The 72,089-nt window shown below is 39.3% G+C and overlaps 1 protein-coding gene and 1 long non-coding RNA gene across 2 annotated transcripts in view; one reads left to right on the top strand and one right to left on the bottom strand.

The window, feature by feature from the left end:
• The window catches only part of cdkal1 (CDK5 regulatory subunit associated protein 1-like 1), a 269,763-nt gene extending 251,705 nt beyond the window's left edge, over positions 1-18,058 (top strand). Inside the window, exons 14-15 of the mRNA XM_058747144.1 lie at positions 4,597-4,761; positions 17,443-18,058. Coding sequence (XP_058603127.1) covers positions 4,597-4,761; positions 17,443-17,604 — 327 coding nt within the window. The 3' untranslated portion in view covers positions 17,605-18,058. The remainder of the gene's footprint in view (positions 1-4,596; positions 4,762-17,442) is intronic.
• Positions 18,059-59,039: 40,981 nt separating this feature from the next.
• On the bottom strand, positions 59,040-62,832 carry LOC131522166 (uncharacterized). Its single transcript, XR_009266458.1, has 4 exons — positions 62,534-62,832; positions 62,361-62,433; positions 61,706-61,789; positions 59,040-59,938 (listed from the first exon to the last, which is right to left on the bottom strand). It is a non-coding gene; the product is annotated as an uncharacterized LOC131522166 (long non-coding RNA).
• Between the last annotated feature and the right edge of the window lie 9,257 nt (positions 62,833-72,089).

The following is a 72,089-nucleotide window of genomic DNA, read 5'->3' as shown; positions in this document are numbered from 1 at the left end:
TGAATGGCAATATGAATATTGTATCTCACAATATCTTGCAATTATCTTTTTTTCTCAGAATTATAAGTATCACAATTGTTTTTTTGTTTGGTTTTTTTTTGTACTTGTGACTTTTTAATCTAACAATTTGGGATGTTTCTTTTTTCTTGCAGTTGTGAGTTTATATCTCACAATTCTGACTTATCTTCTTAGAATTGCAAATTTAATATCTTGCAATTCTGAGTTTATATCTTAAAATTCTGAGAATTTTTAAGAACTTATCATATTTGTGAGAAAAAAAAAGTCTGAAAAAAGTCAAATTTCAATCTTTCAGTCTGTTCTCTCACAGAAATGTTATATGACTGGATGTCTGAATGAGCTGCTGTTATATGGAATACAGCAGCATGTGAACCCTTTAGTTCTGTGAAGGAAAGTCCATCATACAGGTTTGGATGAGAGTGATCCTTTAAGGAAGATACTGGTGGTGTTTAGCAATGTTTCTGAATGCACTTATATCTTCTGCATTGTTAGAAGTGATTGTTTTCCTTTCTAACTAGTTAATGGTCTGAAGTGAGACAGATGTTATCGTCACACAGTCCTCGCAGGTTCAGTGCGGTCGTGAGCAGTGCCACGGCTCCTCATGGGTCACAGAGGTCACCCGTCTCGCCCGCCGCCATTGATCTTTCATTATAATGCCAGCAGAAAGCCATCTCCAGCACCATTGATTGAGGACGGGGCTGTGCATTAAAGGAGGGGAGCTCTAATCTGGGATGCAAGCCCTCTGTTTTCTTTTCCTGCTTTTGTTCTCCTCCTTTTCCTTCATGATCTGTGGCCTCAAAGCCGGAGCGCTCTCCAGAGCGTTTGAGACGTGACTGACCATCCATCAAAGAGAGCCCAGCTTTACTCAGCGGATCACCATGAACATGGGGCCGATTAAGAGCTCAGCTCAGGTTGTTTGGAGCTTAAGCCGGTCTGCCTTTGAGCTGCCAGCGCCGTGTCAAAGACGGAGCCGCTCGGACTCGTCAAGGACTTACAGCAGCAAGTTTAAGCGTAAACGAGTGAAAACATCTGCTAGTGTCATTAGATGTTTGAAAATGGGCCTTAATAGAATGGTTCACCCAAAAGTGAAAATTCTGTCACACTTTATTTTAAAGTCCAATTGTCGCTATTAACAAACCATTAACTAAGACTTTTGCCTCAATAAACTCCTTAATTTGCTGCTTATTAATAGTTAGTAAGGTGGTTGAGTTTAGTAATTGGGTAGGATTAGGGATGTAGAATGTGTGCTTTATGAGCACTAAAACAACCAATTTGTTATTAATAGGCATCCTAATAAGCAACTAATTAATAGTGAGAATTGGTCCCTATACTGAAGTGTTATTTACCCATCCGCAAAGTTTCTTTCTTCTGCTGAACACAAAAGAAGATATTTTGAAACACGTGTGTAACCGAACGGTTGTTGGTCCCCATTGACTTCAGTAGTATTTTTTCCATACTATTGCAGACAAAGGGGACCAGCAGTTCTTCAAAATATCTTTTTATAAAGTTCATACATGTTTTGAACAGCTTGATTTTTAATTTAACAAGAATTAAGAATGTGTGACACTTTTTTATACACAAAGTACACTTCTAAGACCTTCACGTTGACAGCAATGATCAGCGTTCTTCAGATCTTATGCGATAGAGCAGTGGACTGATGCAGAACCTGTATGAGAGGAGCTGTTGCTGTTAAACACTCATCTAGACACGAAGATACTCTAGACCTCATCAGTTCACTCTTCTCATGGATCGCTCCATATGGGATTCAAACAACACTCTTTCAGTGACCAGCCTCTGAGAGAGAGATGTTACTCTCTACACCGTCTCTATTTCGCCTGCACTGTGTATTGCTAGTTGTATTAACCATCCGTTCTCCTGGTTAAATTCTCTCAGTGGAGAGGCTCAGGGTTACTCTCTTCACTGCGCACTGCTCATGTGTTCTTCAAGGACACGCTCACGGCCTCCAGCGCTGCCACAGACGTGCACTTTCAGAGAGACTCGATAGCTTCAAAGAAATGCTGCCTTGTCCTCTTCCACGGGCTCTGAAATACCGTTCGCTTTACAGTGAGGAGATGGAGACATGACTCGCAGTCTCCAGCAGAACGTGGACCGTTCTTAATGGATTGCCAGTGTGCGAGGACTCTTCTCAATAGAGGCGAGACAAAGACAAATGAGCGCTTTATCTGTCCCTTAAAATGTTAGTGTTTGACCTTCAGGGTTTGTGTAATTGAATGGAAAAGTAAATGGGAAAATAACTCTTCTCATATTAAAGTATTAAAATTCACGGCACACGTCGACCGCGGCAGAGATGGAGGAAAAGGAAAACACATTTATTTCCCAGCCTAATTGAAAACGTATTCGACAGATCCTCTGATATGTCTGAGTTTTGATGAATCATAATGCGCTTTAAGCTTTCTGCCGAGCCTTTCATGTCTGGGGAAGGTGGTTTTTACGCTCTGAACTTATCTGCCGCTCAATGTAATGAAGGCAATTTCGATGTAAACCCCTATAGATCCAAGCGCACAGCTTTTAATCCAATTCAGCCTCCACGCCTGGACTGATTCATCTCCCCTCAGACCTCATGCAGATCTGAAGGTCTCGTCGCTCTGGGTCTCAGCGGAAAGTCACAGATGCTCTGGGATAAGAGGAGCAAACCAGCGTCAGGAACATTATAGTACACGACAAGAAACAAGATGCTTGCTTGCTTGTTTTTTGGGGGTTTTTTCACTTACAAGCTCATTGTTGCTTTTATGGAAATGCAGAACTTGTCCTGAAGAGTGTGTGAGAATCTTTCTTATATTCTGTTATCTTCTTTAATGAGCGGGTTAGTGTGTGCAGTGAAGGCGGTGGAAGGCGTTTGAAAGCAATGGCCAATGCCACGACGCAAGAGCTGTTGATCTCCAGCATTAGGCTGGACATGAGAAGATCCATGCGGTTTGGTTTTTCCCGCATTTTAAACGTTTCCCCCTTTGCATTTATGAGCTGTATATACACTATTAATATTGTAAAATAATAATAATAATGTTTTTGTATTTTTATTTAAATAGCACCTTTCAAAACCCAAGTGCGCTTTACATAAAGTTGATAGATAACATGAACACAAATACAAATATACAGTCACATGATTAAACAAATAAAGCAGACAGAGATCATCTTATGTACCACATAAGTAATATAAGTAAGCATGGAATTGAAAAATGAGGCAGACATTCAATTAACAAAACATACTGCAAAGTGAGTTTTGAGATCAATTTTAAAGGTCTGGAGTAAAGAGACAGTACGAATGTTTTGAGGAAGTTTGTTCCTGAGCTTAGGAGCTGAAATGCTGAAAGGCCTGCCACCCTCACTAGATAGACTGGACTTAGATACTGCAAGCAAATTCACAGAACTCAGTCTCAGAGTATGCGTAGGGGCATAAAGGTGAATTAGTTCAGAAAGGTATAAGAAGGTGCAGAACCATGACAAGCTTGAAAACTAGGATGAGTATCTTAAACTGAATACGATAGATAACTGGGAGCCAGTGTAATTGCTGTAAGACGGGAGTGATGTGGGCTGATTTTTTGGTAAATGTAAGGGCACGAGCAGCTGCATTTTGAATTAGCTGTAAGCAGTTAAGGGCTTTGTTAGATAGGCCATATAACAAGGACTTACAATAGTCCAGACGCGAAGTTATAAAAGCATAAATAACAGTTTCAGCATCTTTGAAGTTTAGTGATCGTCGTAAACTGACAATATTACGAAGTTCGTAAAAACAGGACTTGACGAGGTTGATATGAGGTTCAAAGCATAGCGTAGAATCAAATATTACACCAAGATTACGTACAGTGGGATGTACTATAACTCCGTCAATATTAATAGAAATGTCAAGATGAGGGGAGACAGATGATTTTGGGCCAACTAACAGAATCTCAGTTTTTTCATTATTCAATTTTAAGAAATTTTGAGCCGTCCATACTTTAAGATCATGTAGGCAAGATGTTAAAGTAGGAGAAAAAGCAGAGTTGGGCTGTGCGGAAAATAAATTTGCGTATCATCAGCATAACTGTGGAAATTTAGACCATGGCGAAATCTAGATCCTTGAGGCACTCCACGAGTATTAAAAAAGCAAGTATTGAATAGTAATACAATTATTTTATAGTGCACCTAAGAAATAATTTACTAATATTTGTTTTATTTTTATTTTCATTTAATTATTTTTTTTTTTTTATGATTTATAAGTTTCTAACCTAAAACCAACAAGCTTTTATTTTGGCAGGTACCGGCAGGTAAATGTCGGCCTGTGCTGTGTAGGGTTTTAAAGTGCTTCAGTGAATGAAGTATCACAGTTTTGCATTTTGCTCTGAAACCAGCAGTGCATAGCCTAGATTTATGCTTCCAGTTCGATCTTATACAGTATTACGGTTTGTCAATCTAAAGCAGTGATTGTGCATTAACAGCTGTCGACCATGTCAGTACACAAATGAACTTATTTACCCAGCACATTTCTTATTTTGGACGTGTATGCGCACCTGTGTACCACTTATGTGTGTCCTTGTATATAATGCTTGTTATATAATATTCTCCTTCATGCGTCTGCAGGTTCTGGTGCCCAAGAAGCCAGAGTTCAAAGGGAAGATGATCGAGGTGGACATATATGAGGCCGGGAAGCACTACATGAAGGGCCGGCCGGTGGAGGATGCGCAGGTCTTCACTCCTTCCATCGCTCAGCCTCTTCAGAAGGGACAGGTGTCTGGACTCCCTCAGGTCAGTCTGCTGGACCATCTCAACAAGACCGTTTCACATTAGCTCGTTCTACACGCTGAAGATGGCAGAAAAGTCCAAATGGGGGACTGTGGAGAAACTTGGGAAAAGTTGCCCTCTCATCACAGACTTTATTTCCAGAGTAGTTTTGAGGTGTTGTTCCGACAGCTTGAATGTGGTATAGTCATGGTGGGGTCCTTCAGAGTCGAGCAGAAGCTGGCGGAGGGGACGGTCAGTCGTGCCCAGAGCCTGTGATGGCCAGCTGACCGTTGCGCTGCCAGAGCGTCTGTCTGGAGCAAACGCTGTGCCTGTCTGCGTCTGAAGAGATGGACGAGACAGATTGGAGGCCATTTCCTCCGGCTGAGAGTCCAGACTTCACACTCCGTTTGCAGCCTGTTTTACATTAGGACGAGAGTGTGAAATTCAGAGTGCGTTCACAGGTTTACTGATAATATGTGAAACCACCAAACACAAGAATCAGCTATTACAGTATGAGCAAACCAGATCTACGGTACTTTCTTTAAATCATATATATAAACAGTTTATCAGAGAACTGATGAAAGAAGTCATACCTGCTAAATGGAAAACTAATTGTGTTTTTATGTGTGAATTTAAACATCATCTGATTGCTGTGAGACTTTCCATCTCGTCTTCATCCATTTTGGATTTGGGCATGAGTCATTATTTTAGTTTGGTTTGAAGAAAGAAGATCATGTGGGTTAGCTATTCCTTTAACCAGGGATGAGCAGCTGGTTTGTTGGCAGAATAAGACAGACTACCGATCACAGTTACCTCAAGCACAAGTTGCCAGTGTCTTCAAGATGTCTTGCAGTAATTCCATGGCAGCGTCTTGCATGAGTGCTGTGTTGTTCAAATGGACAGGCTGGTTATTGGACTGTTTTGGTCTGGATGTCTAGTTTTGTAAGTCTGTGACTTGAGAAATCTTGTGTGTTGTAGGGTGAAGATCTAGTTTTACTAACTCGTTGACTAATTTGTTGTCAAATGAGGGAGCTAGACGACACTTATGAACTATAATGAAGTCCAAGGCTTCATATAGAGCAGAAACTTCTAAGTGAAGTGTGTCTGAGAGGGGAGTAGTGTGAGCGAGAGCTTCTGTTGCTCTAATTGGCTCCACACGCGTTACTCTGTCATTGCCTGGAGCTCTTGAGTGTTAACTAGTGAACTCAGTCCCGTCTAAAGACAGCAGATCGCCACTACAGTACTTACAGAGCTCATTCCGACACCATTAGAGGCCTCCATAAAACCACAGTCCTGCTGCTGTATGCTGATGAACAGAGCTAGTGACTGGATGACTTCAGCAGTCCTGAGGAGAAGATGAATCCTTGTGCTTCCCACCCAAAGACGCCATGCATCAAGAAAGAGTTGCTTCTTGCAGCTTCAGACAAATCTTTACTTTTTTTTGTTTTGTTTTTTTCTGATCAGCCTCTGTTAGACTGCTGGATGACCATTATTGCTTACCTCTCTCTCGCTCTCGCTCTCTCTCTCTCTCTCTCTCTCGCTCTCTCTCTCTCTCTCTCTCTCTCTCTCTCTCTCTCTCTCTCTCTCTCTCGCTCTCTCTCGCTCTCTCTCTCTCTCTCTCTCTCTCTCTCTCTCTCTCTCTCTCTCTCTCTCTCTCTCTCTCTCGCTCTCTCTCTCTCTCTCTCTCTCGCTCTCTCTCTCTCTCTCTCTCTCTCTCTCGCTCTCTCTCTCTCTCTCTCTCTCTCTCTCTCTCTCTCTCTCTCTCTCGCTCTGTCTCTGGTTTTATGGTCTGCCAGGGCAGCAGTAAAATCTGATGGGGTGTGAAATTAAAATGTGTATCATATTTTGAAGCATCATTTGATGTCCTCTGTGTGGACGTGTGTTTCTCTCCCCGCTAGAAAAATAACACAGCAGTCACAGATTAGCACAGAATGACAAATAGAGACCGTTAAAGCAGTCAGATCACTGCTAGATCACTCATAGAGGACACACACACACACACCCTTCATTCACAACACACACAAGACACTTATACAAACCAGTAATGATTATTTCTTGTTAATGATATAGATATATATTCCCATTAAAAACGTTTGGGATCATTAAGAGTCAATAAATTACATTTTAGCGTATATTCACATAGTAAACAGCTTTTTTAAATTGTAAAAATATTTCACTGTATATAGTATAGTTTTTACTGTATTTTTGCCTTGGCGAGCAGAAGATACTTCTTTTTAAACATGAATTATTCCAAATGTTTGAACTGTAGTGAATATAAAATGTAATTTATTCTCGTCATTTTGTTCTAAAGCTATTCGTCTAAAGCTCGGTTCAGACTACATGATTTTGGCACGATCTGCTTGAAGTAGTGTGTCGTGGGTTCGTAGATGACAAAAATTCAATAGTTTTATCTCGTGTAGCGTGTCATAGAGGATGACAGCTGATGCCACGTCTGCAACGCTTCACGACATCACCTCAGAGAGACTACCATGTTTAATTTTTTTATTTTCCGTTGTCCACGACGAGTTCCGTCACATCTGTGACACTGGCCAATAGGAGCACAGAAGCACCGTCATACATGCTTTAAAACAAACCTAAACGAAAGAGAGACAATCGTATCGTTACAAATGGAGGAAGTGTTCGTGGAGCTATGGCAATAATACTCCTGCATGTATGGATGAGTCCATACTGTCCTCTTCATGCAATCCAGATTTGTGTCCACTGCCAGCTTTTCTTTCTTTTTGGGCTGTTCTGATAAGAAGAAAGGGTAGATCACGCTGTTTGCTAGCCACTGTTTGTTTACGCTCATAGCACCTTCTGTCTAGTCCCGCCGTATCGATGACAGCATGTACGTCGTTAAAGACAGCAAGCGGTGAATGGTCGGGTAGAAATGTGTAGTCCGACATGTTTCTTGTTAACAACACGACAAGATTTCAGGAGTCAAAATCGCATAATCTGGCACAGTGACTGTCGTAACCGACAAAAAAAAAAATTGTGTAGTCTGAAACGGGCTTAAGTCGTAACACACAGAAAATCTTCCCGTCTGTGTCAGTTCTCAAATCTAATTCATATGTACACAAATGAGACAGACCAGAGACAATGTCTGCTGCCATTAATGTTAAAAAGGATGCTGAAAGTTTTTAGGCAATATCTATTTTTCATTCTTTATTTGATTGTTATGGTTGTTCATTGACAATAAAGTCCATAAAACCTCCCAGAAACTCGTGTGGAAACCTGCTGTGTTTCCGGTACTGTAAATGCATTGTGACATGTTCTTTCCCAGTGCCCACGGTCATTTTATTCCTTTTTTACTTGCTTGTCAAAAGCTCACATTGCTTTAAAGAGAGCAGACCGCCTACTGCCACAGATGCATGATCAGAGAGGAAGCGAGCAGATGAATGCAGCTTTGACTGCTGATTTATGGAGCTGTGACTGCAGCGAGGCGGAGGCGGCTGACAGGAGGAGGAGCGGAGCGCTGCAGGTGTGTGCTTGTGTCTTCACTCGCTGACCCCAGACCTGCTCACGGGAGGAGAAACTCTGGAGCTGCTCTCAGATCTCTGAACGTTCAACAGAGACGCTGTTCTGAACCTTTAGATGGCACGCTGAAGTGAAGGTCCTTATTTACTGTCCTTCAGAGGAGCACAGAAGAAAGTGAATGAAGTCGAGATGATTGGCTTAAATTTCAGTCTGTTCCTCGCATACAGCATCGAAACCTGCTCACCTTTGTTGTACAGAGAACTTTCCACTGAACTTCTGTCATATGGGTTAAAACGACATAAGAGAGCTTTCTCCTTTGAAAGTATGTGAAAGTTTGTCCTCATGTTTGAGATGTGTTAATACTGTCATTCCTGCGTGGCTGAGGACCCTTCGCTGTGCAGAGCTTCAGTAACTGTCCTCCAGTGTGTGTGCGTGCGGCGTTTACACAGATGTGGTGATGTGCCATCCTGTGCTTATGATGTGGAGCGCTGCAGATCGGGGACTTTCTTCTGATTGTCTGTGTGTGAGAGGATCTTAGATTTTTCTGTGTTTGTTTGTTTATTAGGGGCTAATTACAATTGCTAGTGTTAACTGATGTTAATTGATGGGTCAGGAAGGACTAATTGGAAGATTCCCCAGAGCGAGTGTGTGAATAAGTTTATGAGATGATTAGGTCTTATAACACAAGCGTGTGTATTCAGCGCCGCATGACTGAAACTGCTCTAGACACTGGAGAGAAACCATGACACACAGATACAGAGGTCAGTACTGAACGGCACACTGCTGTCTGTGTGTTTGTGTTTCCTTAGTTTCCTTAGTTATCGATTGCTGGACCTTTACATCATCTGGAGAGCCGTTGGCCAGGTATTCCCTGCCGACACTGGCTGTTTCTGTGATGGATGTAGACACGTCCTCTGTCTCTGGCTTCACCCGTCTCATCCTACACGCACCCCAAACCTGACTTGATGGTAGTGTAAGTTGTTTTGAGCTGATGTGCTGTTATTCACCATCTTCTGAGTGACTTCAGCCATTTTCTCAAAGCTCATATTTCTGATTTCTGCAGATGTTTGTTATGCGGTCATGTGCGAACGACAGCAACTGTATTTATGTCTGTGGTGAGTGGGTCAGTCAGTGTTGTGATGCAAATGTGGTTTTAGACATGTTCAGATGACCTTTGTTTTCAGCCTCTGCAGTAAGTTTATGTCTGACATCTATAAATACAGGGAAAGTGCATTTGTTAATTGGTTATTTGTCATAAATCAGTGTAATTCAATTTAAAATAGTAACATCTGAAATTATATATCAGCCATGGCTTAATGACAGCACTCAGGACTTAAGACAAAAATGGAGGCAGAGGGGCAATGGAAAAAAGATAAACTTCAAGTGTATTATGAGATTGTTAAAGACAGTATGATTAATTACCAACGGGCAGCTAAAATGCGATATTTTTCTGACTTGAGTATTATCATAATTCAGAAACATTATTTAGCACATTAAATTCTGTACAGAATCCTTTACACATACATACCCAGAGCCCACTCCAATAGCTTGACAACCTTTTGCATTTTTACGGTCAAGATTAAGACCGTTAGAACTAGTTTTAGGTCTACTGATCTTTTCTCTTTAGAATTTACTCCCAGCTCTATATAGTTTTAATTCATTCTTTTTTTTTTCTTCTCATTTTGATCTCCTCTCTCTTTCTGATCTTGTAGACACAGTTCAGCAATTGAAACCAGCTACTTGTGCTTTAGACGTCATTCCCTCTCATAGGGCTGTGCAATTAATCGAATTTGATTATCGTGTGCATCTCGTCAGTAAATCCGGTTCCGTGATTTAGTAGTAAATCGCCATCACCTGTTTTCAGATGGAGCGGCATTTACTACACGGAGCCGTAGTTCACTGACACGCTAAGCAATATCGCATTCGTAATCGAAGGGCCCAAGAATTTTATTTTATCATAAACAGTAGTTTAGCAAATGGTATTGTCTCATCTTGTTGAAAACATGCTATTATACATCATCTTCTTAAAAAGCCTAGACTTTTTAGCAACTATTGCCCAATATCAAAGTTGCCTTTTTTTATCTAAAGAAGATATTTTATTTTGAAAAAGGCTGTTTATCATTTGCTCAAATTTTTAAATAAAAATTCGTTAACACTTTAGAATAGTGAACGCTTATTCACTATTAACTACTACTTTTCCTTCAACAGTTTCCTAATTTTCTGCTTATTAATAGTTAGTGCAGTAGTTGTTAAGTTTAGGTATTGGTAGGATTAGGGATGTAGAATAGGGTCATGTAGTATAAGGCATTAATCTGTGCTTTATTAGTACTAATAAATGGCTAATATTCTAGTAATATGCATGCTAATAAGCAACTAGTTAAGAGACCCTAAAATAAAGTGTTACCAAAAATTATTTTTTTGAAAAAATTTCAGTCGGGTTTTAAGTCTAAATACAGTACAGAGTCTGCTATTTTAAAAGAGAATAGATATTTATTGCTTGCTGTTGACTCAGGAAAGTGTGCTGTTCTCACTCCCCTCAAACTTACGGCAGCATTTGATACAACATGAAATTCTTTTGAGCGTTTGAGTCAGTGGGTGGGGATCTGAGGAAATGCCCTCAAATGGTTTTCCTATTTAAAGGACCATGGTTTTGTAGTCTGGTTAGGAAATTATATCTCAGATTCTGCAGCCTGTGTTTGTGGGGTTCCTCAGGGGTCAGTTCTGGGGCCCATATTGTTTTCTTTGTACATGTTACCACTCGCCTTTATTTGTTGAAAATATAATGTTGCTTGTCATTGTTATGCAGACAACATGCAACTGCACCTTCCTAGTTTGCCCAAAAATTTAAATTTTGTCATCAATTACTACCAAACCCGTAACACAAATCAATGATGTTTGTTTTCTTTGCGCACAAGAAGTATTTTGGGTGAACTGTTCTTTTAATTGATAATGTAGGCCCTCTTGTCTGTAATGTACACAAACAGGCAAAGAATCGGGGAGTGATCTTTGATTCGGAGCTTAAATTTGATAAGCTTGTAAATTCAATGGTGAATGCCACTGAATTTAAGGTGTATTGCAAAAATAAAATCTTTCTTGCTTTTTAATGATTTGAAGCAAGTTATACTGGCTTTTAAGTTGTCAATGTTGTATTTGTATCTGGGGCTTCCTCTTGTTCTGTTGAATCGTCTTCAACTTCTACAAAATGCAATAACTAGTCTTTTGACTGGGACTATGAAGCAGGTCAGTGTTTTCCCAGTGCTAACTTCGTTACAATGACTCCCAGTTAATTTTAGAGAGCAGTTTAGGGTTTTAATGTTTGTTCTTGAGGCCTTGCATGGCCTAGCTCCTGAATATATTGTGGATCTTCTTCAGGATTATCGGACGACAAGGCCACTGAGGTCATCTCAAACATTATATAACCTGCCAATTTGGATATTAGATATTAGATGTTGTACTACGTTGGGTCCTTTTAAATCATGTTTGAGGGCACATTTTGCCCAGGCATATGGTTGAGCTAGTAGTTTGTTTTACAATTTTTGGTGTTTTATATTTTTGGGATTTTCTTTATTTAAGCTGTTGAAATGTTATTTTAATGGAAGGCACATTGGTCAACTATTTGTTTTTAAATGTGCTATACAAATAAACTAAACAAATAAATAAATAAATAGGTTTGTTTGTTAATTTTAATTTCTTGTCTAAGAGTTATTTACTTAAGTTATGAGAGGCGTCCATACTGTGAACTGGCATTGACTGATGATGTTTGCGGGCCGGCTAGTGTAGCTCACAAAACCAGATCAGAGATGACAGGTGAAAGTGAGACAGGCTTTTGTACAGTTATACGCTTATTATCGGTATGGACCAAAATTCATGGGCCGAAAACACGAAATAAAGATGAATTTAATTAATTAATTTATTTATCATCATCATTATTATTATTATTTACTTTTGAAATTTCTGTAGACAACATTGAGCTGTGATGCTGATGTGGGCTACAAGGTGTTCTAGCCCAGTTCACAGCTTGATGAATGTCAAAGCAGTCATCTTCATTTTCAGCTCTGCTTCAGCGTAGAAGCAAGAAGCTTTTTCCATTCCAGCATAACCCCGTGTTTGGATGTTGGGGGTGTTTATTTGGGTTTGGCTGTGGTGAGGCGTCTGAGAGAGACGGATCACAGGCTGTGGTGTGTGTGGTTTATCACCTCGGCCGGCGGGAGATGGTTCAGGCGTCTGGAGGCCCAGCGTCCGTGTCCTTGAGCCTCTCACCTCCTCTGTCTGAGCCGCCACAGTGTATCGACAGACGCTCATTTGATTTGTGTGTGTGTGAACTACGCAGACATGGATCAATGCGGTGTCTGGACACGCCATGCACTAGCGGTCACTCTAACTGACATTCATCAGAAGAGGAGAAAGAACAAGAGAAAAAAGGAAAAGATAGTGGCAGATGAAGAGAGTAATGGAAAGAAAATGAAATTCATTCGCTCAATCTAAACAAGACTGTCTAGTAATGATTTTATCTTTTAGTCCTATGCTTCTCAACTGGTTTTACTTTTTGTTACAAAAAAAATGGCAATTTACTCTTTTACTTAGTTTTGCTTAGTTTTGCTTAGTTTTTTATTGTCTTAAACTTAAAGAAAATCTAAGTATCAAAAGTATGTTTGTCTAATTAACATTTAGTTAAAACATTTAAAAGTCTTTAAAACAATGTTTACTTCAGAAGCAGGACTACACAAGATATAGGCAAATTGTCTTTAGTATAGGTATGTTTTGTCTGAAGTATTTTTTATAAATCTTGTTTCATAGACTTTTAAATATATTTACCATAAAATTAGACAGAAATTTTCAGGGAGAATATTATATTTTGGAGTGTGGCAACCAAAGTACCAGCAATAACTTTTATATAAAAGTAAAACAGAAATGTCTTCAAACTTAAATATAGAAATGTATAACCATGGCAAAAAATAATATGCAATATCTTTAACATGGCTTGGGTTGAACAGGATGCAATTTGAACGAAATTTTGTTTGTAAATTTCTCTTGAATTTTGTAACTGGCTAAAGTCTATTTATAGTCTATTTATACATGATTATATGGTTAGTGTCATGTTACTATTTGTGGTTAGCTGTGTTTTTCCTTGCTGTCTGTGACCCTCAGACCTGAGACACATTTATTTTCAGATTTAAAGTTCACAGAGGTGAGAAAACACAACAGTCTGTCATTTAGTAGACATACCAGTATATGATTTAAACATGAAGGGCTGTTTTGTGCATCCAAATGTATAAATAGATCCAGCATGAGGTGCCAGTCAAAAATGTAAGCATGAGGAATGGTTTAACCATCAGTAGGCTGCTCTTGCTAATTCACAGGCATTGTGTCCTAATGGTTTGACCCGTCCAATTGTTATTTTCAGGATTTAACCAAGCACTAATCAGTGCTAGGCTGGAGGACCAGCATCCCATCAGCCCCTGCTCCTCTATTACAGTAAATAGGGTTCTGAAATACAGCTTTCTCTCTCAGCTATGAGAAGATTATTTGATGAAAGAGCAAGAAGCTGAGGATTTGAGGAAGGGTTTCTTTGCATGGCTTATAATATATGTAATGCAGCATCAGCAGATAACTGGAGCTCACATCTCCATTGCTAAAGATATATTATCCAGTAACACTGCACCCACCTTCATCACGGGCTTCCTGCCTGGGATGAGATGGGTGGCAAGTAATTGCATCGAATATCCGCTGAGGGAAGGCAAGCGGTACAAAGGCATTCTCCACACGGCTGAAAGTTTTAATACGCTCCAACTGCTTCCTCTGCGCTCTCCCGTAGTGCGGTCAGAGACTCCGAGGTGTTTTACATTACTCAAGTCTAACCTCATGTCGACTTCAGACATTCTTTAGAGCAGAACGTCCCTTGGATTGTTATTCATCACTGGAGACCCCCAGGGTTCTGTTCTAGGCCCGCTCAAGTGGGAATACAGATTCCACACACACTACCAAGAGAAGCATTTCACATTGAGTCAGATTTTTCACTGCTTTTCTTCTGAGGATAGTCATAGACTTGTTCATATTTGTCTTTGAATAGGAAATGTCCAGTACAATAGGAAACTGAATAGCAATTCTGGTTTTGTAGAAGGGGTGCTTTCAGAATCTCTGGCCGTGGATTGTGTGCTTTCAAAGAGCTTTCAGCTGCTGTATGGTGTCAGCAGAGCTGCTTATCTCCTCTAGTGTAGCCACAAACACAGCCGTGAGCATGTTACCATCGTGTGGGAGTCAGAGGTGAATGCTCTGAATGCCTCCGGCTGCTCCCACAATAGCTGTAGGAGCAGGAGTTGTGGGATACGATCTCAGAAGTAAGGTGCTGATTGAATGAGGCTCAATGAGTCATGCCGGGCATCTGTGGGTGGAGGTTCAGCTACATGATCCACTCTGTGAAGCACAATGATGGTGTTTTCCATTCACATTCAGACGCACTAGGCAGAGGAAGACACCATCTGGAAATCACACCTGTGACCTGATTCACACTGAGACACACAGATGCCACTAAAAGGGCCACCATACCTGCCACTCCTCTCTGAATAAGCACTGTTGCTAACTTGCCACCCACACTCATGGTTAGCGCTCAGATCACCCTGTGATATCCTTAGTCAAGGCTTCATGTGAGAAGTACAGTCTCCCAGGATAGTGTTACACTCTTTCTTTCAGTGTTCCAGTGTCAATACTGATGTACAGATCATTTCTGCCTCAGCTCGCCCATGCTTGGTGTATATTCTGTATATAATGTTTGCTTGCATGTTATTTTACAGTTTATTACCAATGTACACTTACTATAGAGTTAGGGTTTGGCTTAAGATTAGTTGCATGTAATTGTGCATAATTTACTACATACAGTCTTCTCTAATTTTAGGTGGCAGGTTGTTGGCTAGAAGAAGCTTTAGAGCAGGGGTGTCAAACTCAGTTCCTTGAGGGCCACAGCCCTGCAGAGTTTAGCTCCAACCCTAATTAAACACACCTGATCCAGCTAATCAGGCCCTTCAGGCTTATTTGGAAACTAAATGGTTTGTGTGTTGGAGAAGGTTTGGAACTAAACTCTGCAGGGCTGCGGCCCTCTAGGGACTGAGGGTGCTTTCACACCTGTAGATCGATTGCTTTGTTCCGAAACAGGGATTAAAATTATTACAATGTTGCTTTTTATTCTTGGTGTGGTTCGCTTTCACACGGCAAAGTTTCTAAATGGACCAAATTTGTTAATACAAGTCACGTGCTAGTAAATTGTTCTCTCATTGGTTTATTTTCCAGGATTTCACAGCTGTCACGGCTCTCATCCGTCAGGATGGAACGACAACAGCTTCGCCGGTTTATTGTTGTTATTTCTTTTTGTAGCTGTCATTATAATAATTTAGCATTTTGAGCAGGATTCATCGGGAAAACATTTTTAAAATGCACCCACTACGAAGAAGAGCAATAAGACAGCATTTGAAAATTAAAAAGTGCGCTTTGATTTTGAATGACGAAGACGTGCTCTCCCACAGACATTAACAGGTTCATTTTGAGGTATTGGCAAAACAACTAAGCGAATGCTTTTCACAGAACTTGCGTAATAACCCATCATACTTTGTGATATAGCATGGTTCGTTGGATCGGATTGCTTTCTCACTACAACCGAACCGCTCCAGAGTTAATTTTCAATTGAGACGAGACCACCTCGTTCAGGCTATCTCAGACCGATTGTTTTGGTGCGGATCCGAGCGCGATTGCCGTGTTCACATATGCCCAAACAAACCGAGCTAAGGGGGGAAACGCACCAGGTTCCCGAAACAACGGGCCAGGTGTGAAAGCACCCTGAGTTTGACACCCCTGCTTTAGAGGGAACAAGACCTAATTGAGACACAGCATACCCCTGCTTTCCCACCCTGAATTCTAATGTTAAGATCTTTTTATGACTGATCAACACAAGGGGTAAAACACAGACAATCTCCTCCAAGCTCACCCATATCGAGAGAGCAACCCTCCAATCCATTTTACTCCCATAGGCCTGAGGATAGAAGACATTACCATTACCAAACAAATTTCATTGTATTATTATAATGACAATAAAGTTTCTATTCTATTATATTACCATGCAAGCGCAGATGTGGTGAGAGGAGACAAAACATTGAGGCAAACTAGACACGTGCTTAAAATCCCCCGCGAAATGAAGTTGGATAATGGTGGGATGAGCTAGCTGAGCTCTCAGATAGACTTCCTCCAGGTTATTTGTGAAGGTTTGATTCACGCTTTTATCATTCTCAGTAATGGTATTTAATGACCCAAAGATGCTGAAGATGACACCACTTTGGATTTGTCCCATCTGGCTAAAAGTTTGCCACCTTCACTTCCTGAAAGTACAGAAAGGCAATGGATGGTGAGCTCCAAGAGCACATCTGCATTACAAGCAGCCGGCTGTTACCACCATGACAGCCTGAAATACTGAAATCATGAAATGGCCATTCAGATTGAGGCTCTATATTTAATCGCAGGGGTCCAGAAATGAACATATTATTGGGTCAGCTGTCAGGCCTGTCGTGATGGGAGACGTCGGCCCATTACTGTGTCCATTATGGATGAACCGTTAATGTGCCAACACATTAGAGAGGACACGACTTCCAATTACAACCATTTTACCCTGATGTGTCCCTGATGTGTAAATCTCTGGCCGTTTCAGAGCGTAACTGCCCTCTATCAGAGTCCTGTCAGGGTGATGTTGATGGATGACATCTGGACTGTACCGCACACGTTCACACACTCACTTTCCATCCGTGCGTTCTCGTACTCCAGCGATTGTGATGATTTAATATTTTTTAATGCAGGAAACTATAAACTCTTTCATCAGTTCCTCTGTTGTTGTCACAGTAATAAGGAATAATCGTTCTCTTTTGAGTTGCGATAAGAGCAGGTGATGATGATTTGAGTTTTTAATGGCGTTCAGTTTCTGTTGAACTGCCTGTGATTGTCGCTGAGCACAGGTGCTTCTTTTGGCTTTCAGCGGTGGAAGAAAGACACATAAAAGTAGAGAATAAAGCTATTGAATCCTCGTGTTTGCATGAGCACAGGCCCAGAGACGAGCTTTAACATGCAAAACGCAGTATGAATCGTCTGAGTCACTGACACAACGGTCACTTGTACAGTCATAGATATTTCACTCCTATCACTGTTTTGCTCCATCTGCCTGCTATTTATTTTCAATTCTTGTTTCTTCCACAGGAACTGAAGGCATCCCCTCAGAACGGCATCTGTGCTTCGGTGGCGTCCTCCGCGCTCGTGGCACGGTCCTGGAGGTTTGACGGTGATGGACTCAAGCTGCTGTCATTGGGACTCGCTCTGGCTGCTGTAATCGTGGCTCTTGTGATTGACAAGCTCCACTGACGCCTGTACATTCAACTTAACGTTTCGGACGAGGCCTTATAGAGTGAGCAGCGACCCGAGAATTTAAACCAGCGCTCGAATATAACGCCTTGTGTTTTAAGGTCAAATAAATGTAAATGAGGCTGGATGGTTTGGGACATTTAGTTTTTAACTGCTAATTAAAGACTCTGTTTAAATTTTAAAGGCTGAAACCTATTTTGCTTCCTAGTGACGTTTTAGAAAAGCTTTCTTTTTTTGTCAAGTACTTTTTTTTGTTTGTAGAAATCGAAGCCTCTTTGCCTATGAACGAGGACAGCTTAAATGCGTCTTTGGCTTTCTGTTCATTTTCAATCCCAGCAGTCATTCATTCTCAGGCCAGGTGTCTCACTGTTGGCTTTGGGCTAAGAGCAACAGACTCTTCCCGTCTTTGTTCCCAGCATAAAGCACGTCTAATAAATGAGACTCCACACTCTCAGCTCTGTCTCCTGGGTTGTATTTCTGGAATGTTTTCTCAGGGTTTTTGGCATGAGGAGGTCAGACGCTTTGTTTTGCACTCTTGTCAAGCTACAGTGTGTTTTTGACCTCATCAGAATAGTGTGTGTTGTCATCTGTGTTCTTATATGCCAGATTAATTGAAAATATAATACTGTTGTTGACAGGATGAAGTGTATATAGAAGCCACGTATACTTTGTGCTCGGATATTACAGGAATACAATGCAGTAAATGTAAACATTATGCCAAACCCTCGTAAGCAATCCTACATACTGCTATTTTCATTCATTTATCTTGTTGCCCTCGAACTGCACTAATGCCTGCATGTCTTTATGGTCCAGTGTTCAATGTATAGACACACGCTGTTGGCATTTCCTCGCCACGGGAATAGTCTTGTTTTATGTTGTTTATGTGTTCTTCAAACATTTCTTCAACAGAGGCTTTGTCAAAACATCTCAAATGAGCTCGTAGCTCTCCAGCGGTCGGGACCCATCGGCTCCACGCGGGTTCCTGGCCCAGTGTGTCGCTCCTGAAATGCCCCACGCTGCCATCTTATTCCCGGCTGTGGCTTCTGCTGAGCGATCCGTCTGGGCGTTTTGGAGTCAGCTCTGTCTACACGAGTGTGTGCAATGACGGGACATGCGTAACCTTAAGCAAGCAGAGATCCCTGGGCGCGTTTGCAGTGTCGGCTGAAGCCTTAGCGGAGCTGACGCCAGTCCGCTGGGATGTAGTCAACGCTCCTGGTGTGCCGCGCTCTCCCAACATCCCTGGAGGATCTTCTGCCTCCTCAGAGAACGTGAACAGCGCAGATGAGAAGAGACCGCGGTGACCTCCGCACCGCGGAAATGCCAGTATGTGTCTCTCTGAGCGCGGAGACGGAGATCAAAGGAAGAGCGCTGCTTTCCTCAGGGACCCTGGATTGTTTTGAGATGCTAGAAATGAGCTCTTCTCCCATTCGTTCTTGTTTCTTGTAATTAAGTCAATAAGGAATGAAAATTCACTCTATTGTCTGTCTTAATGCATATTGTTTGCTGGGTGCACACTGTATGGTTTTGGACATGCAAATTTTCCTCTGATCCGAGGCCAACATTTTTAAATTTTGATAGCTAGTTTGATATGTTCGCAGCCACTGCGATCAATTTTTACCTCTGATGTAATTCTGCCAGTGTCAGAAGTTTCGAGTGTGACTTCTTCTACGATGAACGTCAAATCAAGAGTCATTGGGAGCGCACAACCTGCTCACGCAATTAGTAAAAAAAAATCAAATTCGCTCCACACTCATTGTCTTCATTTTTACCCTATTTTTCTTTTGAATAAGAGCTATGATTAAAATTAGCACTAGATATTGTTTTTGTTACAACTTCCTATTTTTATGTTGTTGTTGTTGTTATTAGTGTCCAGGGACGTAGGAAGTCAACAAAAAGAATAAATGAATAAAGAAAAATTAAAGATGTTGTTAGAATTGGGGAAGTCTCTTGTGAAGTGAGAAGTGTGTCGTAATGAATCAAACAGAATCCAGAAATGAGAATCAGCAAATCTTGAGTAAAGAATAATGTCCACCAAAGCACTCCAATGCTCTTTAAATTTAAAGTGTCAACCAAAGCTTCAAAGCAAAGTCAACCAAATTTACAAATTATATACAAACATACGAATAACTTCAACCAATCCAACACTAATCTAAATAAAAAGAAGCAAAAACAAGTCTTCAGCGTAAAATGTCGACTAACTACGCTAAGTCATGTTTTCTTGTCTGGTTTTAATGAATATTGACGGAGTGTTGTGTCGTTTGGTCTGACTTGAATCCCGCACGGTGGCATGGCTTATTGCTGGATCATGTTTGTACAGTCTCAGTAAAAAGGTAAAAAACTCTTACTAGAGCATTAACCTTTCAAACAGTACTAAAATGTACTTGCAAGGTACTAATATGTACACTTTAGGTACTACTGTGTACCATTTTGTGGTAAATAAGGTACAAAGATGTACGCTTTTGCTGTTTTACCCCAGTGACAGCTTTTTTTATGTGTGTCCAGTTGTAAAGGACTGCTGTAGATCATACAGCGTTCACCAGGCTTTACTGACTTTTCTCAAAATGTCATAGCTTACTCTGAATCCATTTCTAAAATCTCTCAGTTGCCTATTTTAGTCAAATCTGTCGCAAGGCAAACACTCACCTTTATGCATTTGTCAGGCATTTTTTTGTATTTTGTGAGTTGAAGGAATATGCAATTTTGTGAAGTAGGCGATTTTACAATGACTTTTAAACAAACACTCAGGAACCTCGTGGGTTTTTCGTTCTGAATGACCGCATGCGAGTCCTCCATGCACATTGTCTGTTCTTTTAAAGCACTTTCGGTGGCTGGCATCTGGGAGAGCCTCCAGTCTTTCATTGTGTCGTTTAATTGGCAGCCTCACAGATGAACTCGTTTCTTAAAGACGAGAGGGGGCGAGGGCTCTGATTGGCAGCTCGATGCCGGCGTGTGTGTGAATATAAAAACAGCATTTGTCCACAGTAAACACAGCCAAAGGGGAATTGTTCAGCTCCGACAGGACAGAGAGGACGACTCCAGCTATAGAAGACACACATGCATATGCATAAAGCATTAGTCTGGAGCCACTGCTCTCGCTCTGACCCATAATTCAGTGCAGGAGTGCTGCCAGCTCACTGTTTATTGAAGGTGTTGAAAGTTCAGTGCCTCAAATAGCTTCGTGAGGAGAGCTGCTGTCAGTTCAGCCTGAGGGAGCTTCGGCTCATAAACACACGTGTTTTTTCCTTTTGTGCTTATTGAAGTCTATTATATTGAATAACTCGACAGCCATCAGTGAGCGCTCTCTCTCGTTCACCTGTCATTGAACACTGTGGAGAAACAACGTTCTATTTAGTTTGATTTCAGGTTTGTTTACTTAAGGCAGGGTTATTATCATTAACTAAAACCTTTACAAAACATTTCCGTTACTTGAAATAAAATGCACATGAACTAAAGAAACTTAATTATTAGCCAGTTGCCGAGGCAACATTTCTCTTTTTCATTTAGCTTAACTTCTACTAAAATAATAAAAAATAAATAAAACTCTCTCTCTGTATACATATTAGAGCTGCATGCTTACTCATTAAAAGATAGGTAAGAAACAGCTTCACAAACAGTCTTTTTAACTACACAGTATTATTTCTGTCAGTCATTCATATTATCACAGAAATACTGGGATTAAAGTTTATAGTTCAGATCCATCATAAAGACATTTTTAACTTCAAACCATTGCTTCCGGCAAAAATACGCGTCCATAATAACGCTTCCTCCAGTGCAAAAGTGTTGTGGTCTGAATCAGGAGAGAAATCTGCAGATCAAGCAGCGTTTACGAGACAAAACAGTGTGGCTGGATTTTGATGTGAGAGACAGCAGGAGATTTAGTTAAAAACGTCTTAATGATGGATTTGTTTCAGCTTTCGTCTTCTCAAGACATGAATTGGATTACTTGTGGATGATGTTTTTATTTTATTGTGACTCATTCTGACAGCACCCATTCACTGCAGACGATCCATTGGTGAGCAAGTGATGGGATGACACATTTCTCCAAATCTGATAGCTCCATATCTTGAATGACCTTGGGAAGAGGACATTTTTAGCAAATTTTCATTTTTGGGTTAGCTATTCCTGTAATTGGGCATATTACACGGGTCAACACAATCCTGAAAACTGTAAGCTTTTTAGTCACTTGAGATATTAAAAGCAGCAACCATTTAAAGATCAGTGGAAATCAATTTCATTTCACATCAGTCCACAATATTTCAACACTGTTCACGACAAGTTGACATGGTGTTTTGAGTCAGTACAGCACAATGCTTTGCTGATGAGACGTTATTCTGTTGTAACGGGGAAGTGAGAATCTCGTGGGTTTGTTGCACTCTTGACTTTCATGTAAATAAGGTCTGAATATTTCATCTCTACCCTCAATCACGTCTCTGTTGTTGACATAATGCCCTCTGTTAGCGTCAATAAACTCACCGCTCTGAGACACAAACTCCATTTGTCAGAATGAAAGGAACCATTTTCACCAAAGACACCAAAACTATGAGGACCGTTTGAAAGCCACGGTGTGAACGGCATGTTTCATACGGTACGTCTCACGCTAAATCCCGTTAAGAGTCTGACCATTTCCAGACTGTGCTGCTCGCTGTTCCCTGAAGCGCCGCTGCTTCTGTCGTGATGTTTGTTTAGTCAAACCCAGGGAAATGAGTTGGCAGGGGTTTTCATGAACTTACGGACCGTATGTTGTACTTTTTATCCTCCGTTTCAGCTGGGTGGCCCTGGTGTCTTGGATTGGAGCGTCTCGCTGCTTTATCTAATCCACACACACTTCTGCTACTGCAGTGCAAGCTGGGAGTTCGGGAGCCATTGTGACAGCGAGCGCTTGTGTTGAGTCGCTTGGGCTCTTGCCAGCATTGTTTGTGTTGAGGCTTATGCCTTTGACTTTGAGCGATTGAGGGTATTTGAATACGTTGGGGAGGGACCTAAATAAATATTTGGTGTGTCAACACAGTTGCTCATAACCGCTCTGAGTGACGCACACCTGAACATCCAAACATCAGAGAAACAGCAGCTCGCCTCCTCACTTAAAGCTGCTTTAAGCGTCTCTTCGTCCTAATCTCACTGATAACTATGTTGTTGCAATGAATGAGAAAGGGGCCGTACAGTGCAGTACAATTATGTAAAAACATCTTCAGAGACCAGAATATAAAGTGCAGAACCAACTGCAAACTCAGTCACCTTTATTTCTACAACACTTCATGCATTATACATGTTCTTAAAGCAGCTTTGCAATAGTTAGGGTAACGCCAATGATGTAAACTTCATGAAATATGAGACACCTCTAAATTCTGCTGAGAAGCAGCTCTGAAAGGCAACTGTGGTTTCTGACTCCAGGCTGTATTCCTGTGACCTTCGTTGACTTGAGGGATAATTGTCCGTCTTATCTTCAGTAATGTTTTGATGTGTCAGGAAAGCTTGAATCTTGACGGAGGCATGTTCTGCCGTTAAGCGGCTCCTATCAGTAACGCCTTCACACGCTCATCCAGGCCGTTTGCCACTGAAACCTCGCTCAAGCTCGGCTAATTTGTTTGGTCTCTTGTTATTTTGTGTGCACTGACCTGTGGATGGACGTCGTGGTGATGTCATTTAATCAAGCTGCTGCCCGCAGCGTCTTCAGCGATTATTGTGGAGCGCGTCTCTCCGTCGCTGTTTGCGCAGTGAATGATGACAGTGGAAACTGTCCTCATCACTTGGACTTCCTCTGAGTGTTGGGACCTTTGACATGAGCACTTCAAACCAAAGCAATTACGCTCCTGCTTGCCAGTCTCATCACGGCTGGAGAGACGGACAGAAGGAATAATCACACATGAGCGCAGGGGAGACGGGGCAGCCCTAACATTTGCTTTCTTTTAGTATAAGAAATCATGTACAGTTGAAGTCAAAAGTTTACATACACCTTGCAGAATCTGCAAAATGTTAAGTATTTCACCAAAATAAGAGGGAATCATACAAAATGCATGTCATTGTTTATTTAGTACTGACCTGAATAAGATATTTCACATAAAAGATGTTTACATATAATCCACAAGAGAAAATAATAGTTGAATAGGTGTTTGTTTGTTTAGTGATAGTTGTTCATGAGTCTCTTGTTTGTCCTGAACAGTTAAACTTCCTGCTGTTCTTCAGAAAAATCCCCCAGCTCCCACAAATTCTGCGGTTTTCCATCATTTTTGTGTATTTGAATCCTTTCCAACAATGGTTGTATGATTTTGAGATCCATCTTTTCACACTGAGGACAACTGAGGGACTCATATGCAGCTATTACAGAAGATCCAAACGCTCACTGATGCTCCAGAAGGAAAAACCATGCATTAAGAGCCGGGGGGCTTCTGACTTTAACTGTGTGTGAAAAAGGGTATAAACTGGGTAAAACAAAAAAAAAATGATTCATGTACTTTAAGTCATGGTGTCTTCAAATATTGTTGTTGACAAAGGGGGCCTTGAAATCGTAAAGGTTGAAAAGCACTGCTTTAGATCAGAATATCAAGTTTAGTCTGAGAGTTTACGTCAAATCAGAGCAAACTATATTAATATATAATATATTAACTGTTAATCAACAACCTAGAGATGAACTAGACATTAGTTTTAATTATACACTGTTTGAAGACTGAATTCTGCAGACTGAAGAAGAATATAAAATGGGCAGAAACTGAAACAATAGCACTCATTTTTCTTAGACCACGAGAGCAATCAACTGAACATTGATAGATATATGATGCATTTTAAGGGTGTGGATGGAGAGATCCAGCCATACTGGCACACACATACTGATGGTAAGTGAACCCTTATTCCACTTCTGTACCTTAAACTCTTATGTCTCAAACTCAACATGCTCTTTCTGTTCACAGATGATCCTCAAGCCATGAGCTCCTCTAAACACAGGTGAGCCGGTCTAGAAGAGATGGGATAGAGCGGAGCCGTGTTTATCCACTGTGAAAGTGAGCCGTCTAATTACGGCTGACGGACAGCCCCGCAGCGCTCAGCCCTACATCCTCATCTGCCCTAATGACCGACAACTTCCACTAATTGAAGATAAGTTACACTATTTGGAGTGGCGTAATGATGTTACTGAGCCATAATGGGACACAAAATGAAATGAATGTGGATAGTGAGTGATGGTTATTCTGCTCTCCAGCCAGATGAGTGTAGCTATTTAGCTTTGTCCTCAGCCTGTTTAATTTACCAAACTGTTGTGCTACCAATCAAGAGATGAACAAGCAACTCAGCTTTAAGATGCAATCAAGAAACTGTCCCGTGATGTGGCTGAAGCCTCAGGTTTGTCGTCCCGGGAGCCTCTTCAGACACTCTTAAACATAAAGGTTCCAGAGCAGATTTTTGCAGAGATGCCATAGAAGAACCATTTTGGTTCCCCAAAGAATATTTCAGTGAACGGTTCATAAAGGAACCATGTTTTTATAACTGTGAAGAACAGTTTAACAATCTAAGGAACCTTTTTTTCTGCTTTAAAGATCCTTTTGTGCAGTGGATAGTTTCCATAGATGTTAAATGTTCTTCATGGAACCATCAACGCCAGTAAAGAACCTTTATTTCTAAGAGTGTTGAACCAATGATCAGCTTTTCTTGAGAATCTGACCAAATGGTCTAAGGTCCAGTGTTCATTATAAGTTTATTTCTGATGGACATCATCTTCAGCTCATCTTCAATCGAGTATCGGCAGCAGTAATAATTGGAGACCAAAGTCTTGGTGTGTGAATTCCAGGACGGAGTTCTATCTTCACGGCTGAAGCTCGTGCTCTACTCTACTCCTAAATGGACAAGAAAAACTTTTTTTTTTTTTTTTTTCACGGATTCAAAATCCTGCCTTCAGGCACTTGAAAATGTAAAGACTGATCCCACAATTCTAAAGATTTTAGCCAAAGCAGACTGTTTACGCAAGTGAAGAACACTATTTTCTTCTGCTGGGTTCCAGGTCATATGGGTTGTTTTCTGGTAACGAGAAAGCAGATATCACTGCAAAAGAGTGTCAAAGACTGTCAAATTCCTTTTTGTGATGTCAGACCTGTGATAAGCTCTTATATTAATGACATGTGGCAGATGGAATTGGATAAATATCATGAAAATAAATTATATGAAACACATCCTAGTGTAAGATTTTTTATTTATTTTTTTACTAATTTTAAATCTAGGTATGACCAAGTTGTTTTTACAAGGTGTCTTTTAGGTCACATAAGACTTACACATGGATATTTATTAAAAGGTGAAGAACCACCAGCATGCCTTACTTGCCACACTAAAATGACTGTGAAACATATTTTATTGGATTGTACTGTTTTTAATGTAAATAGACAACGGTTTTATTCAGAGGTGTGTCTAACTGATTTATTTAAAAATGTATCACCTGAATGTATTTTAGAATTTTAGTCTGGTGTACATCTGAAATGTCTTTCATAACCTTTTGTTAATTGTATACCTTGTATAATTTATTCAGAGATTGCCATGAAAATAGCCTTGATGCTGGCATGGCGGTAAAAAGTGAATAAATAAATCCGCTCTTATCAAGTATTCCCAGTCACGATCTCTTCCAAGTGCCATTTGTACCAGGTTCTGCACATCTGTGGGCCAGTAGACTGAAATCCTATGATACCGATGGCGGTTTGGAAATCACTGGATGAAGGTTCCTTCACACCCTGGGGTCTCTCTCTCTCTCTCTCTCTCTGCCTAGGCTGTCCGTTACGGCTCAGACTCGAGCAGAACCACCTCAATCAGACCGATGCTTTCTTCCCAAACCTCCTGGTCCATCACAGGACAGTACATGCTGGCAGCTCTGTAAACGTTATACTTATCTCCAGCAGGTCTCTCTGGGACTCCACGAAGACACGCACTGCATTAAAGGAGCTTCATCGTTATCATCATTGCTAATTAGCTTCTGTTCAGCACCATCTTTTATTTGTGTTGGCACTCTTTCTGGTGGCGGTGTGATGGGACGTCTGTTGACAGTTCTCCGAGCAGGGGGTCCTACATATGAAACACAATTAAAGACGTTTATGAAGCTGCCTCACAGCGAGAGGAGGAGAGCGAGACACAACAGATAGAGACGAGGAGAAGAGGAAGTTGATGCACACTCTCAAGAGATATTCCTCTTATTTTGTGTGCTGCAGAAAGCGTCCCCTGACAGCTCCAGTTAATTCAGTGTCAACCGCGACTCCTACACACAGAGCGAGAGGAACTCGGGAAGAAAAACACAAACTGTTGGAGCACACAGGCAGACACACAGGGCTGTGAGAGACGGAGGATTCATAAAGGGCAACGCTGACAGAATTTGAAAACGTCTGTTACCCACAATCCTCCAGTGCTGGCTAGAGAAGCAATTACAATTTCACAGGTTGGAATTAAAATCCCCTGTGCTATGTGATAGAGTAACACGGGCTGTCAAAGTGATTTCAAGCTGTTTATCTCCCACTGTGTTAAGACCAAAAACTGATTCCTAGAGCGAATGTCAATTTTTTCACCCACTCCATCTTTGAAAAAGAGGAATTAGAATTTTAATTACCAGGAAGGTAAAAGCGGCGCGTATTGTGATGATGCTGCAGAAGACGCTCAGCAACAATCCTCTTTTTCCATAAGTTGATGCAAACGTTTCTAGGTCACGTATTATCTATAAAGAGAAGTATCAGAGGATTACATGTCTCCAGAGGGAAGAGTTTCTCATTGGGACTTTTTATTTCTTCCCGTTTTGGTGCCTGGAGTTCCTCCTAGTTTCTGTCCATGCGCTGTAATATAAAGCAGCATTATTGCCTTTTGGCTCACAGCTGTGTTTAAAAGACAATTCATGTTCACTAAAATCAAATTTACATTGTTTCTTAGTTGGAAGAATTTTGCAACATTTCTGTTTTTTGTTTTGTTTTGTTTTGTTACTGTAAAGCTGTTTTGAAGTAATCTGTATTGTATAAAGTGTGATAGGTCCCACTTTATATTTGGTGGCATTAACTACTATGTACTTACATCAAAAAAATAAGTACAATGTACTTATTGTATTCATATTGTATTGCAAAACACCTTTGCTGCTATTGAGGTGTGATACGGGGAGGTTAGGGACAGGTTTGGTGGTCTGGGTAGGTTTAAGGGTGGGTTAAGGTGTAAGGGATGGGTCAACAGTGTAATTATAAATGTAATTACAGAAATTAATTACAGATGTAATTACATATAGGTATTTTAAAAAATATAAGTACAATGTAAAAACATGTATGTACACAATAAGTGCATTGTACCAAATTATTAATTTAAATGCAAGTACATATTAGTTAAGGCCACCTAATATAAAGTGGGACCTTGTGATGTATCTAAATGTGACTCATCACTTCTGATCTCAGCTGCAGATGTAAATTGTGAGTTATGGACCAAATTATTAATAACAAAACAAAACAATTTGATATGGCATTTGTACAGATTGATTGTATGGCCAGTATTTAATTGGTTTGGAGACATGATGAAAGAAATCTTTTTTTTTTTTTTTTTTTTTAACTGGTATTTGAATTTGTTTAGCATTGCATCTAAAGCTGATATGAGGGAAACATGTCTCCTGCAGTGCACCTGGTCCTGTAAAATGACAGTAGTCTGTCCATGAACTATAATCATCACACCAAATGCAATAGCTTTACTGCAGGAATCTTTTGACCTTCTACAAATGAGCAACTGTTTGGAATCTTGCTGCTTTGAAAGCTAATAAAAATGTTCATGTCTTAAGAGTGTGCATAGTGCAGTGTTACGCTATGTTGTAGCACTGCTTTGTCATTGCGTGTTCTTCTGATATGTCTGTAATTGTCTGTTGAGCATTTTGTGATCCTGCAGTCCTGAGTAATGAAAAATGCAAGCAGCATCAGCGTCGACTGGCCTCTGCTCTATTTTTGGGATCTGTTGACCTGTGTGTGCTTATTCCTGCACTTCTGCAATATTAATATGTGTGATTTGTGGCATTGAAGTCATTTAAGGTGGAAAGTGTTTATAAATTGCCCCTGTGTTGTTCAGGAGCACATCAGAGGCAAAATGAATGGAATGGGTCATTCGTGATTTCAATCGACTTCATATGTGTGCGTCACTGGAAGAGAAGAGCGTTTCTTCACATCTCTCCCCTGTGTCGTGGTCTTTCTCTCCTGTTGTCCCGCTCTAGCAGAAGAGGATAATCTCCCCGGCCTTTTGCCGCTCTCTTGATCTGGCCAGAGACCCTCTCCTGCCCCCGAGACACAGTCAAATCAGGTTGGTCATGGATTCAGCCTTTGATTCAGTGCCAGGACATTCTCCAGAGCAAACCAGGAGACCCGGAGCATCGTGAGCCAGTTTGGTTTTAAATCCTCCCTTGCCTCAGTGCGACCGATAAGAGAGCGCTCCAATTGCCCATGTGAGAGAGGCCTGCTACCTAGGGATCCAGACTGAATACAGTATCTCTGCTGTCCAGCTCCACCTCAGCCACAGCGGAAGAAAACTCTGGCAGCACAAACAATTATCAACAACGGCTTCCATCTAGTGGGAGAGAGATATTGATTTTCCAGGTGCTGCAGATTCTGCCCAGCAGGGAGTTTATAGGTCAGAACGTGCCTCAGAGATTCTTCTGTGCATCCGTCCTAAACGGCTTCAAGCCTCTGGAGACGGAGATGTCTTGTCGCTCTTCCTTTATTGCAGTTCTTTCCTGCTAAATTAGAGTGGCTTTCATGTGTTTGGCTCTGCTTGGTTGGATTCAGTATTTGCATGATCTCACTTGAACACAAGCTGACGTTGTGTTTTTGCATGCCCTCCTTGATAACAGGAATGTTGCAGTTCCCTCCTGTTTTCCATATGAACTTCAACTGAAAACAAAGACACGACTCCCCGCACGGATCAGTTGGAGGCAGTCGATACGGGCCGCAGCTGCTCCTGCTGTTGGCTGTTATGAACGGGCTGGAGGGCTCTCTCAGGCAGGAGTTTGTGCTGTAAGATGCTGACAGTGAGTTTCTGCAGGCAGGAGACCAGACTCCTCAGCTCAGTCGGGTCAGCGTCTTGGCTCTAGAGTTACTGTTGGGTCTGTGGATTGATTCCTGAGCCACTGTCTTGGCTGCAGGAACTGGACTGCAATGAAAACGCGAGGAGTATGAGTTAGAGATTGTTCATCATCGGCTGCAGGGCTCGTGTTTGACCTGCTCCAGCAGTTCTCATCTCACACGCAGCTGCGCTCACCTGCTGTTGGCTTCAGCCAGAGTTTATGTTTTAATAAAAATAACCTTTAAATTTTGTCCATGTTTCATAATGTCATATTCATTCATTTTAGTCAGTTTTTCAGGGGGTTTTTTTAGATGAAAATTTTGTAGTTGATGGGAAAGTGCAAAATTAAACCAAAGACTGAAAATAATTGTAACAGTTTAGTTTTTTTTGTGCTTTAGTTATTCATTTTCCGTATCTTTGTGCATTTTTACAGAAAAAGCGTATTCACAATGTGACACACATTCTGACTACTGTGTATTTTAGATTAAGCTAATCTGTGCATTATCTAACTAACCTCATATAGAATGCATTTGGTGATTTTAATTTACCCACTAGTAAAGCGTTTCAGTTACCAGTGTTCATTCAATGTTCAATTTCAATTTTCAATTCACAGCTCAAATGCCAATGCCTGACATTAATGATTATGATTGGATTATAAAAAGGGGGCAATCTTTGTGAAGTGAATTGTTCTAATTTTACAGTGTTCTATTTTTTACTTATCATATTTACATTTACATTACATTTAGTCATTTTGCAGACGCTTTTATCCAAAGTGACTTACAATTGGGGAACACATAAAGCGATTCATCTTGAAGTGGCAAACAGACAGAGGAAGTGCTCGTAATACCAAGTCTCAGGCGTTGTTCAAATAAGTATAAGCTAGCGAGGGAAAGAATAAATAAAGAGAAAGATCAAGTTTTTTTTAAAGTTTAGGATGAAGTCAAGTGGTGTCGAAAGAGATGAGTTTTCAGCTGTTGCTTGAAGGTTGACAGGGATCCAGCACTCCGGATCGGGTGGGAAGATCATTCCACCGGCCAGGAACAGTGAACGAGAATGTTCTGGAGAGTGATTTTGAGCCTCTCTGTGATTATACGACGAGGCGTCGCTCACTAGCAGATCTCAGACTTCTGGAGGGGATATAGATTTGTAATAGTGAGTGCATGTAGGCGGGTGCTGAGCCTGTGGTTGTTCTATAGGCAAGCATCAATGACTTGAACTTGATGCGAGCTGCAACCGGTAGCCAGTGCAAGGAGATAAAGAGAGGTGTAACGTGGGCTCTTTTGGGCTCGTTGAAGACCAGTTGTGCCGCTGCATTCTGAATCATTTGTAGAGGTTTGATTGTGTTTGATGGAAGTCCAGCTGGAAGAGAGCATTGCAGTAGTCCAGCCTAGAAATTAAAAGGGCCTGGACATATTTTCATCAACAATATATTATAATGCCATTGTATGATTTTTCCAAAAAAAAAAAAAAAAAATTTGTTAACCTTTGCTGTGATTTCACTGGCAAGATTAACAATGACCTAGAACTGTTTTTCTGGTCAGCAACTAGCCAAAAAAAGCAGTGTTTGAGCGGCAGACCAGCTTGTTAGTGATGTACAGATAACCAGTCTAAAGCAGCAGCAGTTTAGTAAAAAAAAATAAAAGATTTTACACAATATACTTAATGAATTAACAGAAGTACAGACCATCCAATACGTCGTGCCATATGTTGTCAAATTTTCCAGAATATTTTATCCACTGGAAAAACATTGTTTCAGTGTGACAACTGAATGATTGACACACAGATTTTCAACAGTACAGGATTTATCTTTATCCCTCAAAGCCTCGTTTCATTTCACATCAAATGAAATAGGTGGTCTACCCTGGCTAAGGTCTGTAGTGACTAAACAAGTCAACAAACATTTCTCAATTAATAAGACTTATTAATATCTGTATATCGTCACTGGTCTCTCACACGGTTAATGAGTGTGTTATTAGAGTCTGTGGAGGAGGAAGAGCATGTTCTTTCAGCGTCACTCTAGTCCTAATCTCTCCATGCTTTGTGTCGTTCTTCTCTACAGCTGAGTCTCAGACGTGTGTTGGCATGAATGATGAACACTCTGGGGCCTCTTCCATGTTCTCCGCTGTGCTGTGGATTGATTTTATATGCTGTGCTCTTCAGCCTCTTGCGTGATGGATGTAATCAAATCTGGAGGCGAGAGGCCCCGAATCATTGTCTGGCAGGAGGGCACGGGGCCAGAGGAAGGGGCACGGTTGCCAGGGGCCCCGTCAGCTGCGCTTTGATTAAAAAGGGGCTCCTCAGTGGAGCTGTGAAGCAGCGGGGGTCCGGACCGTCCCACTGCGGTCACCCATCGCTGATTAGCCACAGATCAAGCACAACCAGTGCGATCAGAGACCGAGAGTGTGGGAGGGAACGAGCGAAAGACGGCGTTGCATTCACATTGCATCAGCTCGCAGTAACGAGATCGGGAGCTGTCAGGTTTAGATGGGCTAATGGCTTTTGCGGACTGTCAGAGCGGATGATAATGCCTTTTGGCCTCTGACATTCTCCAGACTTGTTCGGCTGTCGCATTACTGTGAACGCTCCCTTTTCAAGCGGTGGTTGGCTGATCAACACTCTTAGATTCTGCCATCTCTCCTGAGTCCTCTCAAAGGCCAGGATCGGTAAATAATGTTAATTAATGGAGAGGAGGAAGAGCATGTCCGTCCTGACACGTCCTTTCATGGCGAAGGGCGAAAGAGAAATGTCAGAGCCGTAAACGGACCGACGTGTCACGACTGGACAGATTAACAGCAGTTACGTCCAAACGCTTGTTTGTTTTGAGTCACTTTCTCCTGCTGAACCAAACATGTAACTTGAGAACGTCATCAATTCTTCTTGCATTTAATAGAAAAGACGATTTCTCTGCGTGGCGAGGGATGTATTGTTGATGTAATGGCTGATATGTGGGTGTTTGGAGCTGTGTTTTGTTGTTGTTGTTGCTGCTCTCTATTTCTTCATATTGCACTAGTGTTGGGCTCTGAGCCCAAGCAATTACAGCTCCGAGAGTGAAGACAGCGGTATAACGGCATTACAGTAGCTGCTGTCACACGCTAGTTTACCAAGATGTAGGAAGAAGTTTTCACAGTTTCACTGAACGTTAAAACCTTGTTAAGTTTGAATCACTGTGCTGTTTTGTGGAAAGAAATGAAAGTACAGTACACTCCACAAGGCATAATGCTTCTGTCTCGCCACAGAGCATGTAACATTTCGACACATAAACATCTAAGAAGCTCGGCCTTTGAGATTACAAAAGATGTAAAGTTTGAAGCCTGTATTTTTGAAGTCTCTGATCAGCGCTGCCGTGCATGAATCCCTGCTGCTGGAGACCAGGCATTGCTGTCCAAAGAGAATGCCTGATTGCTTCATATTTGTGCATGAAGTGAATATTATGTGTGCTGTTTTGGCTTTTCAGTGACATTTATGCTTGGAGTAGCATGCTTCAGAGGATTTCTGGCTGGATGGGAGAGTTTCTTTAGTTCGGGATGGAGTCTGTCTGACAAACACACAGGGTTTTTGTCCATTACAGACTCTGCTGAAAAGGCAACTTGCATCTCAGCGACAGTCTGCTCGATTCTTCATGAAAGAACAGGTATGCTGTCAGTCAGAGCTGCAAATATGCATCTTTCTTTGTGTTTAATCTCGCCTCAGAAGCATGTTAGTGTGAGTTTCCTCGGGACACGAGCTGTCCGAGAGGCTGTAATGAGTGGCGTTGGTACTGAACCTCTCTGCCAGACTCCACATGCTGACACCTGCTTCTGAAGATGTCTCCTGCCTCGGCCTACCCACATATCAATGGGACATGCGTCCGCAGTTGTACAAAGCACTGGTGTCGAGGTTCACTGGGATTCTGATATTTCATATTGACTGATCGGTCTGTCGCTGTGAACTTTGCTCCCATGTTACTGATAAGATGGGCAGGTTCAATTCGATTTTGACGTATTGATTTAGCGTCTCCTTTTTTTGACGTGTCTTGTGGGAGGGGTTACGTGTCCCACTGCAGGTCGTGACAGTGCCACAGGGATGATTCTAATTGCTTTTATTTCGACTGTGTTGAGAATCGGTCATTTTTTGATATAGTAGAGCGCAAGTTCACCAGTCTATTTGCACTATTTTTCACAACAAACTACCACGCTCCCCACACAGCATGCAATCGTTGATAGCTAATTATAAATCTAATTGGATGTGACAGAAAAACAATGGCCTTTCGATCCTCTCACTAACAGAAATGTGCCTTGTCCTGTGATAATTAACCCTCAGTGTCGTTCTGGATGCTGGATTCACTGGAACTTCTTCAGTGAAACTGACACAGAGATCAGATTCACCTTCTACATTAATATGAATTTTAACTAATATGCATCACAGATGTGTTTCTAGCAAATGTTTTAGAACAAAAGTGTGTGTAATTTAATTAGAATTTAGTGGAGTTGTTTTATAATATTAGTTTGACTGTCTTAGGTTCTGAACTCAAGTGTCATTCATTAATTTATTATGAATAATCAGTTTTTTTGCTTTGTGTTCATTGTATTTCAAATAAAAAGTGAAACGGATCAAATGAAGCACCTTTCATTCACTACCATTCAAAAGCTTGGGCTCGGGGTCAGTAAGTTTTTTTTTTTAATACTTTTTATTAATCTGCAATGCATTAAATTGATCAAAAGTGACAGTAAAGACATTTATAATGTCTTTTGAACTTTATAATAATCTGTGAATCCTGAAAAATAAAATGTGTATCTGTTTCCACACAAATATTGTGCAGCACAACTGTTTTCATCATTGATAATAATCAGAAATGTGTCTTGAGCAGCAAATAAGGATATTATTATGATTTCTGAAGATCATGTGACAGAAGACTGGAGTAATGATGCTGAAAATACAGCTGCGCATCACAGAAATAAATTACAGTTTAACAGATATTCACATAGAAAACAGCTGTTTTAAAGTGTAATAATATTTCACAGTTTTTACTGTTTTGATTAAATGAATGCAGTTTGGTGAGCAGAAGAGACTTGTTTCAGAAACATCACAGATATTACCCCAAACGTTTTAACGCTAGTGTATTTTTTTATACTAGATTATTGTTATAGTTATAGTCCTTATAATTATAATTATTTATTATATAAACAAACGTTTGGTTGCAACAATAACAATGTTACTAAAATTACTCATACTATGATAAAGGTGGTCTGTACAGAATTAAGAAACATGTTGAATGTGATCAGCTCAGTGATTTGTATTGGCAACACACTGCGTGATGGCATCGAGTTCAGTTTGTGTTATTTGATCTTTTGCCCTGTCATTATCCTAATCCTAGATGTATCCAATTTTTTATCAATTAAAAACTGAAGGATGTGTGACGGGGTCGGGTCAGACTCCTGCTGCCCACTCACACACACTTCACAACATCTCTCTCTCACTCACTCACACACACACACACACGCGCGCACACTTCACAACATCTGCGCTCTCTCTCACACACACACGCGCACGCGTACATGCGCGCGCGCACACACACGCACGCGTACATGCACACACACACACACACACACACACACACACTCTCTCTCTCATACACAAGCACGCGCACACACTCTCACTTACTCACTCACTCTCTCTCTCTCTCACACACACACACTCACTCACTCACTCTCTCTCTCTGAAGTAAAGCCGTTTCCATAGTGATCCACTGAGTTTCCATAACTAAAGGCACCTGTGTCTAATCGATAATGCTAATATTTATACTGGAAAGCCTCTTATGACGGACGCTTCATTCCATTTGTGCCTGACAGTGTGCGTCTGATCCGCTGTAACACTCACATGGACAGATGGCCATCGATCTGTTAGTTAACCATCAAATTAATCTTCTGTTTTATATACAACGGCTTCATCATATCTGATATAACTACTGTTTACTGAGTGACATAAAGCATAGACTTTACCTGGAACTGCCAGAATGCACTTGATACAGATCTGAATGTCAACACAGAGACAAACACACAGAGACAAACAGACCCGGGGCCGTCACACACCTGCTGTTTTGATTGAAACACTCTTGCACTGGTGGGATACGGGACGGCTGGTTAACCAGTAGCATGAACTCGCTCATCTGTGTATGAGGGCTGGTTAAAATGTGCTGCCAGTACAAACAGTGTTTTGTTTTATGGTTCTTTATTTGAACTTCACGTTTACAGCAGATGTAGCTCGTGTCGGACAGCAATCACAGATCCAGGGCTCCGAGGGGACGGGTGGTTAGCGTGGCCAGGCGCTGGTAATCTCTGGGGTTTTGGGTCAGTGTCCCGCAGCTGCCCTGTAATACCCACACAAAGAAAGCCTTGTTCTGAACTCTAATCCACGGCCGTAAACAGCACACAGTTTACACTCACCTCAGACAGGAAGAGTCCTTTCAGATGTTAAACAAGAGGAACATGTTCTCCAACTGAATTCATTTGCTAAACATTAGATTCTTTAGATCTTTCTGGAGGTTTGCTGTTGTTTGTTGTTTTTTGAAGCTGAAAAAAACGTCCTTGTGTCACCACAGATAACTCTTCATCTTTCTGACTCTGAGGCGCCTCGTGGTCAAAGACAATATTTCAAGGCTCCCTGAAATATTTCTGGTACTTCTGCGCTTAAAAAAGAAAGCTCATTTTCAAAATAAGAGTGCCAATGTAAATTAGTTTAATTGCATATTTTTATATTAATGTAGATAATAATATAGTAAATATTAATACTAAATTACATTTCTAACAACATTTACTTGAAATAATTAAAATAAATATAATTGAAATAATAAAATTCCATAAAATGAATGTTTTTCGGGCTTTACATTATTAATGAATTTACATGACTTTTCTTGTCATTTGTGATTACAGAGTTTTTAAAAATGACTTTTCACTCACAAAATAGCAATTTATCCGCAATGTCTACCAATACAATGCTTTAGAACTTAACTAGAAAAACTTATATTTGTTATAGAAATGTCCCTGAATTTTTTAAGTCAGACTTTTAAAAAGACAGGTGTTGAAGAAATGAATTAAAATGAGAGAAATGACACCAGCTTACATCTTGAGTGTTAGATGTTTTATTTTAAATAGTTTTAAACCATCTTGAGGCCCCTAGTGGGCCCCGGACCCCAGATTGCTCTAGATCGCATTAAACAGAGTCATAAAGGCATGTTTCAGCATTCAGTCACACCGCAGCGGCTCTACCGCAATCCAGCAGGGACTCGGCCACAATAATGCATGTGTTTTTATGTGTGGTAATTGGAAAGATTTATTTTTTTATTTTTTTCCTGCAGAACATAGTTTGACTGAATTACAGAACACCAAGCACATACTATTAGTAAGTTATTAATTACAACACAAGCACAAGAAACATGATGTACACAAAACTAATCGATTAAGACAAGTGGAAACGTTTGTGCTTGGACTAATAAATATGATATGAAATAAAAACATTGATTAATTACCTGAGCAATGATTGGAGACTGCTAACCCTTACGGGCATGCACAGATCACGAGAGCCAGTGATGCTGCTGGGGTCAAGGCTAAACTAAGCATAGATACCGGATTGTTTACATTTACATTTAGTCATTTTGCAGACGCTTTTATCCAAAGCGACTTACAATTGGGGAACACATAAAGTGATTCTTCTTAAAGAGGCAAGAATTGCTTTATGTATTTCCCCAATTGTAACTGAGCTTATGCACCATGAGCTTTGTCCCACATCCAGCAGATCCAACTGTTGTTTTCTGTTGGACTCGAACAGAAGATTTGTTGGGCTGTTGTCTTCAGATAGCAGTGATGGTCTGCCATGCCTGTGTGGAAATAACAGCTCCGGACCGCTGCTTCTCTGAGGACGGAGGAGCTCACCGTAGGAAATCTTCTGGAAAACGTCTCTTTTGCGTTTCATGGCATCTGCAGTGCGGACTACAGCTCAATTAAACTCCTGCTTCTGGGGCTAATTGATTTAAGAGTCAGTATAAGGAGCGGATCCTATAGCACAGCTCTTTCATACAGCATTACACTCTGACGGCATTATGAATCAAATTTATGTGCTGGAGAAAATCTCCTCCCAGCCTGCCATGATGAACTTCGCTTCTCTCTGGAGCAGACGCCATTGTTTCATTTCCTCGTTAAAGATATCGTTAGCACGTAATTAGTTCGTTTTGGCTCTCGTTCGCCTCATTATACCATCTATTAGATCTTCACAACTCTATAATCAAGATCTTCGAATAATATATTTGATTCTCCATCCATGCAATTACCTATTACTATATTACTAAGTATATTACCTATTACGTTCTATGATCTGCTGACCTCCGTCCTACCGTCTGTAGCCTCCATTAATTACTCTCAAGCCTAGATGAGTTTTCTTTGAGGAACACAATCTTACAGCTAATTACCCCTAATGCAACTGATCATTAACCGATCAAAGGCAGTTTAAGAGTGTGTTTGTTAATCAAGCGTGTTGGTTAATTGGAATAAAGCTAAGAGACCAGCAGAACCTCTCATTCAGAGAGTGTTTGTGTAGGATTCTGGGAATCTGCTGCGTGTTTTATTCAGCTTCATGTACAGGCATCAAATCATCTGAGGGAAGTCCTGCAGCGCTTCTCTGCCGTGTTTTGACAGGTATGTTAGTCTGCTTCAGAACAAGAGCTTCATGTGCTGCGGTTTATATTAATACAAATGAACTTCTGACAAAGCGGCTCTGGCCACTGAGGTGCTTGAAGTCTTCCTTCTGAAGAGTTTGAGAAGTTTTGGCGAAAATAGAAACTGATAAATTATTATTATTTTTGGTAAATATTAAATCATTGTTCTTAATAAATGCCTCACAGAATAATATCTAAATATGATTAATATGGTGGTCTTTTAATTTATATGCACCAACTGGGAAAGTTTCTGGAGTGGATTCCTAGCTTAGTTACCTATATTTATACATGTCATGAAACATTTCAAACAGTAGTATGCTACACGGTCACATGACCCCTTTATGCTAAATATTTAATTAATAAAAGCCTCAGAGTGCTTCTCTGTGATCACCGCATACATCCTCTGTTTCAGGTGAACGCTTGTCAAATGAAAGCTTGACCTTTGTGATTTTCTCAGGGCAAAGGGAGACTGTAGGACGGGAATATCTGCTCAAATTATTCCGTCTTGACATTTCAGGCCAATAGTCAGTTTAGCATTCTGGACCCGGACAGGAGGCGAAATGTCACCTTCTTTATTTACTCGGGGAATTCTCCAATTAAACGTGACTTTAAGGCCACATATGGCCCGTGCGTTTGCACTGTGTCAGTGAAACTGAAGTGTCTGTCTCATATGGGTGACATTTTCAATAATGCTGATGTTGACCCTGATAGTAACCTTTTTCCACTCAATTTAGGATCGCCTCCTCGCTCCCTTGCTCTCTGGATCCTCCTGGATGCTCGAGCCATTCGTTCTGACCTGATCAATATAACTTAAAATCTAGAGCGAAATATCCATAGGATATCTGGTCTTCTCAAAGAGCCACGCTGCCTCTTCATTTGGGAGGATAGATAATCTTTACATACAGTCTGTTTCTATTGTGTATCTCCCGCTCAATGGATTCGTTTTGTTGTTGGTTTGTAGTGATTTAGTGAGAACGACCTTCATAAAATCCGTTGCCTCAGCAGTTTCCAGCTTTGAGATGAAGCTCTTTCTCCTTTGAGTCTGTTCTCCCATCACCATCTATCACATTCAGATGAGAGAGAGAATATTATTGCTGCATAAAACACACACAACACTCTGGAGGAGTTGCTTTTGAAAATGTAGTTTAGGTGAAGGTAAGAGTCTGTCTGGTCAGCGAGTGCTTAAACAAGTTTATTAAGTTACTCTGTCCAGGTCACATACAGTCGGGTTTGGCTGAAGCTCTGTTTGACGCTGATGTTGGTTTGACCCCTATGACCTCACTGTGACCTGTGCGTGATGAAGCTGTTGACCTTGAACTAGATCAGGTTAATGCAGAAAACTCAACCACACACTTACTGTATGACTTAAAGACCATGAATGATGGGTCTTGCATTCAGCTTCAAGATAATTACCACACAGCTAAATGAGGATTAGTCACCAGGGTTACTATATTTAACTAAACGAGCATTTTGTTACTTGAAATATAAGAAACACTTATTTTATTATTTTATCCAAGGAAACATTTTTCATTAAGTTGGAGTACTAAAATAACTTAAACTAAATAAAAAATATAAAAAATTAATAAAAAACACCATTAACACCTCCAGCAACCCCCATCTCCCCCACACCTGCACTCCAGATCAGTGAAGATGATGTGCGCCAGGTCTTCAGAAAGAACAAGAGAAGGAAGGCACCAGGCCCAGATGGTGTGACACCAGTCTGTCTGAAAACCTGCACTGACCAGCTGACCCCCATCTTCACACAGATCTTCAACAGATCACTAGAGCTGTGCGAAGTCCCTTCATGCTTCAAACGCTCCACCATCATCCCCATCCCAAGATAACAGGACTTAATGACTACAGGCCTGTGGCTCTAACGTCTGTGGTCATGAAGTCATTCGAAAAACTGGTTTTGGCTTATCTGAAGGACATCACCGGACCCTTACTGGACCCCCTGCAGTTTGCCTACAGAGCAAACAGGTCTGTGGATGATGCAGTCAACATGGGACTGCACTTTATCCTGCAACATCTAGACAGACCAGGAACTTATGTGAGGATCCTGTTTGTAGACTTCAGCTCAGCTTTTAAAACCATCATCCCATCACTCCTCCAGCCCAAACTAACTCAGCTCTCCGTCCCCACCTCTGTCTGTCAGTGGATCACCAGCTTCCTGACAGACAGGCAGCAGCTAGTAAAGCTTGGAAAATTCTCATCCAGCACCCGCACCATCAGCACTGGTGCCCCCCAGGGTTGCGTCCTCTCCCCACTGCTCTTCTCCCTCTACACCAACGACTGCACATCTAAAGACCCCTCTGTCAAGCTCCTGAAGTTTGCAGATGACACCACACTCATCGGCCTCATTCAGGATGGTGACGAGTCTGCTTACAGACAAGAGGTTGAGCAGCTGGCTGTCCGGTGCAGTCTTAACAACCTGGAGCTGAACACGCTCAAAACAGTGGAGATGATTGTGGACTTCAGGAGAAGCCCCCCTGCTCTCCCCCCACTCACCATCATGAACAGCACTGTGGCTGCAGTGGAGTCATTCAGATTCCTGGGCACCACCATCTCTCAGGACCTGAAGTGGGACATTCACATTGAGTACATTGTCAAAAAGGCCCAACAAAGGTTGTACTTCCTTCATCAGCTGAGGAAGTTCAACCTGCCACAGGAGCTGCTGAAACAGTTCTACTCTGCCATCATTGAATCCGCCCTCTGCACTTCAGTAACTGTCTGGTTCAGCTCAGCTACCAAATCTGACCTCAGAAGACTACAGAGGGTAGTTTGGACTGCTGAGTGAATCATTGGTACAACCCTCCCTACTCTCCAAGAACTGTACTCATCCAGAGTGAGCAAAAGGGCTGGCCAAATCACTCTGGACCCCTCACATCCAGCACACTCGCTCTGAACTGCTGCCGTCTGGTTGACGCTACAGAGCTCTGAGCACCAGAACGACCGGCACAGGAACAGTTTCTTCCCTCAAGCAATCCGTCTCATGAACACTTGAACACTTAACAATAAACATGAAACACACAACACTGTCATACATTTATTTATTTAACACACATACTTATTACATTTCAAATTTGCACCTAACATATTTGTACATACTAAATTATCTATTTTGTATATTTGTATATTATCTTTATTATCTGTGTCTTGTCTTGTCACTGTCACTCTGTCGCACTGAAAAAAATAAAGACAAAACAACAAAACCACTAAAACTTAATCTATAATGAAAATGAAAACAGAAATTAAATCTAATTCATAATATTAACAAACTGTAATAGTATATCACTTTTTGTAAGTTTCATTTTGTTTTCCAACTGTCTGACTTGCCAGTTTAATTTTTCATTAAAGGAGAAGAGAGAGAGAGTTTACGGTGTGCTATGAGATAAAACAGCTGCGTATCACTGAGGCAATGATCAATTATCTATTTTACACTCCTTATACACACGAGACCACAGTGACCATCACAATCAGATATATTCATCAAACAGATCCATGCGACACAATCAGACCCAGTGATTCATTCTGAAGTTGTTCGGCTTGTTCTTTTGTCTTTTCTCACATCAGGAGGCGAACCAGATCAACTCTTGGCACTTTGATGAAGCGGTCAGAAAGAGGCCTGTGAAAGTCAGGCGGTGTGTGAGGCTGTTAATTGCCGTAACCTTCATCGGTACAGACTCCAGAGGGGAAAAGCAGCAGTCGGCATAATTATAAAAGTCTTCCTAACTAGACGGCGGCTGAAGTGCGCGCGGGCAGCAGCGTATCATTGTGTTTAATGAGCTCCGATCAAGGGCTGCTCTGTTGGAGGAGCTTCTATAATTGCTTTACAGTGGCTCCGGAGCTGGATTCATCTTGGTTGTTTGTGACAGGACGAATCAGGAGAATTAGCGCAGAATACTGTAATGTCAGGGCCGTTTTGTCTTCTGTAACTCTGTCTTTGTTCTGCGGCCCGCTCTCATAGCGTCTGTCTTTATTTCTCTGCGGTTATTCCCGCTTGGCACATTACCACCACACAGCCAGCCGTTTGCATGTGCTTAAATCTCTTTAATTGTTTGAGCTTGATTTGCATACTGCACATATACCGCACTGTAATATACGGTTATAAAGAAGCTTGACGGATGACGGTGAGAGCGAGCAAGCGTGCGAGTAGATGTGAAATGGGCAGTGGTGGCTGTGTTTGATTTTGCTGAATGGATTATCTGGGCTTTTGTGAAGTGAATGTGTGTTTTGGTGATTAATGAATCTATTGATTTTTTTAAAGCAAAGAGCAGCAGACGATGCTAACTGCCGCATGTTTCTTCTTTGTATCAAGCAGCATTTATTTGACTATAGTGTGGCATTAAAGGGTCAAGAGAGATTCAGTCATTATTCACCCTCATGTCGTTCCAAACACATGTGCTGATGTGTTTCTGTAGAAAAAAAATACATTTGGAAGAGCATTTTTTTGCAGCATTTTAAGAATAGAGCAACAATTTATTATGATCATGACTGTCAAAAATACTGCTGTCAAACTTGGCACAGCAAAGTTTTTAAATCCAATTATAAATGAATGAGTTATTAAAATTTCAGTCTACAAAAGTTTTTATTTGACTTGTAGCAAATTAGCTTAAAAGGGAATTGTATATAAATAATTACAATTAATTATGATTAATTACAATTATTTATATCAGCTGACAGTAATAACTGTAGCAGAGTTAAATTGCCATCAACTGATCTGTTCATCCAGCGACCATTCAGTGTAAGTACATATCAACTCTAAGAAAGGATATTTTCGTGGCCACAGAAAATACTTTCCTAAGTATTAATGCATTAGAGCATGTAGTAAGGATCGAAAATCGTAAAGGGACATTAATTTGCAAGGCAGAACCAGAAACTCATGTAATTTGTGCACACAACTTTTATTAACTAAACGTTAACACACATAACTAATCTAGAAAAACAAACAAACAAACATACATACACTCACGTGTATATACAAAAGGGGAGCTAAAGTGGATGAATGAAGCCATTAGAGAAAGTAGAATGCAGTTATGGAAAGAGTCAGTCAACCACTTGAGTTAAACCATCAGCGCCGTTTATAACGGGGTCTATAACTTATACTAAACCTCTGTTTAGTTTAGTTAGATGTACCATACTTGCACTTCCACGGCTGTTGGCGTGTTTCTGGAATGCAGTCTCTGATGGAAAGTCTTGATGGTTTCAAGGTTTTGGACTCGCGATCACGTTCTTCCGGGTTGAAGAGTGATGAATTCCAAAGATGTAATTCTGGTTCTGAGGTCCGCGGAGCTTTGGTTGAATGGAAAGTCAAGGCCGCAAGGCCTGGCGCACAACTTAAGTGTCCAGAAGAGTTCTAGCTCACATCCTTCTAGGATCTAACAGAACCACAGACTGAGATATGCTGGAGCCCACCGGGCACGCCGGTACCGGCTCAGGCTCTCCACACGGGCAGCAATCCGGAGATTTGGCAGTAGAGCTTTTGCAGAAGAGAGCGGCGGAACTGTGCGTGAGCCCTTTAAGGTCAGAAAAGTCACGCCTCTCAGGATGGGCTTGACCAATGAGAAAGGCTGAATTTCCAAGCGGGAGTTTGGAAATACTGGGGGGTTTTATGACCCTTTGTCTGAGAGCATGGTAATTTGGAAAGGGGTTGGATTGGACGTTGATATACAAACTATTAAAGATTCTTAGGACACTTATATGTTGCATAGGTATCAACATGGGGCTTGTAACCTGAAGGTTGCTGGTTCGATTCTCGTGCCGGCAGGAATTGAAGGTGGGGATTGTGAATGAACAGCACTCTCTCCACCTTCGATACCATGACTATGGTGCCCTTGAGCAAGGCACCGAATCCCTAATTGCTCCCCGGGCGCTGGAGCAATAGCTGCCCACTGCTCCGGGTGTGTGTTAACTGTGTGTGTGTGTGTGTGTGTGTGCATTTGTTCACTACTCACTGCTGTGTGTGTGCACTTGGATGGGTTAAATGCAGAGCACTAATTTCGAGTATGGGTCACCATACTTGACAATACGTCACTAACTTAACTTAACATTAAATATACACTCTCAATTAGATCATCCGAAGACGAATTGATAGAGACCAAACATGTTACAGTTAGTGATATTAGCTAGTGATCTATTATAAGCATGCATAAAACAGTATACAATACACAAAAACACATACAAGAACAGTAATAATATACACAATGACTTAATGATATGTGTGCTCATTCAAAGAAAGGTTTTTCTATGAATTAATTAGAGAAGAGTCCATTTTATGGCATAATGTCTTTTTCCTAAAGGGGATATGAAGTGTGTTGCTCGGCCATTTGCATTCCTTTGAGCAATAAAACTAGTGTTATCTGATGGGTTCCCATGGGACTTGACAGTCCTACTGGCTCCGGGTATGTGTATTGGGTGAGGGGTCTGTGACCATTTGTTAATCTAATAACTAATTGATTTGTTAAATCAAATGCAAAATTGTGTGTCTGATTGGTCCAAATGCTACACTTTTATTATTGGCTCTTAATTGTGTTTTGTTTGTTTTGTAATAATAACATTGTATTATATAATAATTTAGTAATTTGTTTTTCTGTTCTGAATACCATTACATTTAAATGTTTTGTTTTGGTGTGAGGGGAACTAAAATAGCCTAGGCTTTGTTTATAGTTTTTATTATTTTATTATTTTATTTACATTACATTTACATTTAGTCATTTAGCAGATGCTTTTATCCAAAGCGCTTTACAAATGAGGACAATGGAAGCAATCAAAATCAACAAAAGAGCAATGATATGCAAGTGCTAAGACAAATCTCAGTTAGGCTGTGAACCAAACCAAGCTGGACCAAGATGAACATCTGAAGTTTAAAAGTATATCATTTTGATTGTGTTCAGAAAATGACTGATTGTTTCGCTAGTGAAGACCCTTATTTGTCGGCTGGGCTGGTGTGGATTACTAGGCTGCCTAAATATGGATTTTGGACTGTCAAAAATGGTCTACTTTGAGCCCAGTTCACTTGCATTAAATGGAGAAAAATCATAGAATGTTTTCCTTTAAAACCGTAGTCTCTCTTTTGCTGAATAAGAAAGTTATCTAGATCTCGGATGGCCTTTAATTGTACTGTAAAAACATTTATTTCTGTGAAGCTGATTTGAAACACAAATAAATGTTGTAGAGTTGAGTTGGTTTGTTTTGGTTGATTTTCAAGAGTCACTGAGTCAGCATCAGCTGTCCTATCATGGAAACCAAAGTTTGATGTAAAATGTAGTTTTGGAACAGCTGAATACAGAAAGAACATTTGTTTTGGGGTGAACTGTTCCTTTAAGGCTCGAAGATGCTTTGACAGGATCTTCAGGGTTCATACAGGAGAAAAAAGCCTTGCTGGAGTTTGACTGCTTTTCTCTGGAGTCTCTGAGGAGCGCTGACTGCTCTGTTTAATGCTGCAGATTGACAGTTTTCTCATTTACAAACACCTGTTCCTCACTGATAGAGATTTACCCGAGGCGTGTTATTTGGCTTTGTGGTAATACACAGCATTGCTTTCTGCTCAAGGCGTCGCAGCTCAAGGAAGGCAGGTTGGGATGAAGCGAGGAACCATGAAAGCAGAGCATTCAGCACACGCCTCTATCACAGCGTTCACCTGGGTAATAATATTTATTACTCAGAGCGAGCGTAATACTTCAGCACTGAGGAACGGACAGAACGCTGGCTTATTTATTAAGCTCCCTGTGTTCCATTACTAATAAATGACAAAGACACGGTGTGAGCGAAACGCAGACGCTCCCCTTCAACTATATTTCATCAAAGCTCATCGCTGTAGAGGCTCTTGTCGCGTCTCGGACAGCTTTTGTTCTCTGGATGAAGGCGTAAAATGGGCCACTGCTGAAGACTCTTGTTTTTTACAGGCTCTACTTTAAAAACATACTCGTGATCGGTTTCACCATACAGAACAATTACTCTGAATTCATCTGCAGTCTGTGTTAGGTCTACCTGAGGAAACATGTGAGAGTAGATTGTCTAATTAAGGTGTAATTGGCCTCTGCTTAATTGGACAGAAATGAAGGATGTGTTATTTGTGAAGCATCTGTTCGTGTTTCCTCATATATTCTCTCTCTGTCGAGATGCTTCTGGGGACGATCTGTGTGCGTCTCAACTAATCTTTAATTCCACAGCATGCATTGCTACACAGAGAATATTTTAATGTGAGACATATTCCACATATTTACTTGTAACAGGGTTATTTTAGTGTCACTGTGAAACTGTTATAATTTTGAATTCATTTTATTTTAATATTTTCCCTTTTCATTTTTGGTGAAGTTTAGAAATATGCTGTGATTTTGTCTCACACACGTGTGTGTATATATAAATATAATATATGATCAATTATCAGTTATTTTTATATATTTTCAGTTAACGATATATGCTTTTGTATATGCTTATGTTTTTACTTTCAGATAATTATAATAACTCTGACCTGTAAACGCACTGGTGACAGAATAAATATGGACACAAACATGGATAATAAAATGGACTATTTTGTTCTGTGCTGCATGGGGTCCATTCTTCGTACCTCACTCAATACATCTGAGATGCCAGATCTTTTAATTGTGATAACTGATCTCTGGCTAATTTGGCTCTTCAAACAAGTTTATGCATTTGATTAAAATATCTGGATGAAGTTGTCTGAGATTACTTGTGTTATGTTCATTGGAAAGGACAGATATACTGATATTCGAAACCATGATCAGCAGTGCAGTGATTGGCTGGCGGCGAGACAGCAGCGTAATGACATCATATAATTAAGATCACGGAAACAGCCAAGAAAGCAAAATGACATAAAAGATCAAACAGATAAATAAAATGTGTAACAGTTTTTTTTTTTTTTTAAATGATTACCAATTATTCTTCATAATTTCTAGTTTTGTGCAGGTTTTCCATTTTTTCAATGTCAAGATATTGCAATTAGCAGCTCACTTAATCTTGAAGTGGGTTTGCCCGTGACAGCGTTTAAATGAATTGTGTGTCATAAATGTATTTAGAGATTTGAGAAGTCTGCATCTCCCTTCAAAGCACCACATTAAAGCTCTTTGTTCAAATTAATGCTCGGCTCAGACAAACTGGTGTGTGACTGTAATAAAATTGAGATAATTGTTCCTTCACGAATAAATCAAATAGTCAGCAATAAAGTCAGCTAACTGAGTAACTTATGTACGAGGAACGGACCCCTGGTCTCTTTGGACAAAGGATTAAATTTGGATAGTGACAAAATCTGAAACCATAATCATTTCACTTCATAAAGCTTCTGTTTGACAAGTTTTAAAATCCTCATAGTTGATTTCCAGCATTAAACGAGATGTTCAGTGCTCTCAGACTGGTGTTCAAATGTAAGAAATACATGAGAATAAAATGGTGCTCGTGTGTCTGCAAGCTGACTAATTGTACGCAGCATGTGGTAAACAGTTATTGCAACTAGACATGGCTGAATTTCATATAATTGGAGGTGTTAAAAACCCCACACATACAGACGAACCCATTCCCGTCTGCTTTGAGACAATCCTTTCATGAAACTCTGAGGTTTTCCAGTTTATCTGTTTCTGTCGAGCTCCCCTCCTCCTCTTCTTCCTAAATCCACTCCCTCTGAGATTTTACTTTCAATTTTCTGCTTTGAATAATTTACAAACGGCAGGCCAAATGCTTATTTGGAGTTGTGGTGCGTGCTTTAAAGAGAATGTGTAATGATTGCCGACGGGGTTCTGCATTAATCCCGTTTATGTGCGGGACCTTTCAGATCAACGGGCCACACGTCCCATCATCCCCCATTAGCCCAGATCACTGCTTGTGTGTGTGTGATTCTCCGCACAATCCAGTCACGCTCATGTGTTCATCATGAAGCTCAGCCCGAGAGACCCACACATGACGAGTGTCTGATATGCTTGAAGTAGTTGAGTTTTCAAAGTTCATGTTTTAATGTTGGAGAGCTCAGGGCTGTCGTTTCATTAAAAATAATAACATTTTTAGCAGAAACCGGGAGAAAAACTGACATACACTCTTAAAAAAAAAAGGTTCTTTATTAGCATCAATGGTTCTAAGAAGAACCTTGAACATCCATGGAACCTTTCAAATGCAGAAAAGGTTCTTTAGATTTCTAAAATGTTCTTCAAAATGGTTCATTTAGGAACTGTTCACTGAGGTTCTTTGGGGAACCAAAAATGGTTGTTCTATGGCATCGCTGCAAAAACACGCTTTTGGAACCTGTATTTTTAAGAGTGTATATACAGTACAAATGCAGTGCTTGTGTCTCATCTCACTGATGGTGAAGGTTCTATATTTCTGCTTGAGTCTGAACATTTTCATGACTTAACCCATGGCAATAATGTCATGAAAATTATATTGTATTTTTATTCTAAAATGCTCTATTGCATTTTCCCATTTTACACACAATGTAATTTCTGAAATAATTTCTGAATTGGGATCCTGAATGGGATTGTGAGGAATCCTCAACGCATGAGTGATTGCTTACAACAGTCAAATGCAGAATCTGAATGACAGCTCAAATACCGCATGAGATCGTCTGAATAATCCATGCAAAGTGGCTCGGATTGTTTTTTGCACTGACATTATTCAACAGTTCAGGGATTTTTCTTGTTCAGTTCATGTATTTAGTGTATATAATGTGTATATGGTGTGTTATGTGTAGACTGTTACACCTGTCTATATGGAGTAGAGATGATTAAAGCATTTGATTTCACAAGTTCAGAAATATTACACTCAGAAAAAAGCTGTCACTGAGGTGATACTTTACTGTGCACTTTATGTACACTTAAGATATGTAATATGTATATACACCATAAAGGAAATAAGGTACAAAAGTGCAATTTTTGAAAAGGTATCGCCCCACTGACTGCTTTTGACCTTGTCAACGACTGTGAAGTGTATGTGTTTGTCTGCTGTGATATAATGTTTATTATTTGTTTGTTTTTGTATCTGGAGAGGCAGATATGTGTGAATGAAACGTTACTTTACAGCAGCACACACGGTGTGTTATTTACCCATCTGACCTGCTGTTTTCAGTGCTGTATCTCTCAGTGTTCAGTAATGTTGAGGTTCATCTGGACTCTCTCTGAGCATGCGTGCTTCCATAAACCTGTTAACACTGTGATGCCGAAACCCAACAGATGGACAGTCATTTTGCGTCAAATTTGTGTGAAAGTTAAACTCCATTCACCATATGCTGAGAAATTACATTCCCATTAGCAGGAACTGTGCTTTTCCGATTATAGCTGGAATCAAGATGGTCAAAAATACTGGGTAATGAATTTATATAATTTGTTCAGTAAGCACAGTAATTACTGGCTCGGATCCGGCTGATGAAAGTACAGTGTGCTGCAATTTACAGTCTTTCAAAATAACCGTTTAATTGAGTCCGACTACATTTGAGTCAGGTAATCTTGTTCAAAGTCAGTCTGTTGCAGTATATTTAGCAGCTGGACTACCGTTGTTTAACACATAAAATCAATCCGATTTCAGTAAGAACTCAAATGTAAAGCAAACAAGCTTCTAAAGTAGCCATGATGTCTCAGCAATCAAGTTCCATCTTGCTGAAATTGTTGTGAAATGGCTTTGGCTGCAATCATTTCTCTTGTTTTCAAGCTAAACTACACAGCACTTCTGTTTGTCTGTCCAACAATCTGTGCTTTCACAAACTATATTTAGTCTTTGCATGTCTATTTGATGATTAAAAACCAAACTGAAAGCAGTCAAGATTAAATCCCCAGAAATTACAGCCCTTTCAGATTGGATAAAGGCAGATTCAGGGTTTGGTTGCGGTTTAGTGCAGATCTGGCCATCAACATAATGCAAATGTATTATTATCCCCAGCCGCTTGAGCTTATTAGCATAATACATGTAATGAGAGCCACGTCGTGGGTGTGTGTGTGAGTTTCATGAGACTAAAGCCTTGGATGCCACTAAACTATCTGTGATATACAGTTCTGTCCTTTTCTAAGCGTTTGTTTAACACATTTGGCCTAATCAAAACAAAAGCTTAATTAGTTAGCATGTATACGGAGATATGTACATTCTCACACTCGCTGGCTTTATCTTGACACATCTTGACACTCTTCCCATATCTTTTTTCAAAAGTGTGCTTAACTGTTTAGAAGCAGATCTCTTAGAAGTGGTGAACGCTTCACTTCTTTCTGGGACTTTTCCAAACTCCCTGAAAACTGCAGTTGTTAAGCCTCTTCTGAAAAAGCGCAATCTTGATAACACCATGTTGGGCAACTATAAACCAATATCACATCTTCCTTTTATAGGCAAGATTATTGAACTGTAGTTTGTAATCAGCTGAACAACTACTTAACTCAAATGGATATCTGGACAATTTTCAATCTGGTTTCTGAGCACATCACAGCACAGAGACAGCACTCATTAAGATAATGAAGATATTCGCTTTAATTCTGATTCTGGTAAAATATCAGTGCTGGTACTACTAGATCTTAGTGCTGCGTTTGACACTGTTGATCATAACATACTTCTAGAGAGACTGGAAAACTGGGTCTGGCTTTCTTTTCTTTTTTTTTTTTGTTAACAGCTGTTTATTGAATTTGCTTCTGGGAACAATAGTATAAAACAAAAAGCAGCTGTGCAAATTTAGAACCCACCCCAACCCATCCCACCCCCTGGTAGGCTAAAAAAAATAAAATAAAATTGCATTAGATCCATGTATATGAGAAGTTGAGAGTTCCATCGAGATGATGTCCAACAAATGCACAGTCCAGGTTCTTCTGTCCATTCTGTGAGGATGATTCCAACGGTTGACTAGCAATTTTTTTTTGCTGTTGTGAGAGCAGCTGACAGTAAACATCTTTGTTGGATGGACAAGGTGAAGTCCCAAAAGTCATTCATGAAAAAATGGCACAGAGTCAAACATATATCAGTACACAACAAATATGATGAGAGCTGAGTCCAAAAAGGTGAGAGAGAGGCACTCTCCCCCGTTTCATTGGAGTCAAGTAAACCCTATGCAGCAATTTCCAATGAATCATTTGGTTAAGATTTTAGAAGACAATTTAAACATACCCCATACCTGATCCGAAAATAAAACATGGACATCCTCATTAAGATCCTTAGCCCAAACAGTTGTAATAGATAAAGGTTTGTATGAATGCTCAAGAAGGAAGAGATAGATGACTGAAGCAGAGGAGGGAGATTCCTCAGAAGGATAGTTTGTGCAAAGGGTGAACAGGCAGTTGAGAGTTCCAAAGCACCCCATACGCCCGTAGGGCCGATCTAATGCGCAAATACACAAAGAAGGAGGTGCCTGGCAGATTATATTGAGTTTTGAGATTCTGGAAGGATTTTAAACCACTATCATCATAGATATCTCCCAGAGTGTTTACTTTATTATGAGTCCATTGCGGACAATGAAATGGAGTACTGCCTGACAAAAGGTTATTATTGTGGAAAATAGGTGAATGCATATGCCATATTGTAACTAGTTGTGAACGTCTTTCAACATCCTTCCATGTGGAGAGGAGGTGGGTTACAATGGGACCAAACCGAGATTTACACTGCCTAAGCGGAACCCTGGAAAAAAACAAGATGCTTCAAATTATACAGATAAACAATAGCTTCCTCAATTGCTCTCCAAGACACAGAAGCGTCAGGATCAAACCAAACTGATAAAGGGCGGAGGGAAAAGGCTTGAGCGTACAGTCTAAAATTGGGGAAAGAAAGACCTTCATGTAATCTACATCATTGTAAAGTAGTCGGTTTAATACGAGGACATCTCCCATCCCATATATACCGTGAGACACATGCATCAAATTTGTTCCAGTAGCCAACCGGTGGAGCGAGAGGAATCATCGAAGAAAATAAATTAATACGTGGGAGAACATTAATTTTAATCACCGATATACGAGCCTGAAAAGAAGTAGGAAGACGAGACCAATTTTCCAAATCTGAGGATATTTTGGCTAGAATACTATTATAGTTTTTTGAGAGGATTTCCTTCAGGGAAGGAAAAACATCTATTCCCAAGTACTTAAAGTTTTGAACCAATGGAATAGATATAGAAAGGGACATCGAATCAATTTTAGAATTGAGGGGAAGTAGACATGACTTATTCCAATTAATTTTAAACCCAGAGAGAGATCCAAAATGGTCAAATTCAACACATGAGGAATAGAATGTGACGGCTTCTCCAAAAACAATAAAATATCATCAGCAAACAAAGAAATATGATGATGAGTATTCCGTATAATTATGGGAGTAATAGTTTCAGACTGTCGGACCGCTTGAGCTAAGGGTTCCAAGGATAGGGCAAACAACAGAGGAGAAAGTGGCCAACCCTGACGAGTACCTCTGTATAAAGAATGGGTTAGAGCGAACAGCACCTGTGAGAACAGTGGCTGCTGGGTTGGCGTACAGAACTTTTATCATATTTATGAAACTCGATCCTAGACCCAGATGCTGTAAAACCACCCATAAATAGTTCCATTCTAGATGGTCGAAAGCTTTCATCGCATCTAGAGATAATACTGCGCAAGGGTAGGATGAACTATTTGTTGAATTAATAATATGATATAACCTGCGTAAGTTATCTGAAGCTGAGCGAGATTTAATGAATCCTGTTTGGTCATAATGAACTAGCCAATTCATAATTTTCGCTAGACGATGAGATAGTACTTTAGCATATAATTTAACATCAGTCCCTATCAAAGAAAGTGGCCGGTAACTAGAACAGGAAGTTGGATCTTTAACAGCTATATTAATACAGTAGATGGGTGAAACAATGTTGATTATCTCTAGTCAGATTCTGGAGCTGTGATTCCAGTTCAACTATATTTTTGTCGGTTTTTCTGAAGGAAAGATGCATATGAAATTGAGTTATTCCTTATAAATCCTTTAACTGCTTTCCAAAGTGTTCATGGATCACTGAACCTTGGATAATTTCAATAAACTCAGCAAATTTATTTCTGAATTGACTGCAAAAGTTTTCATCCTGTAACAATTTAGGGTTAAATCGCCATTTAGTGGCACGAGATGGCCGAGGGATCAAAGATAATCTGCACAAATTTCCATCATGATCCGACAGAGATAAGGAACAGATATTGGCATCACAAACAGCTGAAGATAAAGAAGTAGAAATAAAAATATAGTCAATTCGCGAATAGGATTTATGAGTAGCAGAAAAGAAAGTGAAAGCAATGAGGATGAGGTTACTCATTGACGAAGTTTGTCAGAACAAAAGCTTGAGAGTGTGATTCCTTTGGTCCAGATCTATCTAGGATATGCAACATTACATAATTAGTATCTGCAACCAATACAATTTAAAAATCCGAAAATTTCAAGAGATAGGTTGACAAAACAGAGAAAAAAGTAGGGTCAGGAGTACAAGAGGTATGAACTGAAAGAAATACAATATTCCTATTCTCCACTACTGTTTTTATGTGTTATTCTACCGTCTGTATCACAACCTTTATCTAAAATAGTAATATTTAAAGTCCTCCGCACCAATATTAGGACACCCTTGGTTTTAGTATCCGAAGATGAGTGAGATACCACTTCATAAAACTTATTATTACACCTGTGTATATCCTCCTCTTTCAAATGGGATTCTTGAACTAACACTATATCAATATTTCTTCTTCGCAAAAAATCCAGAAAACCTGTACGTTTGTGATTACAACTCAGAATATTAAGGTCAGTCATAGGTATCGAACAGAATTACTGCATAATAAGACAAAATACAAGTTTGAAAATAAAAACAGTTGAGTCTACCATTAAACCACCCCATCACTATCCAAAAAAACATAAACACATTCCCATAAACTATAAGCACCCCTTAATATGGTCCGTGGCATCAACAAAAACCTGCACATTACTGAAGCACCAACATTGGCCCCATAGTCACACATTGACTAGGTAGTATCTCTTATTTAAAAAAAAAAAAAAAATTTAATAAATAAGTAAATAAATAAAAAAAGAAAGAGGCAGGCGGAATACAACTAAAACATAAATAAAATAACATCATAATCAGTAAGCGATAGTAGAAGCTTCTAGTAACTATGAATTAAGAAGTTAATTTAGAGCATCTCTTCTCTGATTAGACAGCAAATGTCCAGCTGAAACTCACTGAGAGTTGGTGGATGAATGGGATCTGAGAAAACTCTTTCTTCTTCTGGGGAGTATAGCATTTTAGGTTCACCTTGATTGAGAATGACCTTCAGCGTTGCAGGATAAAGAAGAAAATTCTGGATGCCAGCTTCTCTCATTTCCTTCCTAACTGGTGCAAATGCACTACTACTTTTTGCGGTGACCGGAGAAAAATCTAGAAAGAAAGACAGCGTTGCTCCGTTGAATGTTTTCAACGGAGCGAGCCACGTCGCTAGCGATCTTTTCAAAAAACCCATAGGGTCGTCCTTTTCGGAACCTTCAGGCAATCCAACCAGATGCAGATTGCTGCGCCTATTGCGATCCTGTAAGTCCACAACCTGTTGCTCGAGCACGGCCACTCACCTATCGTGATCTGCAAAAACTTTATTTTGTTCTCTCATATCCCCTGTAAGAAGATCCAATTTAGAACACTGCGACTGAACAACTGACATGTGAGAAGCGAACTCGTTCCGCATCAGCATCAACTCAGTTCTTAGAGTGTCCTCAAAGTGTGTAACAGTGTTCGCCATCTTGTCCACCATATCGCTCGTGGTTGGTGGCTTGGATTTCTTCTTAATTGGAGAAGCCGATGGAGACAACTCCTGCTGTTTCCAATTGTGTGCCATCAGGGAAAGTATTATTAATGAATAGAACATAAAATAAAATAACTTAAAATAAAATGAAAAAAATCAGCAAAAAGGGGTCAAACGTACGGAGTTCTACTCAAGTGTAACTAGGTTCATGAGCGTCATGTGACTCTCCGCTTTCTGGGATGGTACTCAAATGGTTCAGGTCATACATAGAAGGGAGAGGTTATTATGTGAGTATAGGAGAGCATGCGTCTAAGTGGACGTCCATGACATGTGGAGTCCCGCAAGGCTCAATTCTTGCACCGCTCTTGTTTAGCCTGTATATGCTCCCACTAAGTCAAATAATGAGAAAGAACCAAATTGCCTATCACAGCTATGCTGATGATACCCAGATTTACCCAGCCTTATCTCCAAATGACTTCAGCGCCATTGACTCCCTCTGCCAATGCATTGATGAAATTAACAGTTGAATGTGCCAAAACTTTCTTCAGTTAAAGCTGCAGTCCGTAAGGTTTGCCTCTTTGTCGCCATCTCTGTTTGAAAACCTGGAATTGCAGCTCTGTGCGGAATTATCTTCCGTGCATGGGGTTGTGTTCTCGGAACGGCTCCAGCGCGGAAGAATCTAATGTTTTGAGGTGAATGTGTGGCAGTCAGTCACTGCACCGGTGTGGATACTGTACTCAGAAATCACAGATTTTAGCCTACGTCTTGGAATATATGACCCAAATAAGAATTTTCACTATATATTGCCAACTGAACAAGTAAGTAGCAAGTTTGCCACATTTGTTCTGCCCAACTGAGGAAAAAATTATTACAATAAATCGCACTACCAATGGTAATTAAATCTAATGATCGGTTAGTTCATATCACATCTTACCGTGCGAATTATTATTATTATTATTGTTATACTTTATTCTCAAATTATTAATGTTAACAACATCAGCATTGCATGACAATGAGTATAGTGTGTATTAGCCTGTAGATTTCACTTGTACCACTCAAATTAGAAAACATTATTATAAGATAACCGTTGTGAATCAGGCAAAAGTAAGGTGACAGTTTTGAATACCGGCTGGTTATGTACTTGCTCAAATATTGATTTCGGATCATTTTTAACCCCAAAAAGTTACGGACTGCAGCTTTAAACAAGGAGAAAACTGAAGTCATTGCATTTGGAAGCAAAGATGAAGTTCTCAACGTGAAAGCATACCTTGACTCTAGGTGTCAAACAACTAAAAATCAAGTCAAACATTTTGGTGTGATTCTGGAGACAGACCTTAGTTTCAGTAGTCATGTCAAAGCAGTAACTAAATCAGCATACTATCATCTCAAAAACATTGCAAGAATTAGATGTTTTGTTTCCAGTCAAGACTTGGAAAACATGTTCATGCCTTTATGGTGATAATTGGGGGTGCAGGGTGGATTATTGTAATGGTCTCCTCACCGGCTTTCCAAAGAAATTAGACAGCTGCAGCTCATCCAGAACGCTGCTGCCAGGATTCTGACTAGAACCAGAACATCTGAGCATATCACACCAGTCCTCAGGTCCTTACACTGGCTTCCAGTTACATTTAGGATTGATTTTAAAGTACTTTTACTCATTTATAAATCTCTAAATGGCCTAGGACCTAAATACATTGGAGATATGCTCACTGAATATAAACCTAACAGACCACTCAGATCATTAGGATCGAGTCAGTTAGAAATACCAAGGGTTCACACAAAACAAGGGGAGTCTGCTTTTAGCTATTATGCCGCCCGCAGTTGGAACCAGCTTCCAGAAGAGATCAGATGTGCTAAAACATTAGCCACTTTTAAATCCAGACTCAAAACTCATCTGTTTAGCTGTGCATTTGTTGAATGAGCACTGTGCTACGTCCGAACTGACTGCACTGTATTTTACACATAATCATTTCCTATTTTTAACTGTTTTAAACTCATTTTAAATCAATTTTTAAATAATTTTAAAAGTTTTTAAATTCCTTATTTTGTTGTTGTGATTATTTTTATTTTTTATGATTATATTACTTCCTTTGCACTTCCTACCTGCACTTTGAATTACCATTATGTATGAAATGTGCTGTATAAATAAACTTGCCTTGCCTTGCCTTGACTTTACGCCTCAAACACAAGCATTGTGCTCTCTCAGGTCTTTAAGTGCATTCTGAATGTGACTCATTATCTTGAATAATTACTGTGCTGCAGTTTGTATTGTTGGTTTTGACTAGTCCAGATGTGCTTTGCCTTGTTTTATTACATCTTACCCATAGGGTTGAACTATATTTCAAGTCAAGTTGTCAAGTGAGCTTCATTTATATAGTGATTTATACAATACAGATTGTTTCAAAGCAGCTTTACAGTTACAGCACTCAATACCCCCCATGACCCCAATACTATATAACTATTCATATGGGGTGGAACATGTAGACATTTCATGAGGAACACTATTCAAACATACTAGTTTTACATCATTTGAACCTGTCATTTTACAGCACATTTAGCTCACAGATAACTGAAAGTAATGACTTAAATGTGATTTTCAATTACAATAAACAACATAAATATAGTTTACTGTGTTTACTAGATTACTGTGTCCTCATAAACCAAATGGCTTAAAAAACACACTAAACTGTTTTGTGTGAGGGGTAGGTTTAGGGTAAGGGGAACAAAAATACAGACTGCACAGTAGAAAAACCATTACGCCGATATGGAATGAACAGTAAGACTTTATTTTGATGGTCCCTTTTGAACATTCTGTTGACAATAAGTAGCAAATATCAGCGATGACACTGAATACAGTGTGGTCAAGACATCGCCGTCTCTCTCAGCTCAGTCTCTCACTCATTATTCTGTCTTGTTCTGTTTGTGTTGTGATTTGTCACTCACACACTCGCTTGACGCCTGAAGACTTCCCAGCCGGCATTTCAACGTTGATTCACCGTTGAAACAACGTCAGGTACCATGGTTGAATCAACGGTGAATTACCTTTCGGTTTTGCAAAACGGATCAACGTTGATATTGTGACCCTGTTTCACCGGCGTACCTTTCAATGGTCGATCGTCGTTAAATTGCCAAGCAAGCATTCAATTTGGAAATTGTTAATATTGCAATTTAGCTGAAACGTCAACACTGAGATGTAAACTATGATTTTCGGCGCATATTTCGTGTTTTCAGTAACTAATAAAACTTGCTGTACATCAATCGGACGGCATTAAAAAAAAAAGAAAATGAAAAAAAACAAAACAAAACAAAAACATTCTAACAATTAGATGTCCATAAATCTGCAGTGATGAGATGCTTCATTTTCTAAAGAAAAACTTTTGAACAATTATGCCAAATGGAAAAATAATTTTCTTAGAATTTAAATATACAGTATATAGCAACACTTTCACAGAATTTCTTGAGAAAATTCTCAGTCAACAACAAAGCACTTATCAATGCAGAGAGGAAAAGCTTTTCATTCTAATTTCATACACACTGCAAAGATTCACACAATATATATGAATAAATAATTATAAATATAGTTTGGAAACTTGCTCAAGTCTGTTTGACCAAAAATACATAAACCATCCCATACAGAAGTCACATAGATCGAAATATATTTTTATATTTGATATATTTAAATATCTTAAATTCAAATAGAAGAAAATATATTTTATACAATATATGTAAATATATTTTGAAATATATATTTAAATATTTGATTTTGGCCACTTTTTAATATTTTTCACATATATTCAATAAATATTTTTTATCGGAAATATTTACATATATTTATTTCCTTTATATGTAAATACATTTAGATATCAGACTATGTAAATATATTAATTTGCAATATTTGTCCATATATTAATTTCTAATATTTGTTAACATATTAGATTTCTGTACATGTAAATATATTAGATTTCTATAAATGCAAATATATTTTAAAGCATTAAAATATTAAACTAAATAAACTTAAACATGCTTCATAGAATATATTCCCGTTTACTCAAACTATATGTAACTAAATTAAATATCCACACATGTACATGTTTTCATTATCGAGATTATAATTTGCCCCTTCATAATAAATAGAATACAAACAACATTTGGACACTGAAAAACTCTCCAGACAATGTAACATTTAAAGTCACACCAGAGGTGTTCAGCTTGGATTAGGACTTGGCTTTCTGCAGACCAGTCAAGTTCTTCCACACTGACTCAATCAATCTTTTCTTTTTGAACCTTGCCTTATACACAGAGACATTGTCATGTTAGTATAGAAAAGGGTCCTGTCCAAACTGTTGCTTTAAAATTAGAAGCACACAATTCCCTAGAATATCATTATATGCTTAAACATTAAGATTTGTACTCATGGAAATTGCTAAAGTAGTCAAACCTGTTCATTAGAAGGGGGTGACCCAATACTTTTGGCAATATAGTGTATATATATATATGAAGAGTTCAGATGCAAAAGCCTCTAAGTGCCATCTAAAATTAGCATTTTTATCAAGCTGCTATGTTTAGGTTCAGTTATTTTACTCTAATGGCAATATATAGGTCATTTTCTATGCAATTAAAATGAAATAACTGAACATAAATATAGGAGCTTGAGAAAAATGCTCATTTTAGAAGAAAATTTCAGATGGCATTTAGAGGCTTTTGCATCTGAACTCTTCATATATATATATATATATATATATATATATATGATAGAGTTTTCATTATATCTAAAAATCAGGTAATATCTCCATGCACTGAAGAGAACGCAATATGCTAGTAGACAGCAGTCCTTGTGCGTGAGAAGTCTGGTGTGGAGGGTGGATCCGGAGCTGAATTCTGTCCAGGTTGTCACAACATCTCTTGATTTTCTGTCTTCACAAAAAGCCTGAAACACAAGTCAAATATTAACAATAATTGTTATGAATGTAATGTGAAGCTTTTACATTCACAACGATTGATCTTGGTGGTGAAGTGTGCAGAAAATTCTGCCGGACTGAAATTTAGTCTTTGGTGAACAGTTTTCAAGAGTGCAAATAAGATTTTAAGTTTTAACATTAGAACATGACGGGTAAATTTGACCTGTGGCTGTTTTTCAAATGTACATAACAGATTTTCAACAAAACATTCAAGTCTTCCAGTCATTGGCTTTTACTAAAATTATGTAATTTACAATCCAATGTTGTTAAAAATTATTTAGATAAACCAGATTAAAAAAACAGAGCTTTTAGACCTATAAGCGCCGCACGGATCAAATTTACCCGCTATATAATGCATGTATTTTCACGCTGTCATTTTCTTGACGCTTGTGTTTTAACATCATACATTTCTAGGCAATGCCTTTCACTCACCGATTTAGCGGTTATCAGTTTCAAAAATAATGTCAAAATGACTAAAAGAAGGCGATTTATGGAAGGTCGGTATTAGAAACACTAAATGCCATGAGTGATGGAGAGTCTGATGGTAAGTTATGCGTCCTGGGTCGGCTCAGCATCTGACGGCTCATCTGACAGTGATCCAGACATCATATTTAGATGTTTTAGCCTAACGTTACTCATAATTGGTCAAACTTTGGTTTTATTATTTAATTTTTGTCTTGCCATATCGTTTATTGTTTGCTACTGTGTTGCTATTTATTCTAGTCTGGCTATTTCCTGAAGAAAAAAAATCTATTAAATCTATGATGTAATGAATAAAACATTTTTTTTTGATTACCCGAAGTTTATTGGCGGTGTTCTATTATTCAAATTATGAATGATATAACTAAACAAATTAATAATTGGGCCTAGGTGAAGCTGTGCGCTTGAATTTGTCATAGCATCTTCCTATGCAGTGTGGTCAATTATTATTGCTCATTATTGTCTATTAGCTATTTTAGTAATTTAAATAACGTGGGTTATCCTAATATATTGATTAATGACATTGTATTATAATATTACACCACCCAAATATTTACTACCTTCTAATTTTCGTAGTTAGTGCAGGCTTTTTTTTTCTTTTTTTTTAGCTTACTGACCTTTATGGATTAGTGTAGGCTGCATTAAAAAGTCTTGAACATAAAACAACAGGGTAAAAACATAGCTGACGACTAGACATAATCATTTCATGACTCTAGACACTTCTTTGTGAAGACAGTGGCATAATACAGTGAAATAATATGTTCTTGAGCCATATAAAAACAGTTGCCATGTGTGTGGGTAAAATTTACCCGCTGGCGCTTTAAGGTATACAGCGACCTCTGGCGGATCTAGAGTTAAGCACCTTTCAGGCTTGTGTGAGGTTTCCACAAGCAACAAAGTCTACTTGAACAAACACTTTAGTACATTTAAAGTCTAGAAAATCAAACTTATAATTCCCACCTTCACCATCGATCTGGCATGGCAGATGACCATTACAGACTGTTTCACTTTGAAGTGAGGCACAGTCACGGTACTTGGTTCTGTCTTACCATTATGAATTTTAATTTCCAAGCACTTTTTTTATTATCATCTGTGTCTCATTTTGAATTATGTTGTACCTCTCTGGTTGTAGTGTCCTCATGCAGTGTTAAACGAGATGGCCTTGTAAGACATACAGGACTCCAAAAATATTTGACATTTATTTGATATATTTTTTAACATCTGATAAACTTTTGAATGTTTGAGGTTTTACTTACTAGTCAGATGCTCATAGTGTCTTGGAGATGTTCTTCGACAAGAGGTCCCCTCCAACTCTGCTGCACGGCCATCAGCATGGACGACTATAGGAACATAAACAATCTGTCACAGAGCCAACAATAGTATACAATGTCAGGTTTATTAGAAATAAACTACGGCAGGGATGAAATGCAGAAATGAGAGAGAATAATGTACAGAACATACAAAAAAATCTTAAGAAACGAAGATTTACGCTTTTAGGTTTTAAAGATGCATGATTATATAGGTGAAATATATTGGGAAAATGCATATGAAGTTATTTAATATGCTTTCTCAGATCGCCTATGTTTCCAATATATCTTTTAGCAGCATTCGAGGGATTTTTCTGACACTCCTAAAATCACAGTACAATTTATCAATATTTGTCTACAATGAAAGATAAAAATGTGTTTGAAATAACGTTAGCTTCAGCCCATTTTAGTTCATGTAACTTTAAGTTGATTAACAGTACAGTGCATACTTTTAGGTTAAATTAATTAGCTTATTTCAATTCATCCATTAACAAATTGCCAGCAAAACATTTACAAAGCTATAAAAATCACTCATCTACACATAATCTGTGATTTAAAATCCCAAACTTTCATAAATAAGAGCTCAAATCTATAGCTAGCTTACCTCTTATAGTTAGCCTCTGGTTAGCTCACGGTTGTGATGCTAACGGACTTTTTCCGATGACACTGAACCATTTCTGTAAAGTAAATATTCAACAGAAGCGTGTCAATTACATGTAAGAAAGTGTCAGGAACAGTTGTATGTATTATTTGTGTAATTTTAGGGACTAAATTTACCTGAAAGCAGTAAAAACAACAGTGAGAGACGGAGTTTTTTTGCTACTTGTCAGCTGAGTTGCCGCCCCGTTTCCATGGAAACTCCTTCCACTCCAGTTTAAAAGCGCCTCGAATGTTCAACGCGCGCGCCCATCAAACACATGAAAGTTACGCAGCGTTTACATAAATAGTACCAGTATCTATAATATAATAATAGCTTTAATGGTAAACGTTTTTTATACAATAGTTATAAGTCGGGACCGACCTAGCAGTTTTATTGCGCAGCAGCTCTCACACTCACAGCGACTTCACTCAGAAAGACGGTCAGGATAACGGTCATATTTTCAAACTTAAAATGGCGCGCACCGTTTCATTGGCCAGTTTCATGAATGACAGCCAGATTAACCAATCATGATCAAAGCAAATAAGTTAAATAACCAATCGGAATTGTTTCAGCGTGGTAAGGAAGCCCAATGTTTTTAGTTTTATTGTTGTTGATAATAGTTATACCAGAAGGTTTCATGATAAAAATGTAAAATGATAATAAAATAATAATAACGATCTTAATAATAACTTAAAAGGCAGAAATTATTTATTCTGTTCATACATTGCGATTCACATACAGATCTTGTAAAAAAAAAAAAAATCAAAGTTGATTTATAAGTGTTCTTATTACCCTTTTTCAACCATTTAGCATTAAACATTATTTCAACGTAGTTTCAACATTGAAGGTTGGTCATGTACCGGTTGGTTTTCAACCGTTAAGCATTAAACATTGTTTCAACGTTGTTTCAACATTGAAATACGAACTGACCTTATTTCAACCATATTTCAACGTTGAAGGTCGGTCATGTGCCGGCTGGGTTTGAATAAGTGTAAATAAGTGAATAGTCAGCAGCCGATTTTACAGTGTATGTGTGGCTACCTAATAATCGAAAAATTGTTGAATAAGAAATCTGTAGCTGCATGAGGAATTTAGCATTGAGTGAACAAACAAGTTTCCTGTGTTTAGTTTAGATTGTTTTCTTTGTTCCCATTTTCCCGCCACTAGTTTGTCTTAATAATAGCTCATTATTTCCATCACCTGTCTGTAGCTCTGTTAATTATCTTTCCTCTGTTTATTTAAGCCATGAGTTTGGTTCAGTTATTTGTCTGTTTCCATCATTGCTTTGGTTAGTTTGCGCTTCGTCTTGTTTGTCTTTTGTCTTTTAATAAAACTGCTGTAACTAGAGCCAGCTACATTTCTCCTTCACTGCAACTGACCATGACAGCATCAGGTTGAGCTGAATTTCTAAGTTTCCTCAACATGTCACTCACGATAGTGTGTTCTCATTGGACTGCTGATGTCTTTCTGTAAGCCTGATCAAAAATTAGATGTATAGTCATTATATTTTGACATGGAATGAATTTTGCTGCCAAAAGTGGACACGCTGCAGGGGAAAGTGTTTGTATGTGAACTGCGGCTGTGAACAGTGCCTCATTTTGATGATCAGACATCATTAGGGTGATTTTGCCATGTCTCTATCGAAACTATTTGAAATTCTGTCAAACGCGAGTGACAGAATGCTAGAAGAGGTGAATGGTGTCATCCCTAAAAATGTCATTTGCAGGCAGATGGTCAGGATGGTTGTGTAAATGATAGCAGTCTGGAGAGAGAGATGAGCAGATGACAAGGGAAATAATCTGAGAGACACGGACGCTGCTCAAGTGTGGCCTGATTTTACACAATCTCCACATGATCAAGACTGGAAAATTATACAGATTCACCAAAGCATCAGCTGTACGCATCCTAAGTATTTTTTCTATAATTGCTAACTGGATGTGCTTCAGCCCTTCCTCGTTATACCACAGAGTTTAGAAGATACAGATTCCACGTGTTATTGCAGTTATCTTACAGTAAGAGCAGAATGAAGCATGTGTGGATGGATCACAGCATCATCAGGCAAAGATCTTCCAGCTCTGTGTGAACTATTCAGCGGGAGACGATCCAGGTAAATGAAAGTCAACTTGACTCAGTCCAGAGCTTACATTGACAAACAAGGACTAGAAGCATGGAGAAGCTAATAGCACTTTTGTGATCTGCGGTAACGACACCTAACGAAGCTTCTTCGACAGGTTTCTCTAATTCTGACGGAGGAACAGTTCCACCTCCACAGATCCGCAGCACGGCCTCCTGCTGCTTTGATAAATATGCACAGGGAAATGAAGTGAAACATGTCTTTAATTAAAAAACCAGGAGCCAATAAGATGTGATTAAAGCTCTTGGATTATCTCTGACAACCTCCGCATTTAAAAGAGAGAAAGAAACTCTCGTCTGACAGCCGTTTGGACGTCAACCAGCTTTTTTTTTTATCGTGAATTCTGAAACAAACTCCACCAGAGATGGTGACCTAATTAATAGTAATAATAATACTTAAAAAAACATCTTTTTAAAGAATCTCCCTTCATTTGGAACGGTGTTTTAAAACAAGCTCTCTCACTCTGAGTGACGTCTTAAACCGGCCATTGTTTATTAGAGTGCATTAGCATGATCAAATACAGTGGCACTGCCATAATTAGAGGCCACAATTACCAAGATCAAATGCTGGCTTTGCTGGTGAGTCTCACAATAAAAAGGACCAGAATTATGTATACGACTGCTGAAGCAGCTTGCTAATGAATTAGCTCTGAGGAGCATGAAGAATATTTAAGTTGCCAAAATAAAATTTGGTTCATATCATTTTGTGGTTGGCTGCATTTGTGTCATTACAAAGGACAAAACTGGGAAAACAAAACTCATTAAAAACTCTAAACGTGCAGTAAACTTTTTGCTCTTCCATTATGTGTTAAGGCGCTGAATAATGTAAGTAAATTACAGCGTACTGTATTTAAACGGGTTAAACTGGACAGTAAACCTTTTACTATTAATAATCATATGCTGTGTTTCTGTATATTTATTCTAGCACTTAAACCAGAGATAATCACCAGACAGATATGAAGTAAGACTAGTTTTGCATGAGAAATGTTCTGGCTTTCCTAATAACAGTGGTAACACTTTAGAATACTGTTCCATCATTAATGAATAACTACACAAGAACACATGAGTAATGCAATATTAGCACTCTAGTAACTAACAAGCAACTCTGATTAATGAATTAGTAAGTATTATTGCTAGTCGAATGTGGTAGTTCACCATTAGCTAATCAGTAACTATTATTTTTTCATACCTCCCCAAGAACTACTGTATACAGGTTGATAATTAATATGAATAACACATAATGTATAATTCATTCTAAAGTAAAGGTCATGGTAACCCACAGGTAATGACTCAAGTATTATCAAATTATTCAGAAGGAATTCATGATTTTTTGGATCAGTATTCTAAAGTGAAGATTGTGATCACTCCCTAGTAATTACTGAAGTCATTGTGAACTTTTGAGGTTTTTGTAAGGTCCTGGTTAGTAATTCATTTAGCTAGATCTGGTAACACTTAAATCATTACTGGTGGGTTACCGTGATCTTCACTTTAGAATACTGATCCAAATAATTAGTAGTTCCTTTAGAAGGAATTGCTAATACTTGAGTCATTACTAGTAGGTTACCATGACCTTCATTTTAGAATTAATTATTCATTATGCATAATTCACATTAATCATGAACCTGTATAAAGTAGTTCGTAGGAGTTCTCAGGATATATGAAAAAAATAGTAGTTATTGGTTAGCTAATAGTGAACTACCAGTTTCAACTTAGCGCTATTACTTAATAAATCGTTAATCAGAGTTTCTTGTTAGTTAATAGTAGTTACTACAATGTTAATAGTGCATTAGCCATATGTTCCTGTGTAGTTATTCATTAACGACGGAACAGTATTCTAAAGTGTTACCATAACAGTCTATTATGATACACTGTGCCATATTGAGTTCAAGCTGTTTTCATCGCTCAGGAGTCCTGTTATTCTCTCATAAACGAGAGAGCATCAGTCCTATAAACCAATCATATACAGTTAAATGTCTGATCTCTTACTCAAGAATGTCTCTCTATCTCTCCCTCACACACACACACACACACACACACACACACACACACAGAGAACAGAAGCCATAATTATGACATTTATGTCATCATTTCAGTTCTTCAGACATATGTCTGCTTTATTCATAATCATTTTCAGTCCAGTTTGGTTTAGCTGACTAGAAGAGATTCCTCTTCAGAAGTACCTGAATTAGACATTCAGATTTATCATACTACACCAAAGTAAATCCACATGAAGGTCCGCAGTGCTTTCAGACGGACGGGATGAGCAGATTTACTAAAGACTGAACATTCACTTCACAACTCACGTCTGTTTAAAGGAGCGGACTCATTAGAGCTTCAATCAGGATTTCATTTAACAAATCAAATGCATGTTGCCTGATTACATTTATAATTTAATGGCTGTGAAGTCGTCTCTTTCATTCATTTATTCATGAAAATGAACTCAATAACATCAGCTTGTATTAAGAATCTCCTAATGACCTCTGAACTGTTCCACAGTATATTAATGACCATAAAAAATCTCCAGAACGGCAGCCTATAGTGCCGATACTGAGAAGAAAAATTAAAAAGGGAAAGATTTCGTGCTCTCATCGTGCAGAACAGGAATGAAGCACATTAACTTTGTTCTGTGAGATAATTAAGTGAAGCTCTCTTCACTTGCAAATGAATTCATGAATACTTTATTTACAGTGTTAACACGGACAGAGCTTCATTTGCAGGGGTGAGTGTTGAGAGTGGGGGTTATGGACAGAAAAAACTCTCACAAAATAACATTTCTCACTCGCCAATTTACCAGCTGCCCTGCAGAGACCTGCGCAGAGTAATCAGACTGAACTTCAGGGAAATCCACACGCGCAGAAATAAGAAATCTGGGCTATTTTTACTGTTCAGCTTCTGATTTGCAAAAATAATATGAACATATATTAAATGATCTTATATTATTGAATTATTTTTATTTTACTTTTATTTTTATTTGTGACAACCTCTGCATTTAAAAGAGAAAGAAACTCTCGTCTGAAAGGATACATGTCAGCTTTAAGGGTCTTTAACTGTTCTAAGAACACTTTGCTAATGTTCTTCTTATGAAAACATTGTTTCTGAATGCTCTCTTAATGCTCAGAATGTTTTGTGAACATGAAGGTAACGTTATGGTTAATAGGAGTGCAGGGGTATGTAGGGGGAGGGTGCTGTCCTCTTTTTCCCCTGTTTATGGGTAGTTAAGGAGGGAGGGAAGTTATTTTTTATTTATTTTCTTTAAGTATTTTTCTTTGTTAGGTAATTTAGAGATTTTTGGGTCAGTTGGTTAAGTTTTGTTTGTTAGTTTGACTGAGCCCTCTTCTGAAGTTACCATTTTTTTTCCTTATTGAATTTACAAGCTCTGTTGTAGTTATTTTGTTTGTGATTTCTTATACTTCTTGTCTTCTTTCTCTGTAAAGTGTTGTGTTGATTCTGAGGACAGAAGGATTGATCATCTTGGTTCTCTCTCTCCAAGTTTCTTAAATTAATTGGATTATTTATTTATTTATTTTTCTTTACTTTGTTACTAGCTCCCGAACCCTAGACGTGTAGCATGTAACATATTTAAAAACCGTTAGATGAAAATCCAACTAAAATGTTTCAGAAGTAAACAGTCCATGTTTTTGTGCTACTGTTTGGACAACATTTTTAAAGAGCAGATAACTGAATGAATGTTCTGCTTACATTACTGGAAGAATGCTTGTTTGAGAACATTCTTCTCATGAGTTCTGAGAATGTTTAGCTGGATCATGTCTCATTTCTGTGTAGCTGTCCAGTCTATCAGCATTGTTTGTATTGATCAGTCTGTTGATGATAAAACACTGATCTCATGTCAGTCTAAACACTGATGTACCGACAACTCATGTTCATTACAATCAAGTGTGTGTGTGTATGTAATGGTGCTCGGCTGTGACAATTTATGCAGGGCAATTCTCCCCATCAAAGTGAAAAGGAAAATCAATTATAGCGTGATGTAAGTTTGATGATACGCAGTGGGGGACGGATGGCCCTCGTCCTGTTCCTCCAGTAACCACTGCTTTCTGCTGTGTCAGACCACTGATTCATTACTGAATGGACAGACAGATGTCACATTATCGTCTGAAAACAGACTGCGCTGCTGTGAGCGACACACTGTCAACTGTCAGGAAGCGTGTGTGTGTGTGTGTGTGTGTGTGTTTGTGGTCACAATGTTCAGATTCTGTCTGATTTTCTCAGGCGTTTAGATGAACGATAAGAAGTCAGCAGTTTTTGTGAATTGAGAGAGTCTTATCTCCATCAGACGGGAAACATGAGACCCCAAAGCCCTTTTTACAACCTCAATATATACGAAACATTAAAATGACATGCTGATACTTCATAAATGCTGCTAATCTCATGAGAACTGATTATTAGATCGATCTGATATTCTTTCAACATCCTCGATTGAAAAATGCACAATACTCTGTTTCAGAGACATAAAGTTTAAAAAGTAAATGAAGCACATTTTCACATTGATTCTCTGATGTACTCAGTTCATAGCAAGATGCTCCTGCCATCTGTTTGTATACATTTACTGCATTTTAATACTCTATTCTGACGGTCCACTTTTACGACATTTCTATACTGGATAACAGTCCTATTTCTGAAAAGCTTAAGCTTTATTTGTGAACAATAACAGGTTATAGAGGTTCATCTGTAAACTGGCTTTTGATGAGGCCAGATGACAGTTTTGAAACAGTTTTAAAGGGAATTAATTTTAATGCGCCAATGATTGTTATCCATGCAGACAGTGCAGTCAATCCCAGTGAGGGTTAAATCATCTCTAGCATTATTAATCAGAATGCTTTATTCTCAGGTGTTATTCTCAGGCTCTGAATCGCATCGATCATCATATTTTCACCTCAGCTTCTCGTCTCTACGGGTTGACTTCCTGAAGCTGCTGTGCACTGAAAACACATGTGTCTATAAATACAGGCCACAGGAAGCCAGCAACGCTCAACTCTTCACATGTGCCACCGCCCTCTTCCGCTCGGCTAAACCATGAGCACAACGCAGGCTTTCTGTGACGTGTCAGAGCGCTCCAGGCACACACTGTGGGGGATATGATGCTTAGTTCAAGTTCAATTCAATTCAAGCTTATTTGTAGAGCACTTTTCACGATACAAATTCTTGCAAAGCAGCTTCACAGAAATTTCAAGTTTTTAGTAGTAGCTTATCAGTGGTGAGTATGTCAAGTTAATGTCCATATGGTAGAAATCATACAGTAAAAATCATGCAGTTAGTTAATGACGTAATCAAACAGACGGTGAACACTATTAACAGCAATGATTACATGTTGCGATTAAACTAATAGCAAAGTTTGGTAGTTTTGTATGTTGTTTGAGGGTTGGCATCATCTGAGGTCCTCTGAGGTCATTAAAAAAAATAACATAATTTTCTGAGGTCATCTCAGGTCTTCATAAGGGTTGGATGCAGACTGTAGCTTCTGTAATTCCTAGTTGCCTCTGGATGCCAATCCCGTGGCAGAAACAGAGAGGCAAATAGTGATGAAATTAGCATAGCTGCTGTTCCAACAAAGCAAAAATGATTTGTTCAACCCAAGCAAAAGAATGATAATGTGCATTTGATCAGATATAGCTGCGATACATTATGTGAATGCTTGAATAAAGAGATGTGTCTTTAATCTAGATTTAAACAGAGAGAGTGTGTCTGAGCCCTGAACGTTATCAGTGTCACGGCCGGCTCAAGCCGCGACAAATGAGGGAGGCAACGAGAACCCTAACAGAAATAAAGATTACAACTCATAATAAATAACACTTGGTTAACACAAGATAATAATCACAATCCAACAGGCCTGCCAAACCTAAACCCAAACTAAACTAATACATAAAGCAATTAATCACAACAGAACAGCCCAACATAACAAAAACCAAAGAGGGAAATAGAGCGGGCTAAACAGAGGTTCAAAAACCCTTTTAAACTTCTCTGCAGGTGTTTCACATGATGATTACCCCCCAAGTCCCGCCCCTCAGCCGGCTAAAGCAGGATGGGCCCAGAGGCACGTCACAATCAGGAAGGCTATTCCAGGATTTGGGAGCCAAATGCGAAAAAGCTCTACCTCCTTTAGTGGATTTTGCTATCCTAGGAACTACCAAGAGTCCAGAGTTTTGCGACCTTAGGGAGCGTGATGGATTGTAGCGTGGTAGAAGACTAGCTAGGTACGCAGGAGCTAGATCGTTAAGGGCCTTAAAAGTAAGTAGTAATATTTTGTAATTGATATGGAACTTAATAGGTAGCCAGTGCAGAGATTGTAAAATCGAGGTAATATGATCATATTCTCTTGACCTGGTAAGGACTCTAGCCGCTGCATTTTGCACTACCTGTAGCTTGTTTGTTGAAGATGCAGGACAAGCAGCTAGCAGTGCATTACAATAGTCCAGTCTAGAGGTCATGACTGCATGAATTAGCTTTTCTGCATCAGAAACAGGTAACATGTTTCGTAGCTTGGCAATGTTTCTAAGATGGAAGAATGCTGTTTTTGTAACATTGGAAATATGATTTTCAAAAGACAAGTTGCTGTCTAATATAACCAGTGATGGGAAGGTTACTTTGGAAATGTAATAGGTTACAGATTACAAGTTTTCCTATTTAAAATGTAATAGTAGTGTAACTTTTTCAATTACTTTACTAAAGTAATGTAACTAATTACTTTTGATTACTTTTCTAAATTTCTAATGAATGTTTTCAACAATCATTTTCAAACATTTACATCATGCAGAGATAACGGTAGTATTCAAAACTGATTACTGTCAGACTTTCAAAATCCTTCATTCATCACTTGAATTAGGATGATAATACTTGAACCACCTTTTACTTTGAGATTGATCTGAAGTTCAATGAAGATTTAAAATAATAAGAATTAGTTTATTGTTACTGTTTTTGAAACCAAATCTGCATGACTACAGGAAACACTGGCATCTAACAATGCTTTGGAAAAACCCAGTCACGGTTATCTAATAATCATGTGTCCTTTTCCGTGTACTAAACTCCTGAAACATTGGTGTCTTTTTGAATCATTGGTGTCTGTTTTCACAGATATGACAATCGTTTTTCTCAAAAGAAACCGTAAAATGCTCATGAAGTGAGATTATGTTTGTGTTCATATACTCATATATTGAGGCGGCAGAGGCTGAAAGCACCATGAGCGATACACACACTTCAGTAGTTGTGGTAAATGAAACCGCTCGTCTGAGCCATTCATTTACACAGAACGTGCAGGATTCATATATTGTCTTTTTGCGGCTTAATATTCACAGACACTAGTCCATATCGCGTTTTGATTCAAGTGTACTGACCTACTTTTGATTTATTCATCCAAAATGTGGCATATTCTGAGACATTCAGCGTTATAGAAATTCCATTTTTATGACTGGATTCTACAAACCAGTCTGTGTTTTCTGCGTCGTGGAAATCATAGGGTCGTAGGCCTAGGTCTCATATTTTAGAGTAGTCAGTGCAATTTGGGAAATAAGTCAATTAAATCTCTACGTGGATGTGTGTAAATAT

The sequence above is a fragment of the Onychostoma macrolepis genome, chromosome 16, assembly GCF_012432095.1.
Source record: "Onychostoma macrolepis isolate SWU-2019 chromosome 16, ASM1243209v1, whole genome shotgun sequence".
Lineage (NCBI taxonomy): Eukaryota > Metazoa > Chordata > Actinopteri > Cypriniformes > Cyprinidae > Onychostoma > Onychostoma macrolepis.
The sequence above is the reverse complement of the archived record's forward strand: the minus strand, read 5'-3'. Positions and strand labels throughout refer to the sequence as shown.